Source organism: Miscanthus floridulus, chromosome 5 (genome assembly GCF_019320115.1).
Source record: "Miscanthus floridulus cultivar M001 chromosome 5, ASM1932011v1, whole genome shotgun sequence".
In the NCBI taxonomy this organism is placed as follows: domain Eukaryota; kingdom Viridiplantae; phylum Streptophyta; class Magnoliopsida; order Poales; family Poaceae; genus Miscanthus; species Miscanthus floridulus.
The window spans coordinates 126,538,689-126,609,510 of NC_089584.1; the positions used below are offsets into that span (position 1 = coordinate 126,538,689).

General features: G+C 47.0%; 4 protein-coding genes and 3 pseudogenes across 5 annotated transcripts; 5 read left to right on the plus strand and 2 right to left on the minus strand.

Annotated features, from left to right (window-relative positions):
* The first annotated feature begins 8,255 nt into the window (after positions 1-8,255).
* On the plus strand, positions 8,256-9,292 carry LOC136455306 (UDP-glycosyltransferase 86A1-like; annotated as a pseudogene).
* A 1,740-nt stretch (positions 9,293-11,032) lies between these two features.
* On the plus strand, positions 11,033-16,005 carry LOC136453491 (uncharacterized; annotated as a pseudogene).
* A 1,195-nt stretch (positions 16,006-17,200) lies between these two features.
* On the plus strand, positions 17,201-19,801 carry LOC136455307 (pentatricopeptide repeat-containing protein At5g39980, chloroplastic-like; annotated as a pseudogene).
* A 243-nt stretch (positions 19,802-20,044) lies between these two features.
* On the minus strand, positions 20,045-23,083 carry LOC136453492 (uncharacterized). Its single transcript, XM_066454053.1, has 6 exons — positions 22,576-23,083; positions 21,624-21,752; positions 21,410-21,530; positions 21,238-21,319; positions 20,568-20,721; positions 20,045-20,481 (listed from the first exon to the last, which is right to left on the minus strand). Exons 1-6 carry the CDS (start codon positions 22,891-22,893, stop codon positions 20,356-20,358), a joined length of 930 nt encoding a protein of 309 aa, XP_066310150.1. The 5' UTR covers positions 22,894-23,083; the 3' UTR covers positions 20,045-20,355.
* Positions 23,084-28,793: 5,710 nt separating this feature from the next.
* Positions 28,794-35,566, plus strand: LOC136453493 (uncharacterized). Of its 2 annotated transcripts, XR_010759032.1 has the most exons (4): positions 28,794-29,143; positions 29,245-29,590; positions 34,947-35,101; positions 35,446-35,566. XR_010759032.1 is itself a non-coding variant. In XM_066454054.1 (3 exons), the coding sequence occupies exons 1-3, from the start codon at positions 28,848-28,850 to the stop codon at positions 35,007-35,009; spliced, it is 705 nt and encodes a 234-aa protein (XP_066310151.1). In that variant the 5' UTR covers positions 28,794-28,847; the 3' UTR covers positions 35,010-35,296. The 2 variants fall into 2 exon arrangements, 1 of the variants encoding a protein (XP_066310151.1); XM_066454054.1 differs by lacking the exon at positions 35,446-35,566 and having other exon boundaries at positions 34,947-35,296.
* A 461-nt stretch (positions 35,567-36,027) lies between these two features.
* On the plus strand, positions 36,028-38,247 carry LOC136450693 (uncharacterized protein At4g08330, chloroplastic-like). The gene is made up of 2 exons (XM_066451259.1): positions 36,028-36,848; positions 37,388-38,247. The coding sequence occupies exons 1-2, from the start codon at positions 36,799-36,801 to the stop codon at positions 37,830-37,832; spliced, it is 495 nt and encodes a 164-aa protein (XP_066307356.1). The 5' UTR covers positions 36,028-36,798; the 3' UTR covers positions 37,833-38,247.
* Positions 38,248-38,766: 519 nt separating this feature from the next.
* On the minus strand, positions 38,767-42,910 carry LOC136450692 (serine carboxypeptidase-like 27). The gene is made up of 9 exons (XM_066451258.1): positions 41,614-42,910; positions 41,414-41,509; positions 41,217-41,309; positions 41,039-41,124; positions 40,692-40,952; positions 39,829-39,956; positions 39,649-39,744; positions 39,202-39,307; positions 38,767-39,109 (listed from the first exon to the last, which is right to left on the minus strand). Exons 1-9 carry the CDS (start codon positions 42,008-42,010, stop codon positions 38,966-38,968), a joined length of 1,407 nt encoding a protein of 468 aa, XP_066307355.1. The 5' UTR covers positions 42,011-42,910; the 3' UTR covers positions 38,767-38,965.
* Between the last annotated feature and the right edge of the window lie 27,912 nt (positions 42,911-70,822).

Consider the following 70,822-nt stretch of genomic DNA (forward strand, 5'->3'; position numbering starts at 1 on the left):
CAGCGCGGCCGGTCAGCTCGCGCGGCTGCTAATAATCACTCTTTTCGTCTGCTCGTCGTCGCGGGCCTGCCGCAAGTTGGATTTACGTGCGTTGTACGTGACTCTCAACTCTGAAGACGTTACCGCAGACCCGCATACCGCAGACGGGAAGATGACGCATGCAAGCGGCGGCCAGCCCACCTGCACGTGGGCAGCAAGCAACAGCAGCAGCAAAAACATATTGTGCGCCAGCGCCAGGAAGCGTTTGACCAAACCCCCGGCGCCGCCCCGGAAGCCGACCCCGTGCCGCCGAACGTCATCGCGGACGAACCATGCGCCCAAGTGCACGCCACCGTGCGTGCGCGATCGAGGAGATAGCGCCGCCTTTTCTTATCACGATTCACGAATCATTTGTTTATCGGTGGTCGCTCCCTGATAACTCCCTCTTTTCTTTTTTTTTGTTTGAGCAATTCTAGTAACTGTTGGCGGCCGCCTGGCCACCGGATCAGCAGTTCGGAACGATACGACAATATTGTTTTTTTTGGGGTGGGGGTGGTGGGCGGGATGAAAATATTGTTTGGTTAGGATAGTCTGGCACTGTTTTTGTTTAATGGACGCTGGTCGGTTCATTCGATTTTCAATGGATAGAAAAAATAGTATAGTTAGGTTCGTTTCCATCAACAAAAAAAAAAGAGAGAAGACATCCTTTTTTTGCACGCATGACGCAAGTGCTGCTCATACAAACATTTTTTTTCCGAAAGGACTAGGGATTATATTACAATTCAGCATAGTACGTACCAAATTACATATGGAAAAATTTGAAATAAAAAATACACAATATTCTATTAAGATTCTTCCATCTTCTTCCCCAAAGGCATCTTTCGAACCGGAGTCAAAGTACAGTCCTTATGCTGAATCCAACGATCAATTCCAAAACATTAGACCCGCCGCAAGATCCAGCGCTTTAGAACCAGTCCAAAACACATCTAAACCGATAAAATAATATCGGTAGTTGCATCGTTGGGAGCAGCATAGGATGTAGATTCGTCACCTTCAAAACTTAACCTCTCCGCGACCATCGATGATGAGATCGATGACCCGGAGTAGCTGTCTTCGTTGGAGGCGCCTAGAAGCACCCCTCCCCTTGCAGATAATGGCTACCACTTTGGCCGCCTGCTGATGAAATCGACGTCTACAACGATGATCTTGTCGTGGCAATCACCAAAGTCATCGAAGGAAACACGATCCCGACCGAAATTATCTAATTTCGTTGGAGGTTTTCTTTAGACTAAACCCTAAACAAACTAAAAAATAAAAATGTGGGAAAAGAGATGGTCCCCTCTCCTTCTAATCCCCGGCAGACACATCGGAAAGGAAGAGCGAGAGGACCCTAGGCGCGGTGGCGGCCACGACGACGCTAGCAAGGAGCAGGCGGCGTTTCCTGGCGGCTAAGGCAGTCACGGCTACTTGTTTATTTCTCAGCTGTCCTATTTGACTAGTGAAGTCAAGAGCGGAGCTACTCATACAACACTTTTAGTACGATTACTTCAGCATATTAATATTTTTTTTCAGACAGAAGTGAACTTTTGACATTGACACGGTCTTCAAACAAATATTCTATACAATACCAAAACTATGTACTCTATGAAGCTATATATTTGAAGCAAATCTGCCTTGTACTTGTCAAATATCCAAACTCACGATCAGCAGTATAGATGTAAAGTAATTTATAAACGAAGTCTGAAATGGGTGATGATAACCCTAAAATACTGTATCGTTCATCTATGACGAGAGGAACACCATCGAGTTCGAGTACGTTAACAGTACTCTTCCGTTGGAGCATGCCATCACTGAGATAACTACAATGCACCCAACCGGGAGATATGTGTTAGTTGGCAATGAGATTGAAGTTTTTTATCATTATAAGCATGAGCTAGGATGGGAATGCCATTTACTCTAAACTGAAAAATCATTTGTTTTATTTCCTCATTGGAAAGAGAAGGCTTATTAAATTATATTTAGTTGTTGACAGTGTTATTCCAACTTGACCTCATGTTTAAGAAAAATGATCAGTCTTATAGTACAGAGTAATACTTACCTGCCTTTGTCTTTTTGTGGACTGTTTTCTTAGAGAACTTAACTGGCATGTTGCTTTGTTTGGAAGCAAGGTCTTACAGAATGAAAATTGGGGTACTAGCTAAAAGCATAATCACCAAACCGCACAATAGAAGAATATCTTTCTATTGTCATTGATGAACTATTAAATTTGTCACTTGTTGTACTCTCTTTAAGTATGATTGTTGAGATACCTAAAACCAAATTAAAATGAACAGCTCTTTTCTTTGAAACTAAGGGAGAAAAGTACTAGTGATGATCTTTGAATTGTTAATGACTTCAAATAGTTATTTCCTAATAACTTAAGTATATTTGTTTCGATTACTAATCAATGTTCAGCTATATTCAATCAATGAACAAAGATCATCCAACTTTCATTTGTCTCAAGATGAATCGACCAAAAGAGCTCAATGTTTGACAAGTTCCTTGGCCTTACAAACAAACTACATCTATTTTAAGTTATAATTCACTCTAGTTTTATCCTAAGTCATACTTCCTAAACTTTGATAAAGGTTTATGAAGTACAAATACCAATAGTTCAAACAAATGCACTGTCAAGAATTTTTTGAAGAATCTTATAAAAAGTAACTTGATATTGCAGATGTTGATGTACTTTTCTAAGAGTTAGCTGCAAAACGGTCTGTTAATATGGATCTCAATATTACGGAAATGAGGTTTATACTCCCTGCTACAAATTATAGTTAGAATTTAGACTTGTCATAACTCAAACTCTGATACTTAGCCTATGGAACACGAGTTACGCCCATGAAGGAGCAAATGTTGCAAAAGAGAAACAAATGCACGAGTCAGCCCAAAAGCATTTCAGCCGAGGTGTGTCAATCAGTGAACCGAAAAAACATAGGCCGAGAAGGAGTATGAATCGAGCCCATCAAACGAAACCGTTCGGCCCAAACAAGCTAGCATAAGACGCAGTACGTCCTGGTTCAGGCCAGACAATATACGTACACAGTTCGACTGAAAAGAGAATAAAAATAGCCCAGCGTTATTATTTATATAGAAATTCCAAAAGAAAACCACTACTCCCCCTCGGCCCCTCCGTAGGCCGCACACCGTAGGACACTGTAGCGCGCCATATCAATTTTGTCCATCGCGAGGCCAATGCCTGCAGCTCATAACCTGGCCAAAAGTAGTCGTGAGTTTATGCCAATAATTCACGCTAGATGTATCTAATCTCTCATCGTAAAATCTTTTTCTACTTATTAACCTAGGGTCCCAGACACCTCGAAGAACCCTGAACTTGTGACCTCACCACACTCCACAGTGCAAAGTTACTGAAGCCGAGCTGCTGTTCTGTAAAGTGAAGCTCATTATTCACGGAAAGGGGATATGTAAATTATAAATGGTGCCCATCAAATTGCACTCATGCAGTTCTGTCCGGGACAGGAGTACAGGACCAGTTTGCTCGCATCGGCCCACATTTGTCTTCAAGCCCAAAGCTATCTCGGAGGACCTTGCAACCTTTTCTTGGCTTGAATATCTAGTAGGAATATATTACAACAAGAGAAATAAATAAATAAGAAAGTAAAAGTATGACATAAAACAACAAAAACAAAGTTAAAGTGCATTAGATATACAGCCTGTTCGGTTGGCTGGTTCGTATTATTGCTGGTTCGTGAAGAAGTACTGCTGGCTAGTTTGTGAGAGAAAAATATCGTTTACGACAAGCCACAGTCAAACGAACAAGGAAGAATTGTAAAAGCCAGCGGGTTTCGGTGTAGCTTACGGTCATTTCCTTCACTTTCTTTCTTGGTTCAGTTCGCCGCCTGCTTTTGTCCTTTTAAAGTAACCGGCGCCAAAGCGACCGAGACGTGCAAGGAAAGGAGGACCGCAACGTCGCGCGCGACAATTCAGCCGTCCCTCACCGAATCGCCGACCGTGTGTGGTGAGGTGAGGGAGATGAGATCTGCCTTGTTTTCGCGTCGCGTCTCGCGGATTTCCACGTCCTCGGTCCTTCTCTGAACGCGACCACCGACGCTAGTGACCCAGTGTTGCCGCTCGACCGAAGTACCGTTTCACCGTGTTTTTCTCTCATGATAAGCATCAGTCGTTTTTCTAGCCAGTCGAACGGAGCCTTCAGCTGAAGGCCTGAAGCTGCACTGAAGTGACTCTGTTGAAATTACCATTGCTTCTGCCTGATTCAGAATCTGTAACAGCTGCCCATGCCCACGCTTACCTCTCCGTCAGTCCTAACTTGGAGTTGGAGGTCTTTTTTTTATGCGAACGAACTTGGAGGTCTCATGAGCTGCCATTTGTGAGTTCTCTCCCTTTCTCCAACACGAACACGATGCAGGTCCGACCTATGACTGCTACTGCTACTGCTACGTGGTCCAAAGACACCGATGGATCGAGGACCTAGCTTGGGTGGGTTCACATTTTGATGCGCTCGAGAATATATTATCTTTTGTCTCCAAATTGCTCGGATCACACAAAAAAAGGCATAACGCACTGGTTAAGCGAAGTACCTGATCACATTACTGCAGCCACTGGGTACATAATCGGTGATAAGCCGGTTGAAGCTGTTTTATTATAAGAGAAAAATACTCTAGCTGATAAGTCGGCTAATAAGTTCAAGCGAACAAGCCCGAGAGCTTTAGAGCCAAGCTAGTATCACGTTCTTTTATGCTCGCTTTTAGGCCCTGTTTGGTTTCCATAAGTCAGGTGACTTATTAAGTCAGGTGACTGAAAACCAGTGACTTATAAGTCATGCATGTTTGGTTGTAGATGACTTATAAGCTCAATAAAGGTGTGGGCCTCACGCGAAAAAGGGTGACTTATAAGTTTTAAGCAGGGGTGACTTATAAGTTGGTGGTGTTTGGCAAAATAAGTCACGTTTTTCACTTTTTAACTTATAAGTAGGTGACTTATTTGGAACCAAACTTAGCATTTACCTCTACGAGTACTTACTACCAAGAATAACGAATTACAATTAAGTGCACTCCTACAGTCCTACTCCTAAGTCATCAACAACAACCACAGGACCAAAGCAGAGAGAATGTGGGTGTTCTTTCAGTCGTCCGGTGCGGTGCCAGTACAATCATTATCCTTCTGGTGCAGAATTTCCTCCTTGATAGGAGGAGGTTTTTAAAACAAAAAAAAAACTCTAATTGTTTTGAACAAAAGGAAAAGGACCTGCTTCCACAGCTACCGCGCCTGTGAATCATCGCTTTCTGATGTCCTGTCCGAGGAAGGTGCGCCTAACACACCCTCCGGATGGTTAACTAATGATCTTCCGTGGATCTTTGCTGAGTGGCCTGTTTTGTAGTCTTCTAATTGTTTGTTTAACACACCCTCCTCCAGACCTTCTGTTTTACCTCATTTCTAAGTAGAGAGCCACCCCAAACTTCTCTGAACATGTTCTTCTATCGTGTTGGTTCCTGCTAGCATCTGACTTGGTGCAGGTTTCATCGATCACAAAGACGAACTTCTGGGGGCTCAGACATGATGGCATCAGGCACCATTACACTCGCTAGTACTACGCTCCCAATCATTGCTTAAGTGCCCAGCGAGGGAATTTGCGATACCTACGGCCGTCGACCCGTCGTTAGGTGGGCTTGTCACTACTCGCTTGTCAGCGTGGATTAACGAAGCCACTTTATTTCTTGAAAAGTTTCATGGCAATTCCCGGCAAGGGCCCTCGTTTTCACATGGCACACTGATGCGTAGTACTCCCTCCATCCCTAAATATCTATCTTTTTTTATTTCCGAGAAATAATTTTGATTAATTTTATATAAAAAATATTAATATTTATGGTGTATAATTGATATCATTAGATATATCTTTGAATCTAGATTTTTAATAAATTTATTTAGAAGATACAAATATTGCACGTATTTTCTATAAATCCAATAAACTTGTGATACGGAAATACAAAACGACAAATAATAAGGGACGAAAGGTGTACTTGCTTGCCTGTAGTGTAGTTGCTATTGCGTACATGCAAGTACAGCTCCATCGGCTGTTTAGGGTAGTACTAGGCCGTCCCCAACGCACCAAGGTGGCGTGCTGCCCCATATGCCACGTTCCATCTAGCACTCTAAGGCAAGTTTGTTTGTCTGAATTCTGGAAAAATCTGGATGATTTGAAGGAATGCTGGATGAATTTATAAAAAAAATATTATTTTGAATAAAAAATCAGATTTAAAGGCACACCAAAGAGGCCTAAGTCACATGGTTTGATAGCTCCGTAGGGTGTCAGGTATGCCTGCAGAAGCTACGCTCTCCTCGGGTGACAAAAGGTGAAGGCAGCAGATGGAGCGAGCGTTGTGGCAAGGAGGCACACTACTCTGACATCACTTTTTCAGCACAAGTTCAGTCCGGGATGGAAAAGCTGCATGCACTTGCCAGCACCACGTTCAGTAGAAATTGTAGTCTGCGTTGAGGATTAAAAAAATCTTAGTTGTCTCGGTCTACGTGGCTCCGTACTTTTCAGTGAGGTGTCACGTTCGTTTGGCTGATAAGCCATGACTGAAAATATTATTAACTAATTTATTGTGAGAGAAAAATATTATTCGTTGACTAAAAAAATACATCTTGGAAGCCTAACAAACCGCACGAATACTCATGACCTCCTGCGTTGGGCGTGCCCTAACTCTGATGGTATTGCACGCATCACGTGATCAAAGTACCAGGTAGTGTTGCTTGCTACACTTAAAGCTCCGCTTTTACGTTTCAGAAGTAAGTTTACAAGGAAGTGCTAGTAACGTCAGAACGACTGCAGCTGGATAAAAAGGTATCAGCACTCAAACAGAAAGTTGCTTGGAGATCTGGCTGGCTTGTGTTGAATGTTTAAGCCAGCCAGAGAGAAAGCGGCCATAGTGCTCCCCCTAATGAAAGACCGTCCGGAAGCTTTGCTCAAGCATGGCCACACGACCCACACTGCCACATCACAGCAGGTTGAAACAAGTTTAGCTTTAGCGAGGTACTGCCAAGGTTTGTGTACTCATGAATAGGCGAGGCGATTGTCCGCGCTCGCCATGTAGTCGTAGCCACTCGGCCCACTCCTATCGTTGGTGATCACTTGAACAGACAACGCGCGCTAGAGACGAGTACTCCCTCCGTCCCAAAATAAGTGACGTTCTCGTTTCACGAGAAATGACTACCGACAATTATATATTAAAATATATAAATATTTATGCTAAGTAATTAGTATCATCGAAAAGATCTTTTTGTCTAGTTTTTTAACAAACTTATTTGAAGATATAAATATTGCACGTATTTTCTATAAATCGAGTCAAACTTGTGGCACGAAAACCCAAAACGTCGTTTATTTTGGGACGGAGGGAGTAGTGCCGATGCGTACCCACGGGCCACGGGCACCTCGGCGCGTCTTGAAATCTGGATCGGGCGCGATTGGCGTGTCAGCCGCCCCGACCCCGACGGCCCGCGCGCCGCGGACGCGGAGCATGGCTCTCTATCGGGAGATTTAACTTTTTTACATGATAAAGAATGGCACGTTCTCAAATAGCATCTTAATGGTCGCCGCTACAGTAAAGACGAAAAACGTATACAAAAATATCATTTTTGCTCACGTGGCACGCCAGTCCTCGCGTCAGCAGAGATCAGCATGCGGGCGTCAAATGTCTCTCCTGCCCCTGCTCGAACGCACAGTCGCCATGGCCATGGCCCGTATCCGTGCCATCTCCGCCCCAACCTCGTGCACCACGGCGTCCGCCTCATCCTCCTCTCCGACCGACGCACCTTGCCCGAGCCAGAGACCGCCGGAGCAGCCCCGGAGTCGGGCCATCGCCGCTGCCACCGCGTGCGCGCGTAGCCAGCCGGTTGCGTGCGCACCGGCTGCCATGGTCGCGAGCCTCGAGCTCGGCCACCGCCGTTCCCTCTGCTGCACGCGCTTGTGGGCAGACCCGAGCGCGCCTCTAGCTTCGCTGCTTAGCCGCCTTGCCATGGCGCACGCTCGCCTAAACCCGCGCCGCCGGGAACCACCGCGACCCTGTCGTTGCTGACATGCACGTCCGCAAGCAGCTGACACGCGCGGTTGGAGCCCTGCGACCCACCTCCGCCTGCCCTAAGGCTGCTAGCAGCAGCTCCATCGCGCGCTGATGACACTCACCACCGCTACAGCACGTCGGAGCGCTTCCAGCGCTGGGCCGCCTTGGCCACCTCCGGCCGAGCCACCCCTAAGCATGGGTGGGTCAGCGTTGGACGTCCCGCGCCACGGCTGCACATCCCGCGCCACCGGCGAGGCCTTCGCCATCAAGTCCGTGGACCGGTCGCAGCTGGCCGATGACCTCGACCGTGAGCTTGCGGAGCTGGAGCCGAAGCTGGCGCAGCTTGCCGGCGCGGGCAACCCCGGCGTGGTGCAGACGCACACGGTGTACGAGGACGAGGCGTGGACCCACACGAGTGATGGACCTGTGCACAGGCCCGGACCTGCTCGAGTGGTTGGGCCTCCGCCGCGGGGCGCCCGTGTCGGAGCCCCTGACAGCCGCCATCGTGGAGCAGGTCGCGCAGGCGCTCGTGCTCTACCACTGTCGCGGGGTCGCCCACCTTCCCGGCAGGGTTCACGCGCAGCGCCGTGGCCACATCCATGTGGGCCGAGTCTGACTGCTCCCGGTGGCTGGACGCGCAGCCGCGCGGCTCCGTGCTCTACATTTCCTTCAGCAGCTATGCGCACGTGACCAAGCAGGAGCTGCACGAGATCGCTAGCGGCGTGTTGGCCAGCGGCGCTCGCTTCCTATGGGTGATGTGCCCGGACATCGTTAGCTCCGACGACCCGGACCCGCTGTCTGAGGGGTTCACCGGCGCCGCGGCGGGGCGTGGGCTCGTGGTCCCGTGGTGCTGCCAGGTGGAGGTGCTCTCCCACGCTGCCGTCGGTGGCTTCCTCACGCACTACGGCTAGAACTCCATCCTAGAGAGCGCGTGGGCGGGCGTGCCCATGCTGTGCTTCCCGCTGCTCACGGACCAGATCACCAACCGGTGCCTCATCGTGCGGGAGTGGCGCGCCGGCGTGTCCATCGGGGACCGCGGCGCGGTGTGCGCCGACGAGGTGAAGGCACGGATCGAAGGGGTGATGGGCGGGGAAGACGTCGTCAAGCTCAGGGAGCAGGTGAAGAAGTTGAGGGGCACACTCGAGGTTGTCGTGGCGCCCGGTGGCTCGTCGCGGCGCAGCTTCGATGAGTTCGTGGACGAGCTCAAGCACTGGTGCGGAGGCAGCCACTGATCTGAAGCTCGCTGGGCACGAGCTGCCGCGTTCTGGGCTGCGAGCGCGGGCACCGCCAGGGCATGAGCTGCCGAGGCACGGTGCGAGCACGCGCACCGTCGCCCGGGCCAGGGCGCGGGCAACAGCGCGCCACCACTTGGCCGGAGCACCGCCGCCGCCGAGCATGAGGTGCCGCGTTGCAGGTGCCTCGGGCTACCAACGTGGCCAACGCTGGGCGCGCGAGTTGCTGCGGCCGCCAGGAGCACGGGACGAAAATGCCAGCTGCGTGGGTGGAGAGAAAAAGGGCAGGAGGGACATTTCACACGCCCCGTTGACTCGAATCCATGCTGGCATGAAGAGCTGGTGTGCCACGCAAGCAAAAGTGGTAAATTTGTAGCTGTTTTCTCTCTGTGCTGGTGAAAATGTATTGGACATCCGTTGAAGTGCTATTTGAGGAGGTGCCATTTGTTATAATGGTAAAAAGTTAAGGTCGTGTTTGGTTCCTACAGTGTCTTCTTAAATTCCTGTCACATCAAATGTTTGGACACATGCATAGAGTATTAAATATAGACTAATTACAAAACTAATTGCACAACTTGTGACTAATTTGCGAGACGAATCTTTTAAATCTAATTAGTCCATGATTTGACAACGTGGTCCTACAGTAAACATGTGCTAATGACAGATTAATTAGGTTTAAAAAATCGTCTCGCAAATTAGCCTCCATCTATGTAATTGATTTTATAATTAATTTATATTTAATACTTCTTATTAATATTTAGACGTTTGATGTGACATGAATTTTAAGAGGACGACTTAAAAAACCAAACACCCCCTAAATCTCCCCTCTCGGTCTCGTCCCTGCACCTGGCAGGGCAGATCACGGAAAAGTGGCGTACGTGACGCGGGGGACGGGACGGGGCCTCCAGTGCGGGCGGTGCCGAGCGCTCTCTCCCTCTCCAGGCAGGCCTGAAAAAGTTGCGTTGGGTGGGGTGTGCCCGTGCCGCCGAGGCCGAGCGGTGGGTTTGGGTGCGGGGATGCGGGGAGCGGTGGGGTGGACAGTGTGGACTCACCTCTCGCGCTTTTCCCTCATCGCATTCTGCACCCGACCACCAACCGCGCGCGATCGCCCCACCGGCGCGGCAGCGGGGATCGTGTTGCGAATTGCGAGGGAGCAGCTGGGGCCTGCTGGGCCCGCCGGGTGGCGTCCGCGCGGCCCCTCCACGTCAGTTGGCTTTTCCTGAAGGCCCATTGGAACAGGGCCCCCGTCGCTCGGCCAGGGGCTCCACGCGGACTCCTCTCGCAGTCTAGCTTTTTTTCCCCCTCGTTGAAAAGTTAAAAAGCAAAAGTATATATTGAGCGACCCAGGTCCCCACCGCGTTTATACCGATGGATTTGGAAAATGGTGATTGGCATTTGGCAACAGTTACGCAGGGAAAAGATGAACCCTGTGATCACAAAACATCGTTGAATGGAACTGAATTCATAAGGATGCATTTGCGTGGGCAAAAGCTTATACCAGATAGATTGTCGTAGCATGGTACGTTTGCGACTATCTGCAACCAAATATGATTTGAACCTACTACATGTCAATTGTCAAAGCCAAACGCGTTGTAAATATAATTAGCTTTTTCTATACTAAATAAATATACTTAATTTTCCATGGCCAATTTTTTGAAACATTCAAGCCGCGAAACCATACCTTAAATAAACCGGGCTTAATAATGGCAAAATTGGTCATCAACCAAACAGGTGTCGCCGGGGTGTCAGAATCTGATGGGCTTAACTATACTGTACTGCATGTCTACACATGGCCAACCGCCGGGCTGAAACGCAACTGCGGCAACCTTTTTATGCGGACGCGCAGCAGCTGCGATCCGTGCGCCTCTCTCTTTCCTCTGACTTCGCTGCCTGCCTGCCTCCTCGTCCGTCTCGCCCGGTCCTCTCACTCGACGAAGACTCCTCTCGCTTCGCTTCGCTTCCAAGTTCACCCCAATGGCGACGCAACCGCTTACATCACCGCGCCGCGCGCCAAGCGCTTGAGCGAGAAGACCGAGACCGAGAGCACCCACCAACCGCGCGCCTTCGCGGCGGCGCATGGCGGCGCCGGGGCTGGACCAGGTCATGGCGTTCCTCACCGACCACGGCTTCGCCGGCGCGGCCTCCGCGCTCCGTGACGATGTCCTTGCACGCACCGCCGCTGGGGACGGAAGCCACGACGCCGCATTAGATCCCCATCTCCCGCCGCTCCGGATGCCCGCCTCCGCCGGCGGTGCCGGCGGTGGCTCGCCGGCGCCCGCGAGCCCCGGTTCCAGCTCCGGCTCGGCGTCCTCGTCAGCTTTCGTCAGCATGCGCTCCACGCCGTCAGGTACCCAAGGGCACGAGGCGTTTTTGTCGCTAGCTTTAAACCCTCTTCTGCTTGCTTTCCGTGGGCGTATCACATAATCCCGATCTGTGCGCCGATATTTCCGCGGCTATGGCTTCGGGGGCCAATTCGGCGCTGATGGTTGGATTAGCGCTTGTGTTTTTTTTCTGCGGATATGAACTCTATAACATAATCGATCTTCGATTTCGTAGGAGAGTTGTTAAACCTCTCCGCCACTTTAATTTCCGTCTCTGCGCTTGGTTCAGTGTTTAGTGCCGAATTTCTGCACAGTTTTACCAATTCTAAACGAAAATCCCTTATTGTTTTTACCGATTATAGGGCTGTTGAATCCGTATGGGCTGTGGTCGCCGCGGCATTCGCAGTCGGACGCGTCTTCATCGGAGATGGAGTTTGGTACAGCGCGCCAGTACGACACCACCGACCTCTTCTTCCAAGAGGACTGGCTCTACGACGATCACCTCTTCCCGAGCAAGCTGGACGTTGAGGATGACGAAGGCAAAGAGGACGGACAAGTTTGTACTGGACGCTCACCATGGCTCAGAGCAGGTAAAAATTGGCAAGCTTGGTGCAGGCCATAACCACCGTCATGAACACATCGGTGGTGACCGATGTGAGGGTTGCGCTGAGGTGTACACATGCTCATCGCCACTCTGTGGTTGCTGTGGAGGGGGAACTCAAGAATGACGAGCTTGATGTGGCGAGGAGCTCAAGCTCCACCGTGTATGGGAGATATCAAATCATGGATGACCAGACGGAGATACTGGATGATTGTGCGCAGGATGGGTTTCAATTGAAGCAGAGTGGAGATATTATGTTTGAATGCGGTAGGCCAAGGGATCCTGGACGAGGAGATGATGATTCAGAGCTGAGTGTTGTGGAGAAGGAGCTTCAAATGCTCAGTTCATTTGATACTGATGCTGTTGTGAGTAAGTACTTCTCAAGCCTACCACTAGAGTTCATCTCCACCTAGTAGCACTCCTTATTATTTATTTGGTTATTTGAGTGGGGGGGGGGGGGGGGGGGGGGGGGGGGTAGCTGCTGAATTTTGGTAGCAGCACAGTATATAGTTTGTCCATTATAACCCACTTTATGGCCAAAGATAATGTGAATTTATTTATTGAATTTAATGTAGGTGAAAAAGAGGAATAAATAATAACAATGAAGAAGTTAGATTTTGCGGAGTTGCCTTGTGAAAGCTAAATCTCTGTTGCAATTTGGTTGATGTGTAGTTTATACTAGGCGCTAGTAACATTTTTATGTAATATTTACAGTTCCTCAGTATGGTTACCATTTTATGATTATGTTTCTCATGGATTATCTCTCGAAATTCTAAAGAAGCAGAGTTTGTCTATGCTGGTAAATGATGTTCTGCGTTTTAGAAGCCTAACTTTTGTTAAACAACTGCTATATACAATCAGGGCCTTAAAAACACACATTTCAAATATGATGGTCTTGCTTTAACGTATTTGCAATGTATCCAGGTCCAACCTACTATTTGGTCAATCGTATTAAATAATGTTAGTCCATCTTTATATTTGTGAGTAATTTAGTATCAGTTGTCCATTTGTCCTGTTCCTTGTTAGAGGCTATCTTTTGCTTATGCGCTGGTCTAATTCTCTTCATGTATTTCATAGATCATGGTGTACATGATTTCACGGACAATGGTGAGCTCAATGGCAGCTGTGACAAAAATCTGAAAAGCAACATTGATAAAGAATATCCGAAAGATCATAGGATACAGCCATTCCCTGAAAGTGGTGATCCTGATGAAGCATATGAGTTTCAAAATGTTGGATTATTAAATGCAGATGTTCAGCGTTCTACTGCTCTTAAAGCTGAGGAAGATACGGAGACAAATATTGATCTTGCTCTCTCTGATTTTCACCGAGAATATGAGGTATTTGAATTGAGAATTATCCACCGCAAGAACAGGTTCACAATCTCTTTTTTACTTTGAATTCTCTTTGTTAAATTGTATGTTGGTTGATCCATTTTCGTACTTATATAATATAGGCATCAACTGCAGGACCGGCTTTGAAGAAAACAAGGATTTTCCTATTGTCTTAAATTCAGTTGTTGCTGGAAGGTATTATATCACTGAATATCTAGGCTCGGCTGCATTCAGCAAGGTTGTGCAAGCACATGATCTTCAGACAGGAATGGATGTTTGCCTTAAAATAATTAAAAATGATAAGGATTTCTTCGACCAGAGCTTGGATGAGATAAAACTTCTGAAGTTCGTGAACAAACATGATCCACTAGACGAGCACCATGTATTGCGCCTCTATGACTACTTCTACCATCAGGTATATGCCTAATAAGAGAGACTACTGGCTAAGTTACTCCCTTTGATTCAACTTGTTTGGATCCTAACTTCCTAGGAAGGCATCTCAAAGGACATAGTCCAGGTGACTAGTTCTTGAGCAATATTGCAATTATCTTAAAAAGGATCAACTGAAATATTATACCAGTGTGCTTTAATTGCTTCATACATATACGGTGGCAGATTTTAGTGGGATTTTTCAATTCTCATGACCTTGCATGGTGCTGATAGCGAGCAAATATTGGCAGGAACACCTTTTTATTGTCACTGAACTACTGCGAGCAAATCTATATGAGTTTCAGAAATATAATCAGGAATCTGGTGGCGAGGTGTATTTTACTTTGCCTAGTATACAGGTATGTTCTCCGTCCTTCACTGAGTGTTACTAAGTTTAATTCAGAAAGTTACAAAGTTCTAGCAATTTGAAAGTTTGCCTTTGTTGTAGGTTATAGCTCGGCAATGTTTAGAGGCCTTGGTTTACTTGCACCGTTTGAGGCTCATTCATTGTGACCTAAAGCCAGAAAATATTCTTATCAAGAGCTACAGTAGATGTGAAATTAAAGTCATTGATCTGGGAAGTAGTTGCTTCTTGACAGACAACTTATGCCTCTATGTCCAATCACGCTCATATCGAGCTCCTGAGGTCATTCTGGGCCTACCTTATGATCAGAGGATTGACATTTGGTCTCTTGGTTGCATCCTTTCTGAACTGTACACTGGTGAAGTAAGTATGTTTTATTTACTTGAAATGCTTGGCGGCTTTAGGACTGCAACAAACTGGTTTTAGTATTATTTTGGCAAAATTTTGAGGCCTGTTTTCTTGTATGAATGCAATACCAACATATAACTCCAACCAGAATTAGAAATTAATCTTTTTTATTAATGTTGTTAGCACATGTGAGCTGGAGAGTTGTGGAATTGGGTGTTTCGGTGCTTCTTTTCGTTGGAATTACAGCTTCTGTCCTTTACATGCTACAGGTATTATTTCCTAACGAGCCTGTGTCCATGATGCTTGCTCAAATGATTGGGATTATCGGCCCAATTGACATGGAAATGCTAGAATTGGGACAGGAGACACATAAGTATTTCACTGATGATTATGACCTTTTTACCAAGAATGAGGTAAGATTCTTTTTTCATACCTCCTCACCTGCCTATGGTATGGCTAAATGAGTATTCTTGAATCGAAAAATCTATTGCACGAGTTGTTTCTGATTGTTTCCCTCGCCTTCATAATTTTCGTTGCACGTTAACCCAAGCTTAACCAATTTTTAGTTTTGAGTACACTACAGAATTATATTTATGCGGCTTCTTACTCACTTGATACGTTAAAGACATGACTTTATGGCCTTGTCAGTTTATTAGTTCGAATCAAGATGACCTAAGTTTTTCTTTTTAATTTGAATTTCACTATGTGTGCATGTCCAGCACTGTTGGTTGTAGAACAGTAAACCCTAACACATCCAATCTTTGCCTTTTTGTATCCAGGAGACAGATCAGCTAGAGTATTTGATCCCAGAGAAATCCTCCATGCGACGACACTTACAATGTCCTGATTCAAAATTTGTCGATTTTCTGTCTTATCTGTTGCAAATTAACCCCAGGAAAAGACCTACAGCTGATGAAGCACTACAGCATCCATGGCTTTCTTCTGTGTACTAATGAGAGGCCATCCGGTGCTTTCTTCACATATAAGGATGAGTTTGTCTCCTAATTTGGAGCCCTCATAAAGTTATTGAAAAATATCGATTTTCTTGGAGTTTCTCTTAATTAACGTCAATCATTACTCTTTTCCTTCATTTGTAGAAGAGCCCTCCTTTTGTGGGTGCAGGATTCTTCTTTTTTGTGTCTTCAGGGTAATTCTTGGTGTGAACCCCTGATCTGTGAGTGATTCATGAGTGTATGTAAATATCAGAAAATTTTCCGCGGTGTATCTGTACAGTTGAAAGCCCACTCTTGTACTCTATCTGATCCGTTAATGATAACAAGAGAAAATATTGTCCAATGTTTCATCATTGTTGTCTCTATCGTTGATGTATCCAGTGTCACTTAATTTGTAGTATCCAATGTCACTTAATTTGTAGTATTAGATTTTCAAGTAAACGATGGACGGTACGATGGACGGTTTTAGATCTAAACCGCTCACGATGTTATTTGATTGGGCGTGGCTAGCGTCTGGACGTCCGGAACAGATGCCAGCGTCCGAATGCTGGACGCCTACTTGCTCCATTTCACGTGCGCACACGGGAACCTTTGCGCCTCCCACCGGAACGCCCACGCCCCCATGCACGCGGGGCCATGCGCCCTTTGCCTCCATCCCCCTCCGCTCAGCGCCTCACGCATGCACGACGCCATAGCAGCTCCCGTTTCACGCGTCCGGGACCGCCCGTGCCCCAACCCCCTTCGCTTCCCATGCTGCATGCACTGGTGCCCTGCTAGTAGGTGGGTCCCCTTGCAACATGTGCACCACCAGATCTACTTGTGCAACATCTAGATGAAACACTTGCGACATGTCCAAACCAGCCGAAACACTTGCAACATATGTCTGAAACACTTGCAAACATCTGAAAACACTTGAAAAACACGTGTGTTGTCATTGCAAAACATATGCAACATCCAGATAAAACGCTTGCAACATACGTACGAAACACCTAAAACATACTCTCGCAACATGTATGTATATGCAACATCCAGATTTACTTTTGCAGCGTCTAGATAAAACACTTGAAACATACATTTGAAACACTTGAAAACATACGCTTGCAATATATGCAACATCTTAGATATACTTATGCAACATCCAGATGAAACACTTGAAACATAAGTCTGAAACGCCTGAAACACTTGAAACATGCGCGTCATCGGCAAACACGACCTAATTGGTGGGGAACTGTGGTAGCCAACAAGCTCGGGCCAGGCGGACGTCAGCCCAGCGTGGGACCTCCCTTCCTGCTGTGGTGTCTTCGGCTGGCCGCATGAGACAACGTCTCGGCGGGCAACAACCTCCTACTGGTGGCGTCGGGTTGATAGTGGCCCGGTGACTGCTGCGGCCACGACGGCCGAGGTGGAGTAGTAGGGCACGGCGTGGGCGGCGATGGGGTGCGGCGTGGTGGGTGGAAGGGCACGGCACGACTAGGGCAGAGTGGGGCGGGAGGATGCACGGTGACACCGCGACAACCGATGCGAGTGCGAGTGGGGAAATTTTCGGAAGATGGAAAGGGAGGTAGAGGTGAGCACGCCTGTAGCCCTGTCCGCTGCATAGGCCTATGAAGACAGACAGGACAGGACAGACGCGTGCGTCTAAGCATTTGCGTATTTGATTTTCTTATTTTCTGATGAGGATGGGACCAGCGGTGATGGCAGATCGTCATATCCTATCTTCTGAGGTAATACAAGTTAATAAAATAAAATGGCTAAAATCTGACAATGTGCCGTGTGCCTGACTACCCTGTGAATTCTCTCTCTCTTTTTGTTTAGGAGAACCCTGTGAATTCCTGCGTCCCTGACTCCTGATCCTGAGCAAAATCATCCAGCTCGCGCAAGCCCAATGGACCAAGTGCACACACTGGTCGGTCGGATGCCGCCCCCTTGCCCTGACTTGATTTGGGCCTTTGGCCTTTCGCCCTTTGCTGGCGTGAGCGTGACGTCGCCACCGACGGCAAAAATCTCCTATCCATCACTCGTTCTCTCCCCTAGTCCCCTGCGGCCCTGCCGCGCCACTGCCACTCCCGCTCTCACGCGGCCACACGCCGACACCCAATGCCGCCCACTACAGCCGCGGCCGCGGCCACGGTGCTCCCACCCCCTTCTCACCGCAGGATCCCCGCCGCGAAATCCGTCTGGTTGAACCCCAACCTGCCCACCTCCCACCCCCTCTACCAGCGCCACAAGTCCGCCACCGAGCTCCAACAACGGCAGCACGAGGACCGTACGATCGACGTCCCCGCCCTCGTGACCGCCCTCTCCGCCGCGCGGACGGCTCCTGACCTGGCCGCCGTGCTCGCTCCGCACCGACCCGTCTCCGCGCGCCTCCTCGGTGCGCTCCTCTCTCCGCCTCACCGACCCGCGCCGCGGCGTCGCGCTGCTCGACCTCCTCGCGCCGGACCTCCCCGGCCCCGCGCTCCTCATCCCCTATAACCTACTCCTCCGCTCTGCCTGCCGCGCTGGCGAGATCCGCCTCGCCTCCGGCCTCCTCCTCGAGATGCGGGAGAGGGGCGTGACCCCCGACGCGTTCTCCTACTCCACCCTCCTCGCCGCGCTCACCCGCGCGGGCCACCTCGACCACGCGCTCACCTTCCTGCCGCTCATGGAGGACGACGCCGTGGCTCCAGGACCTGATCCTCTTCTCCAACCTCATCCACCTCGCCCTCCGTGGCGGTGACGCGCCCAAGGCGCTGGCGCTCTTCTCCCGGCTGCGCGCCGCGGGGATCAGGCCCGACCTCAAGGCGTACAACGCCGCCGTCGCCGCCTACTGCAAGTCCGACCTTCTCCGCGACGCCAAGCGGCTGCTGTTCCACGACATGCCAGCCGACGGCGTCGCGCCCGACGCGGAGACCTACTCCCCCATCCTCGCCGCGCTGGTGCGAAGGGGGCGGCACCTCGCGGCCGTGTCGCTGTTCTCGCACATGCGCGCCGTGGCGCGCGTCAAGCCGGACCTTTCGGTGTTCAACATCATCCTCAACGCGTACGGGCAGCTGGACCTCGCGCGTGAGGCGGACCGGCTGTTCTGGTCCATGCGCCGGGCAGGCGTGCCGCCAAGCGTGGTGACCTACAATACCATGCTCCGTGTGTACGGCGATGCCGGGCTGTTCGGCGAGGCGGTTCACCTGTTCGATCTCATGCGCAGCGCTTCCGATGGCAATGCTGGCGCTGGTAGCGGCGTCAAACCGAACGTGGTGACGTACAACACCATGATTGCCATCTACGGCAAGTCGCTGGAGGACGAGAAAGCCGGGAGGTTGGTGCAGGACATGCAGGCCATTGGCGTCCAGCCCGATGCCATCACTTACTCCACTATCCTGTCCATATGGGTGAAGGCCGGGAAGCTCGACCGCGCTGCCAAGCTGTTTGAGAAGCTGAGGGAAGCGGGCACGGAGATCGACCCAGTGCTGTACCAGACAATGGTAGTGGCGTATGAGCGTGCCGGGCTTGTCTCACAGGCCAAGCGTTTGTTGCGCGATCTGAAAGAGCCGGAGGGCATCCCCAAGGAGACAGCCATCAAAATCTTGGCGAGTGCCGGTCGTCTGGAAGAGGCCGCATGGCTGTTCCGTCGTGCGGCCAAGACCGGCGAGATCAGGGACTCATCGGTGCACAGAGCAATGATAGACTTGTACGCGAAGAACCGAAGGCACTGGAATGTGATCGAGGTGTTTGATGAAATGAGGAAATTAGGGCCAGTTACCAGACTCGGAGACGATTGCCACCGCGATGAATGCTTATGGCAAGCTGAAGGATTTCGACAAGGCCGCGGCGCTGTACCAGGCGATGAGGGAGGAAGGCTGTGTGTTCTCAGACCGGGTGCACTTTCAGATGATTAGCCTCCTTGGTGCTCATCAGGACTTCGAGGCGCTGGAACTGCTGGTTGGCGAGCTAAGCCATGACCCAAGCATCGAACAAGAGGGAGCGTTTATCTTGCTGCCGGCGTCTATGAGAGAGCATACAAGATTGATAAGGCATCCCAGATTTAAGCCAGATAAGAAGTTGCAACGAATTCGATGTCCAGAATATCAAATATAAAGGCTCCTGTTCCATAACTTGTCCAGCGTTAATCTGGCGATATGTTTCAATGCGGGCTGTTGCTGGGAAGGTTTCTCTTGGGTAAAAGTGACGATGTTCGAGGAAAACTCTGTTCAGTGAGACTATGTTTCAATAAAATAACAAAGACCACTGACTTATGGTTGTTGCCATTGGTAAGGTTCAAACAAGCTATCTGCGCCAATTATTGTGCTTACTGATTATATTAATGATTACATACCGGATGGTTAGATTCACAATGAATACGTTAATGGTGCCATTTTAACGGGACGGCAGGACATTGGTTCTCAAGGTGTAAACTTGACATCGCTGAGCCATGAACTATTCATTAGACTATCATAACTGTCAACAATCAAATTTTACAACTGAAGCTGATATACAACAGTTAATTGATATAAAATACTCCACTACACAGATACAAATCTGACGTCATGCTAGATTACAATCTTCTTATCTTCGGATGTGACAACTCCATATAAACAGTGACTCGGTTTTATCAGGAACCCTAAATGAATATTGATAATAATGTACAGGTGCTCTCCCTTAAGGGGCTTATAGCATAGTAGGCACTACAGCCTTCATCAAAATGATTCCATTGTGTGGTAGCAAAACTTACACAGCCTAATTAGTTTGGGGGATCCCATGCTTTTGGAACCATTCTGGCATATGAAACCTTTCATGCAATACAGGTCTGACATCTTTCTGGCAGGAAAGATGCTTCAGGAGTGGAAATATAACCGTCATGAGCTGAAATGTTTAATCAAGAAAAAATCAGTGCAATTTTTGAGGCTAGAAGTTCAGGTCATGCAAAACTTGTGCTCATCGTCAGTTACCTGGTCATCAGAATGTTGTCCAGCTGAAAATGGAACACAAGGTATTCCATTCAAAGGCTGAAGAATGAAACTGAACGGATTGTTGTCGACAATGACCATCCTGCCGAAATCTTTTGACACGCAAGAAAGATCTTTCACATGTTCTCTGTATTCCCTGCAATTATGCAACCCATTGATATCAGACCATTGGCAAACAAGTATGGTGTGAATCAGTCAGGCAGGAAGAGAAAAGCATCAAGAAACAAGTGTATTATGAATTTATGATTGAATAACTCGGTGAATCAGCACAAACATGCATGCTAAAGGAAACATCCATAGTTGTACACAGGCAACGACGATAGATCAAGACACCCAATAAAAATCCACATTGAATATACTGTTGAAGTTCTGGAGTGCAGATACTCTGAGAATACTTGGTAAACAAGATAAAATGAACGCTAAAATCTAACACTAGCATTCGATGTGTACAATATGAACATCATTATTGATTGCTGTCTACAAGCATTGGCTATGATCTGATTTTCCCCCACTTAATAGAGATGCTGGAATGCTAACTAAGTTTGCAGACATTCCAATAAGGTAACAGGTCTCAACAGTCAACACAAGAATATGAAGCAACAACACAGTGGTGGTACAACATGATTTGTATAGAGAAGGTAATGTAACTTACGTGGTAACAGTTGATGGGCGATAGAGACGAAGTCTGAATCTATTGTGAACATCTATTCGGTCAACTAAAGGTCTAGCATAACCTGAGGAGAAGCATGGATAAGTTAAGTGAGGAAATGCATTAAAATTGATTGGGCTCGTATTGTTATGAAAAATAACAGCAGCAAACATACCTTCTAAACCTGCTGTAAAAAGAATAAGATCTGCAAATTCACTAGTTTTCTGCAAGAACTCATGCAAACCAGGGCGCTCAAAAACAGTCACATGATTCACCTTCTGTTTTCCTTCAACATCCTTTAAAGTTTGCAAAAGCAAAAGCTCATTTATCAGTCGTGATTCAAATTATTATAAACAAAGTGACATATAGCAAAGATACAAGTTTGGTACCTTATCAGACGAAATACATTCCATATCAAAGCAATGTAATCCTGCTTCAACAGCTTGTGTGCGCACAATAGCAGGAAGACTAGATGATTCATATGCAGAAACTAAAGTCTCATCCAAGTCAAGCACTACCTGAACAGACAACCGTAATGTTGTCAGAATATTCGATGGGTAAACACAAGAGAAAATGTTCAAGCTGACTTCATTTCAAGGCAATTAAGTAGTAATGCTTAGCCACAATATAACTTCCAGTTTTCAGTTTTGGCTTCATTTATGTGAAGCTATAAGCTTCTTTGCCGAGCCAAACTATTAGAAATCCAACTATGAGCATACCTTACAGTATAACAGCCCATGTACTGAATCATCTATAATCAGCTGATAAGATACTATGTCATAATCCAGCTACAATCAAGATGTTCAACAATGATGGCAGGTTATCTAGTCACCTACACACTAATGACAGGGAACCAGTATCCTGGAATTATTTCCCACAGCTTGACTAGAAGATCAGCGGAAACATATTGCCACCAGTTCAGAGAGGAGATAATGCAATCGTAACTCCGTACTACTAAAACAAGCAAGCCCTTATTTTGCAATTGCAGCGCAGCTAATTGCCCATGCTAATAAGTCATGATGACAACTTCTAACACACAATCCTCAGGGAAGGGCGGAGGGCCTGCGACATAGTCGAAATACTGTACAAACAAAAATCAACTGAACTACCTGAACTAAGCCACCAAACCTCGATTAACCTTAAATCAGCCACTTCACCTAATCCCAATCACCCCCAAATACCGAAGCATCATCCAATTTGATCAACATGCAATTCCCACCGTCTCAAGTCCACTATGCTATTTGATTGAAATCCATATACTCCACAAAGGCGTCCATTTTCCCCCCAGCCCCGGACATCAAAAGCTCCACCGAATCGAATTAAAAAACCGAATCTTCGTACTGTGAGGCGGCCCAGGGGCTCAGGCGCAGGTGTCGGGGCAGGCGCCGCGTCAGCTGGGATCTCGGAGCGGAGCGGCATGAAGGCCACCTCCGGCGACGGCTCCGAGGCCGCGGTCCCGGAGAGGAGCGGGTAGCGGAAGCCGACGAAGGACAGGAGCTGGGCACAGGAGGGCGTGCCCCGGAGGATCTGGAGCAGGACCTGGAGGAGGAAGCCGATCCACCCCACCACCGCCCGCCACGCCTGCGACGCCGCCTTCCCCCGCTGCTGCTGCTGCACCGCCGCCGCCGCGGTCGGCGAGTACACCTCCGCCGCCGCCATGGGAATCGGCGACGAGCTGTCGCGACACGTGGGTGGGGATTGCCGGTCCGGGAGGCTGGAGACGGGGAGGATGGAGGGAAGGCGAGGCCGGCGGCAACCGGAGCCCGGAGGAGGAGGTGGTGGTGGTCGGTCTCCGCGCCCGCGCCCGTGTACGTGGTGTTTTTTGTGGGCGGGTGAGCTTAGCGGAATAGGGTATTGGTGATAGGTGTAGATTCAGGGGTCCCCACATGTCAGGGATAGTACAGCTGGACTGGCGAGTTTGCCGCGAGTGGTAATTATCGTACGCGCACCACGCAGTTTTCAGTTTTTCTTGCACATTTCAGTATTTCCCCTTTTTTTTTTATCATTTCCGGATTTCGCTATTTCTAGTACTACAGGCTTGATGTTCGTTCAGTCTGTGTTAATTCTCTACGTATTTCTCTTTGCTGCGATGGGAACATCAATGGTGGTACAGTGATGTTGACTCACATTAGTACAGCTTACACATATGTTGTAGAACTCAACTGGGTTTCTTTGATTTGGGTACCACCATACGCTAAACTTTCAAACCGCTTGGATTGACATAGTCTTTGCTGGACTAATTGCATACTAGAGAAAGGTTTTTAGTCAATCCTAAGCACTGTCATTATTATAGCAATATATAGACTACAGAGTACTTGCTTGAAAAATCATCTCTGTAACCATAAAGTGTGAGAAATGATCATCATTGCAATTGCAACCAAACCAAGTACAAAAAATTATATGTCACAGCACAATATTCCTTCCGGCCTGCTCTAAACACGCCATGCTCTGAACCAAAGGCATTGCTTTTTCTCAGCATTTCTTTTCTTGGTGATCATACCAAAGTACCTTTGATCCCCTTTGTGTTCCAACAACAACGAAAAACAAGTGTGGGCCATGCTTCATATATATTACTTGAATAGTGGTTTGGTAACAGGCAGGCACGGAGGCACCCAGGTGTACCTAACCAAAGCCGGGTAGGCAGAGACAGGACCTCATCTAGCTGGGTTCAACCGTTCAAGTAATATCCAACACACCACGTGTTCTCGTAGAAGGAAAACAATACAGAAATGCCCCTCTGCGAGGAGTAAACATCGTGACAAGTCTCGATCAAATTACTACACTATATGGTCCATGATATTCGTTATGTGATCCTCCCTCTGTTTAACGAAGAATGCAACTATAGGTTGCGTGTTGGTAAAAGTAGTCCATGTATGACTAAATTTTTAGTAAATACTATTCGTATTTATGACTCTAAATTAATTTATTATGAAAATACATTTCATAATTAATCTAATGATATTTATTTAATATCATAAATATTAATATTTTTTATCTATGATTAGTTAAACTTAAGATTCTAAAACGTGACATTGTACTTAGAATTGAATTTTTAACTGGACGGATGGAGTATTGTCATCAATCATGCCTTGCAGAGACGTGTTCGTGAAGGAGTTACGGTGAGATTTTTTAATAATAATATAAAAAATAATTTCTGAACTGATTATGGTCCATCAACCAATTAGTTATAATTTGTCATATTCTTTTTTTTTTTGTCAATGATTCAGTTATCGCTGTAATTTAATGAACCCAGAACTACTGAACACGACCCTTGCTACCATAGAAAAATAGCAATCGTGTACTGCAGCTCGCCATGGGCCCTGATCGTTTGTCTTATAATCCGTACTTTTCAACTTGTTTTTTTATTCGGAACAGTGTTTTTCTCTCACAGCAAATCAACCAAAACAGTGTTTTGGTTTGTTTTTTCAGCGAAGCGAACGGGTCATACGCTGAGTATTGGATAAGGTAGAAACAGGAAGAATCTGAATTGCTTAATTTGAGGCAAAGATTCTTTGCTCTGATAGTGATAGTAGATTTGTAGTTGCAGAAGACAACTTTCATAAATTCTCATTTAGCCTTTTAAAAAAATGCATGTCATCCACTAGACGTGCCCCGCTTGTATACGTTCTCTGACGGGAAGCAGTTGGAGGATGTCACGCCCTGGATCAGTCCAAAAGCTCCTCAGGATTGGTATAGAAAAAAAACTCTTCGGGATTGGCCTCAGGCCTCAGCTTGGCCATTGGCTGATTTGGCTCTACCACTAGCATCCACTTATCTCGTGACGGGACAGGAATAAACGAAGAACTCTGACCTTTGGATTAAACAGCAGAACTCTCCCCTTGGATTATACGAGTACCCAGTGGTCCGCGTTAAAAAAAATACACTGCTAGTCAGTTTTTAACAAATAGCGGGCTATAGGCATTTAACGGCAGTATTTTTCTATGGCTAAAATCAAGCTATATATAGCGGGTTAATAGAGTTGTACTCAACACGAGTACAAATAGTGTTACACTGTCTAGCGGTAGTTATAGCCAGCTATTTGTTACCTAGGTTTTTAACTCTCTAGCTTTTTTCGTGGAAAGAAGCCAAAATACCGACACAAACCAGAGAAGTCACCTTCGGTTGGCTTCACCTTCACAGACAAAGAACGTCTTCATTCTCTACATTCATTCCTAAAGCTGTTTGGTAAGGCTTCGGGTCTATTTGGTTTAGTTGTGAACCGTAGATAAGCTGTTGTGAATGGCGAAAAAGTTATTATAAGCTATGTACTATGTACTATAAAAATAATAAGTTATTTAGTTGAAACAAGTATAAAATCTATCCTACTTTCTCTTCCTTAGAACAATTGTGAAACAGCTCTTTATTCTATCCATTTTGAAAAGCAGGAAGCAGGTCCAAGGCGATTCCAAAGTTGTACTACACAAAAACAGTTGCTTCTGAAAAACAGCTTCAGGTTTCACCGGTTTTGTTGGTTTTTTTTAGCAGTAGAAGCACTTTCAGAAACTCAATCAAATACAACCTTCGTCTCGAGTTGTGGGAAGTCAAAGCTGGCGTCACTCTAAATCCAAAGCAGATGCAACAAATAAACTTTACCACTGGATTCATACTAAAAAAAATGTACTACTAACGAATAAGAGCTCAAGGTAGAAAACGCTTTGTTATCCTCTAGTTCTCCAAATTCAACGTGCTGGGAAGCATAATAGCAGGACAATTTCACAGATCACACACCAGCGGCAGTTGTTCGAACTTGACACCACAAAAGCCTTCAATTTGGGAATTCCCTCTTGATTTACAACTCGAAAACCACTCTAAATAAAACTTTGCTAAACGTCCTTGTTAAGCCAAAGTTGAAGCTTTTGTCCTAACTCTTCAAGCTGCAATCATAGGCGCAAACCGGAGAAAACCTCCTCTATCTCTAAGTTTGGACAAAAATATGACCTCTAGCTAGATCTCCTACATTGTCCTTTACTGACCACCCCTTGTCCCACCAAGTTATCCTTAGTCATTTGACCCCCGATCTCTTCAAGACTGATAATCGATCTTCAAATGTAGAGGCCACAAACAAAAACTATGCTCATCCCAAAGATGTTCAATACACAAGTTCAAAGCTACAAGGAAGCAGAGTCTCGTTAATATAGATGGCCATTCAGGCCGCCTGGCCCGACACAACACGCTAGGCCGGGCCGAACCGGGCTTCGTGCCAAGCCCAGGCACGACCTATCGGACCTTTTTTCGTGCGAGGCTTGCCCGAAAACCACACCACATCCAACGGGTCAGGCCAGCCCGAGGCCTTTTGTGTAGAAGTTGGAGCTCCAACACACGTGGAGTGAGGTAGATACATGCGCATCCAAACAAGTCCTAGAGGTCCTAAGTTCCCTTGAAAAAAAAGGAAAACATAGGTCCTAAATTGCTAAGTCTGGCATGTGTTATGTCTTTATTAATGCATTCGAGCTCAAAACTGTGGCATTTGCTTCACTAAACTGCTCTTTTGCTTTTTACATATTGTTGATCGCACACACCAGTGGCAGACCCAGGAATTGAACCGAGCCTAGGCAGAGTCAAAGGGAGTTTTCTTTTTCATCTTAGTATAGAACATTGTTACAACCACAGACCACGAATATGATCATATATATGAATGCCAGCCTTTTTTTCATGACCGTACATACCTAAGCACATTTTTGTTAAGAAGAAAAAAGTTATAATAATGCATGATCTTAGTAAATATAAGCTTATTAAGATCAACGCGGTCTCTGCAAGACTAGTATCATAGTATGGACCCTAAACCCCTTCTGACATTCGACCTGTTCGCTGATTGATTTCTGAGCTGATTTGGACTGGCTGGTGCTGGTTTGGTGTGAGAGAAAAATACTGTTGGCTGGCTGGTTTGGGCTGGCTGAAACCAACAAGCGAACAGGCTAATTATACATCGTGCTAGCGTCCGGCCGATGGTGGTGATGCATGTTGGTTATTTGGTCTCAGGAAATTCCATCAAATGATCTAGAGTTCGTTTAATTTGCACTCTATAAGGATAGCTATTAATTTGCTGCATAATCCAAACCTATCTAGTTTTGGATAGTGTGTACTAGGCTAAGAAAATATGAGGTTATCCGTAATATAACACATCCAAGAGCCATAAAGCAGAAGCATGAGATACATTAGAGGTTTGACTGCGGCAGCGGTAGTAGTATTACTAGAAAGTGATATGTGCCAGCTAGCGTCGTGCGTTCGGTCACATAGCAGCCGCTCAGCTCAGGCTCAATTTGTTTGACGAGCGTTCAATTTTTCTGCAACAGCGATTGTAGAATACCATAAAAAAGCGCTGGAGCTCGGGCAGCCGCCCACGCTCGTCAGGTCTGGGGACCGCCCGTGATTCACACGATGTTATAGTTGGCATCTACAAAATCCCTACCTGGTGGGGTTAATATACGAAGGTCCGGTTTCCAAAAAAAAAAAGATTGTTGACTACACATCACTCCATTTTCGTTGTCGAGGACTGAAGTGCAGTTTGCTATCTAGTATCTACATGCAGTGTGTTGCGGTGTTGCACTGTTGCCTACCAGAAACGAGTTTGCAAGGCAAATAGCTGATGTTCTGTATCTGGAGGTTCTAACGAACAGCCACTTTTGTGGCTGCCGTGTACACATGCACACCTGAGCTGCTCGCCCGATCGAATTTGTGCCTGCCGTTTTCTGTCAGTGTTGTATGGGGTGGGGTGGGCATGGAAAGCGTAATAAAGCGTTTGGACATGATGCGGTGATGTTCACCTTCATATGTATATGCTCAATCTTAGAGCAAGGCTAATAATATAGCTGACTTGCTGGCTGTAAGGTTCCTTGCAGCTTTCTCTCAGCCCACTCATACAGTAGTTAGCTTGTTACAGTTAATATATGGCCCACTTGTCTCTCTCATAGATTTTCTTGGTTCTTGTGCCCAAGCCGGCTGTAAGCTTACAGTCCGCTTCTTCTCTCTCTCCTTCCCTCTCTCCTTCACCTCAGCATTTAGTCGGCTTACAGCCTGCTATTATATTTGCTCTTAGCAAAAGTTTAACTTGGGTCGGAAAATAATGACAAATCACTGTTGTTATTCACAAGGCGCACTGGACTTCTATACGAATTACAACAAACCCCGAAGCAAGCGGCTGGCGTGTCCAAGGTGAAAATAATGGCAAACGACCCGGAAAATAGGCCTCGTTTAGATGCTGAAAAAATTTCAACCTGATGAATAGTATCATTTTCGTCTTATTTGACAAATATTGTCCAATCGTGGACCAACTAGGCTCAAAAGATTCATCTCGTGATTTCCAACTAAACTGTGTAATTAGTTATTTTTTTTACCTACATTTAATACTCCATGCAAGCGGCTAAAAATTGATGTGATGGAGAGAGAGCAAAAAAAAAACTTGGAATTTTGGTGACATCTAAACAAGGCCATAATGAGAAATCACTGTGTGGACAGGGCTGGCGCCGTGGCGCGTGGCGCGTCCAAGGGGAACACGCGCACGCCATGCAGTGCCACAGCAACTGGAAGAACGCCAGAGCCTTTTCTGCCTGGGCGCAGGGCTTTCACCTCTTCGGTCCTCCTGAGGCCACTCTAGCCACAAAAAAGGACCCAAGATGCAGGCGCTGGGCCTGGGCCGCGGGTGCATCCCCCTCCATGCCAGCCACTGCCGCCGCACCGCTTCTCCCTGCAACGTCACAGGGCTAAAAACCTGCGTCGCCGCCGTGCGCGCCAGCGCCGCGCAGCCCGCACAGATGGAACGCAGGCAGGAGGAGCAGGTCGTGAAGCTGCGGGCGGTGGAGGCCACGCCCGAGTCCTTCGCTTCGTTCGGGCAGGTCATCACCGCCTCCCCCGACGGCGACGAGTTCGGCCCCCACGACGCCCAGCTCGACCTCAGCCGCGGCATCCCAAGGTAATCCATTATATCCCCGCACGAGAGAAATCCAATTCAGATCGAGTCGTCCGGACTTGACCAGAGATTCGAGCTTTTCATCTCCCTTCTCTCCGTCGCAGGTTCTACATCATGCGGTTGCAGGACCGGCCGCTGGAGTTCTCCACCATCACCCACCACGCCAGCGTGACCCAGTGCCTGGGCTCCATCGGCGGCCACGACTGGTACCTCGGGGTGGCCAAGCCGTCGATCGTGGACGGAGCGTCCGAGCAGAGTGGCCCGGAGGGGAGGAAGCTCTTACAGTCTCCCGCAGGGCACTATTACCTGCCTCCTGATCCAGCCGAGGTCTGCGTGTTCCGGGTTTCCGGCTCCAAGTTTCTCAAGCTGAACAAGGGGACCTGGCATGCCGGCCCTTTGTTCAAGGCGGATGCTGTTGATTTCTATAATCTGGAATTGAGCAACACCAACGTGAGTGCTAAATTACTGAATTAGACACTAGTAGTTCATTGTTGTGTCAGGATGATCCTGACAGAAAAAAGTGTTACACATTGCTCCCTATTAGCTAAGTCTCTTTGGTTTTGTAGCCTCAGTGGTAAGTAGTCAGCAAGTTATAAAACTGGAAGTTATATGTTTTCCTGGAGCGTGATATAAAACTGGAAGTTATATGTTTTCCTGGAGCCTTATAGATATTTAGCAATCAAAACCTGGAAGTAGTGTCAGTATTCAGTACTACAGTCCTACAGTCTACACACATACATCTCACCGACCCTAGGCACGGTGCTGAATCAATGCCCATGCATAGTCTCTTCCAAAAATAGCTCGTATGGTTACTGTACATAAATTGAGATGGATATCCCTGATTTAGAGATTAGAGATATCTAGCAATTCCTAATATTTTGTGTTTTTGTGTATTGTTCACGTGATTCACCAACTAAAACTCTAAAAGCCTTTTTGGACTGTGCAACAAGCATTCATATGAGTTTGCATTTCTGTATTATGCTCAGTTGCTCACTGAATTTCCTACCTCTTTTATCAGACTTCACGTAAGACGCATAAATTTTGCCCCTAAGGGCATATGCTCTCATGCGCACACAACGTTAGAGGCACATGCTCTCTCCTACTGCACACGCATCCCCATGTGTATCCAACGGTGTATGCACATTGGGGGGGTATATGCCCTTAGGGACAAAATCAACATTACTCGCGTATCTGGTCTAAATAACCTATGCAAATCTCATGTGTTAATAGCCTGTACAAGTAAAATTGGATTTGGCAGATTGGTTGATATATCAATTTAACTAAAAATAGCCCCTGTTAATTAACTTGCTAGTAAATATACTCGGTTCTGTTCATTTTTCGCTTATTGGCATTAAGTAATCATATCATAATTAGTTAGATCTCTGTAGTTTGTAATCTCAATGCTAAGTAAGCAAGTTATTAAACTGGAAGTTACATGTTCTCCTGGAGCATCATATATTTTTAGCAAGCAAAAGCAAAACCCTGGAAGGAGTGCAGTGTACTCAGTACTATACACATAAATATCACCGAGTCTAGACATCGATAGCAATATACCACTGTTTGGAATGCACCATTCTGATTCATTTTTTTTCAAACAAACCGAGCATGAGAGCCTAACTCCGCCTATGTTGTCTCAACATAGCAAGTCCCAAGCCCGGGTAAAGGAGGAGGGTTGTAATAGGCGTGGCGAGCCAACGTTAAATCTAGCCATTCTAATGGAGATGAAACCCGAAAGAAAACCGTTGGGACGTAACCCTCTTAGCGACGCGCCATATCGGAACCCGGGTATGGTGTTAAATGAGCAAGGACCGGGTCGTCACCCCCGTGACGCACCGTGTCGCGATCTGGGCATGGTGACAAGTGAGCAAGGATCGGGTCGTCGTATCCTTAGTGGCGCGCTACATCGGCGCCCGGGTGTAGTGAAAAATGAGCAAGGGTCTTCACATCTGAGTCGACAGGTGCGAAGGGTAAGAAAGCTAGTCGAACCAACTAGGATCCGTTTAGGTAGTTGGAATGTAGGGTCGCTTACAGGTAAGTTAAGAGAATTAGTTGATACCGCGACTAGGAGGCATGTAAATATATTATGCGTTCAAGAGACTAAATGGAAGGGTCAGAAGGCGAAGGAGGTGGACAATACAGGTATCAAGCTTTGGTACACAGGGACAGTTGCGAATAGAAATGGAGTAGGAGTTTTGATTGATAAGAGCCTCAAGAATAGTGTGGTGAAAGTGAGAAGGTAAGGAGATAGGATTATCTTAGTCAAGCTTGTCATTGGTGATATGGTCTTGAACGTAATTAGTGCGTATGCCCCCCAAGTAGACATCGACGAGAGTGTTAAGAGACAGTTCTGGGAAGACTTAGATGACCTGATTAGAGTTGTACCTAGTAGTGAGAAGTTTTTTATATGAGGAGATCTTAATGGACATGTAGGTACTACAAGTGCAGGTTTCAAGGCAGTTCATGGAGGTTTTGGGTATGGTAGTAGGAATCGGGAGGGGGAGGAAGTTCTAGACTTCGCGGTAGCTTTTGACCTGATGATAGCCAACACTTTCTTTAGAGAGAGAATCTCATCTAGTGACCTTCAGTAGCGGACAACACTCTAGCTAGATTGACTTTGTCCTCACAAGAAGAAAGGACAAACGAGCATGTTTAGGTTGCAAGGTGATACTAGGGGAGTGTTGTTTCTCAACATAAGCTTTTTGTGGCGGACTTTCGTTTTCAGGTGCGTGCCCGTAGGGATAAACAAGCTAAGATTGAAAGAACAAAGTGGTGAAAAATAAAAGGGGAGACGTCAGAGGTATTCAAGGAAAGTGTTATCAAAGAGGGCTCTTGGAAAGAAGAAGATGGCATAAACAACATGTGGGAGAAGATGGCAACCAACATTCGGAATGTGGCCTCAGAGGTGTGTGGAGTAACCAAAGGAAGTGGAGGCGAGGCTAAATATACTTGGTGATGGAATGAGGAAGTCCAAAGGGCTATTAAGGAGAAGAAAGAATGCTATAGACGCCTGTACCATGATAGGAGTGGACAACATAGAGAAGTATAAGGTGGTAAAGAAGACTGCAAAGCGAGCTGTAAGTGTGGCAAAGGGTAGAGCGTACGAGGATCTTTACCAATATTTGAGTACGAAGGAAGGAGAGAAGGACATTTATAGGATGGCTAGGGTTCGTGAGAGAAAGACAAGGGACTTCAACCAAGTTAAGTGCATTAGGGATGAAAGGGAGCATCTCTTGGTGAAGGAGGATGAGATCCAACATCGCTGGCAAGAGTATTTTGACAAATTGTTCAATGGTGAGAATACGGACATAAACTTTCAGTTGGATGACTCTTTTGGTGACACCAATAGGCGCTTTGTGCGTAGAATCCAAGAATCTGAGGTCAGAGAGGCGTTGAAAAGGATGAAAGGAGGTAAAGCGATGGGACCGGATGGTATCCCAATCGAGGTGCGGAGATGCATCGGGGACATAGCTATAGTATGGCTAACCAAGCCGTTTAACCATATTTTTCGATCGAACAAGATGCCTGGTGAGTGGAGGAGAAATATATTGGTACCGATCTACAAGAATAAAGGGGATATTCAAAGTTGTACTAATTACCGGGGAATTAAGTTGATGAGCCATACTATGAAGCTATGGGAGAGAGTTATCGAGCATCGCTTGAGAGCAATAACGCGGGTCTCTATGAACCAATTTGGTTTAATGCCCGGAAAGTCAACCATGGAAGCCATTTTCTTAATAAGACAAGTGATGGAGCGATATAGGGAGAAGAAGAAGGACCTACACATGGTTTTTATTGACTTGGAGAAGACTTATGATAGAATATCAAGGAATATTATGTGGTGGGCTTTGGACAAACATAAAGTCCCAACGAAGTACGTCGGGCTCATTAAGGACATGTACAACAATGTTGTGACTAGAGTTCGAACAAGTGACGGAGACACGGATGGCTTCCCGATTAGGATAGGACTACATCAAGGGTCAGCTTTGAGCCCTTATTTGTTTGCCTTAGTGATGGATGAGGTCACAAGGGACATACAGGGGGGACATCCCTTAGTGTATGCTTTTCACGGACGATATAGTGCTAGTTGATGAAAGTCGGACATGAGTGAATCAGAAACTAGAGTTATGGCGGGAGACTTTGGAGTCTAAAGATTTTAGACTCGGTAGAACTAAAACTGAGTATATGAGATGTGACTTCGGCACTACTACTCGGGAGGAGGAAGATATTAGTTTGGAAGGTCAAGTAATGCCTAGAAAGGATACCTTTCGATATTTAGGATCAGTGCTACAGAGAGATGGGGATATTGATGAAGATGTTAGCCATAGAATCAAAGCAGGGTGGATGAAGTGGCACCAAGTGTCTTGTGTCCTATGTGACAAAAGGGTACACAGAAGCTAAAAGGCAAGTTTTATAGGACGGCGATTAGACCTGTTATGTTGTATGATGCAGAATGTTGACCTACGAAAAGATGACGTGACAGATAAGTGTCGCAGAAATGCGTATGCTGCGTTGGAGTTGCGGTCATACAAGAAGGGATCGAGTTCGGAACGATGATAAATGATAGATTAGGGGTAGCACCAATTTAAGAAAAGCTTGTCCAACACCGGTTGAGATGGTTTGGACATGTACAACGGAGACCTCCAGAGACACCGGTGCGTAGTGGAATCCTAAGCTAGGATAGTAACGTGAAGAGAGGCAGAGGAAGACCGAAGTTGACTTGGGTGGAGGCAATAAAAGAAGACTTGAAATGATGAAATATACCCAATGACTTAGCCTTAGATAGGAGTGCTTGGAAGATAGATATTCACGTGCCTGAACCTTGATTGCTTCTGCTGGGTTTCAACTCTAGCCTACCCCAACTTACTTGGGACTTAAAGGCTTTGTTGTTGTTGTAAACCGAGCATGAGAGCGTGCTGATTCAATATCCAAGCATAGTTTCTTCCAGAAGTAGCTCATATGATACTGTAGATAAATGGAGATGTATGTCTTTGTTTTAGAGATTTCATATTTGATGTTCTCGTATATTCTTCACGCGATTACCTTTCTTTCAACCTTTTTGGGCAGTTCAGCAAGCATTATGATGAATTTGCATTTCTGTTCTATGCTCACTTAATGTCCTACCTGTTTTGTTAGACTTCACTTATCTGCTTTAAATAACATATGCAAATCTCATATGTTAATACCTGTGCAAGTAACAATTGATTCGACAGATTGGTTAATAAAACAATAAAACAATTTAACCAAAAATAGCCCCTGTTAACTTGCTTGTAAATATACTTGGTTCTGTTTATTTTTCACATATCAGCTTGCAAAGTATCCATATCATGATTAATGAAGCCTTGACTTGGTTCATACTGTAATATAATGTGGTAACAATAACCATGTTATCAAATTCAATTATTGTCTATGGAAACTGGCCTGGCAGTCCGATTTTTTTTTTTTCTGGAGTTGAAAACCTGATGGAGTCCCAACTATTCTGACAGCAAATGACTGACGATCTATAACCTGATTTGGATTATTGTTTGCTGAAGTGGGAACACAACTATTGAAAAGTGCTACTTCTGGCTATTTATGAGATAATTAGGATGTTTTAGATTAAAATAGCATCATTACCAAACGACTTACCAGTGTCTCCCAAGGCTGTGAAATCCTTATGATATGAAATGAAATTCCGTGGCTTTACTGGTCCATTGTTTATGGATAAATTCATTGTGTGCAACTGAATGTTTATTGAAACAATGAGGAATTCTCCGATGAGCACAGAACGTGGCATTTGCTTCACACAGCTGCATTTCTGGCTTTGCAGGTTGTCGATCATACTACACACTATTTCAAGGAACATGATGGGATAACATTTGTGGTGGACTAAAAAAACATTTTGCCATCCGAACATCATTGACAAGACTGCTGGTTGATCTTCTACAAGTTTGTAGTGAACCACCAACATGTAAAGTGTTATGTAGAAATATGCCAAAGGGCCTCTGCTCCAACTGGTTAGAGTGTCCTGGTGGCACTTCTCATGTCCTGGGTTTGACTCCCCGTGGGAGCGAATTTCAGACTGTGGTTAAAAAAATCTCCTCGTCTGTTCCGCGCCAAAGCATAGGTCTAAAGACCGGCTCGGTCTCACAGGGCGACGGTGCCGCTGTGTAAGGGTGGGGCGGCATCGGTGCCGCTGTGTAAGGGTGGGGCGGCATCGGTCAGGGTGGGGCAGGGGTTCGGGGGTTTTCTAGGCCTGCGTGCGAAGGTCTTCTTCTTAATGCAATACCTGTGGATGGTCATACCCTCGCAGGTCCAGTTTTTTACGGAGAAATGCACATCCGACGTCCTTGTTCAAACTTGCGTATCATGTTTTGTTAGAACCAAAATGAAGGGGAAAAACTCTGCCTCTACTTTCAAGATGTTTGGAACCGAGACATTCGAGTGACTCATGTTTTGTTAGAACCAAAATGAAGGGAAAACTACGTCCCTACTTTGTAGGTGTTTGAAACTGAGACATTGAAACTGATTACTACTGATCTGCCAATGATGTAGCCACCAAAGAGAATTGGTACACGCTATCTTGGTCATTCCTGATATCGAGGATGGGTTCACATACTCACGTCCTGTTCGGCTAATGGTTTTTACGGTTAATAAGCCGGTTGATGCTGATTTGTTGTGAGAGAGAAACGTTATACCATCAGCCTGTTCGCTTGTTGGTTTCAGCCAGCCAAACCCAGCCAACCAACAGTGTTTTTCTCTCACAAAAAACCAGCACCAGCCAGTCCAAACCAACACCAGCACCAACCAGTGAACAGGCCACATGACTGATAAGCAGTTCAATCTTCAACAACCATGACGACTCTGAGCTTTGAGATGAAAAAACACGACAAGGCACAAGATGCCGATGAGAGCATGGCCGAGCAAAAGCAGAGACGCTGACCAAACATCACGGGGCACCTAATCTCAGTCTCCACCAAGGCGCCAATCACAGCAAGTATGAATTCGCCTAACCTACGCTTGTCCTGCGCTGTTCCGCCTGTGCCGATTTGGACGTCGTGGCCGCTGGCCGGGGATTTCGCAATTTTCGACGATCCTGCCTTGACCCCATGACGATCTGCCGTCCGCGGTGCCGTGCGGACGTGCCGCCCAACTCTCGCAGTCTCTCCGGGCGTCTCACGGGCTCACGGCCGCCGCGCTGCGCGCTGGCGAGGATAGCGCATCGCGGCCACGCCCGACGTATAAACATGCGTGCCCCCATGGTTCTTTTCGCTGCACTTGTCACGTTGCCACGCCTCCACTACCCGTCTACCCTGGCCATCCATATCCACACCCCGCACGGCCGTCGCTGCAATAGCATCGCGCTTTGGTCAGAGCAGAAGCCAGCGCCCATGCTAAATGCTAAACTAGCAGCGGGAGGAGTGTATAATAAGCAGCGGCGCACGCAAAAGCAATCGGCCAAGGAAAAAGCACAAAGCGGCAGGAGAATGGCCCGGCCCCGGCCGGACGCCAATCCTCCGTGTGCGGTGGCGCAACTCGACCAAACAACCGCCTTTTTAAGCCGTTCGCGTTCCTGACCCCCGCTCCCCACTCGCACTCGCCCACCGTCTGTTCTCTTTCTCTCTGATCGGCAGGAGAGAAAAGTGGATGCTCCAGCGAAGCGAGCACCATAATCGTCGGCCATGGAGAGGTCTCTCGACAGCTACTCCTCCATGAAGGACGTCACTTACAGGTTCGATTCCTAGGCGATTCGGTTATTTCTCTGCCGCTTCTCAACTTCCTTTCTTCTGTTGCCGCCCTCGATCAAACTGGGTCTCGCAAAAAAAAAAAAAAAACATTTCAAATCCATTTTTGATCCTCGCTATAGGAAGTACGGGATATTTCAATTGCGCTTTACTGCTGTTCATCCTCTTTGCTATTCGCTAGTATGTAGTTCTCCACAGAGAACCGTAGTATTTGGCGTTTTACTGTGTGTCGAATCCGATTCTTTGCCATTGATTCGAATTGTCCCAATCATTTTCCTTGGCCCGATGTTGGCCTCTGCAAGTTAGCTAAGAATTCATACTCAAAACCCAGACTCGGTGTGTCACTCTTTACTTAAGGACTAAGGTTTTGATCAGGGCAACTGAGAAGTACAACTGCCAAATTCTGTGCAAAAGCGACAGATATTCAAGTACCAGCATTCACGCCCTCTGCACCTGCAACTGTCGGGGTGGTTTTCGTGGCTGGCAACATGTCACTCACACACACTCACCCACTGTTTACTGGCAGCTGCGGGTACTGCGGCTACGCGCTGAACCTGAGCTCCTCGGCGCGGGACACGGCGGGGATCGGGTCCAAGTACCGCAAGCAGATCAAGAAGGGTGTCGTCGCCTTCGTCACGGTCGACGAGAGCCGGTTCACGCTCAACGACGAGGTCACCTGCATGCCCTACTTCCGCTCCGCCCGCTCCTGGGGCCTCTTCAGGAGGTGGGCGCGCCTGCTCTGCCGCAAGTGCGGCGGGCGCATCGGCAACGCCTACGAGGAGGAGGACGACGCCAGGGACTACTCCAGCTCCAGCCTCTTTGACGGCGACGTCTCCTCGGATGACATGCGCCCGAGCTCCGGCTCGGGCCGCAGCAGCGTCGTGTCCAGCCAGAAGAACTACGTGATCAAGATCAGCGCGCTGCAGCCATCGTCAGATGATTCTGCTGTTGTTCCCTTCACACATCGATGATGCAGGTGTCGAGTTGCTGTTGCTGCACCGTGTTCTTCTTCCAGCTCGGTTGAATTTGAATTTGCTGCAGCCTGGGGATGTGAGTGGTGTATGCAGTGCTGGAGGACAAAATGCAGCAAGGGAACATCTTGGCATGCCTACACTTTTCAGAGGTTTGATCATCTGCATGCTGCTTTCAGTCATCTTGCTGTTTGTAGTGGCTCTTTGTTTCCTCTGTACATCGGTAAGTTTACAGCGACATGGTTGTTGAAATTTTGGATGGCGCTAGGAAAATGATTAAGTTTGCTGTATTTCGATTGATCCATAGCGTTTGTATTATGTCATGGAATTGCAATTTTGATTAGTCTTGTTTCACTTGCATGTGCGAATGATTTAGGTTATAGCTCTCTTCCTTTCTTGAGAAAAAAGCATTTACTGGCACAATGAAATAATTTACCCATTAGTATTTGAATTTTACTTTAGGCATCCAAATTACACAATTAGGGCTTGTTTGGTGCATCAAATCCTACTCATGATTCTCTATGGAAAGTGATTGTCCGAGAGAAGAGAATCTGTTGATAAAAGTTTTCTAGTTCATTTCAGTGAATCATTTTATGGAATCAATATAGAATCACTTTTTTTGGGGGTAAAAAACGGTTCGGCAAATCTCCCCTAGAAGCTGCTCTAGGAGCTAAATAGTCCCTTAATTTGTTGCCCACAAACAATGCTTATTTATTAAGGCACTTATATATATATGCAGCAGCTCACTGAGAACAAGGACTTGGAAGCATACGTAGTCAGGGGGTCAGGGGCAGCTGGGTTCAAACCAGTAGTACCTTAGTTGGATGACATGGTTATGATCCACAAAAAACTAATATGCAAATAGGAAAAACAGAAGCTATTTTCTTAAGTGAATTCTAAGACTGAAGGCGAAGGACAATAATGCTAAAAATCATCATTATCATATACAGCGGAGCTCTTTAGCTCCAGCAGTACAAATTTCAGGTATCCCTATTTGCTACTGGGCATACATACATTCAATCGAGATAATTGAATAATATGTTATAACAATAACAATCAAATCAAGTAAAAAGAATTTGAAAAACATTTAAATATGACCGTGGTAGTTTACACTATAATTCTGCTTGGACTGGCTATTGTGTTGGCATTGGTTTATTCTGCAAGAAGTGTCTGAACATAATCAAAGCTTGTCGAGGCCGGTGCAGCGGCACTTCATGTCCTGCACCTGCTATGGTTACAAGGGTTAGTCCTTTGTAAACTTGGCTCCAACCTCCAACCTGTGACATCAGAAAATAGCAATTAAGATTAAGTTGGAAAATTAATTCTGCTCCAGAATTTTCTTAATAGAGCGAACTGTTCTTGTACTGACCTTCCCATGGTCATACCAAGGGTACCAATTTACCACTGTTGGAAGCTTGAGAGCATCTATTGAGTACCTTGTCGCAGTTACAGGAACTACAGCATCTGTATCCCCACTGTGAACAGGTAAAGAGGAAAAATGCACCTAAGTCAACAGTCAATGCAACCCATGATAAACTTAGTTTCAGAGAAGGTACAGAGTTTTTTCCCCAAAGAGAGAAAAGATTCATTCATAAGTTAAAATGATTGGACAAAACATCCATTTACACAAGCAGTCTGATACCAATATTAAATGGTAAAATGATATTACAATTACAGAACATGAAATCACCTATAGATAATAACTAATGATATCACTCACCTTGAACTGACCAAAATATGTATCAGATTTGAGCACACCCGGTAAATTGCTATCATGAAAAATAACACAAGAGAGGCTAAAGCTACTGGTCCTCACCTGAAAACCCAGATCTTGATACCAGCTGCTATCAGTTCTTGGTAGATTGGAAGCATAGATCTTGGGGAATCTGCCCAGTAGGATCCAACGATATCGCTGTGACAGATAGTGTACATGAGTTCACATGTCTAAAAAAGGAACGTCAAATATATGTATACTGTCAAGTACAATCATTATAACCTGCATGTTTGCCAAGGGTAATGAATTCCAGTTGTATTTGCATGCATTGCCATCTGCACTTCTGGCCTGTTGTAGTAAATACTTGCATATCTTTCAGTGCAAGGATCATAGGCTCTGGACAACCAAGGCTGTGGATGGGAACTTGTAATTAGACATAGAAAGGAAATGGCCCAAATATATCCTTTGATACAAATATACAGTGAATCAAGTTTAGAAAGCAATGTTAATGAACAATAATTAGGAAAAAGAACAAACATAACTTCATTCACAGTAGAGATTTGCAGAACTGTATCCGTTTATTCAATAGAAGTACATCCAATGTAAATTGTCCAACACAAGTGTAAATGCACAATCAACAATCAAGTGTTAGATGTCACAGTTGGATAAATGCACTGTGTGCATAAAGGCAAATTTGCCTGCAGCAATCACAAAACTGTATATTCCTTGTTAGTGAATCTGTGTACTCCATCCAGTTACCTCATGTACCATTGGCTGTTGCCATAAATAATAATTGTTTTTTGTGATGGACCTTTCTTGCTCTTTTCTGAACCATTACAGCACAAAACTAACAGTGAACCAATTGGGTTGACAGAGAATTGATTCTGTTTATGCTCCGTGTATCTAAATGGAGCTACTACATCATGTTAAAGTAATTGCATCATGCTTGACCATCTGATAGTTTCAGTAGCATCTGGCGATTGACATTGCATTGCTCTCTGCTGAGTGTGAATGGTCTCAAAAGTAAAAGGAATCACTATTTCAGCGATTAAGAAATGGAAGTCTGGAAAAGTAGATATGTGAAATAATATCGCAACAAGATTACTCAGTGGAAATTCAAGAAAGGAAAAAAGAAAAGCACTTACGTAGCGTCCACCCAAGCCAAACTTGAGAGAGGCGGTGTCATTGCATGGCTTTGTATTCAGACTATAAGGATCAATATTGCCTTCTTCAGCACTGGCTAGATTCAGGTTCTTGACACAGTCAGGTGAAGGGTGTTGTGAGGATTCAAGCAAGCATGTCGCCTTCAGGTTGTGATAAGTCTTGTCAGAGATCAGACCATGAGTCCACCAATACTCAAAGGTGCCAAGGTAGTCATGGTAGTCATCAGTGACTGCATTGCCTACCTTAATTTTTCAGGAATTACAAAACTTCAGAAACAAGCATAAATAAAGTGGAACCAGTACAGATAAAAATCGAGCCTGAGATTTACCATGAATCCTTTGAAATTAATTGTCGGATTCTGAATGCTTTTGTTCTTTTCATATATGAGCTGGGCTAATTGTGGAACGTAGTGCCCTGCAAGCATCAGAGGCCAAACAATTCAACTCTTTCACACCAAAATGAGCCAGCCCAAACAGAATTCACAACTTGTGACACACAAACTTTACCCGCATAACTTTCTCCAGCAATATAGAACTCCCTGTGCTTGTACTGTGGGAATCTCTCCAACCAATTCACGAGAAAAGCATAGGCATCCAGTGCTACAAGACAAGACAAAGGCAAGTACAAGGGGTTGGTACCTGAATTATTGATCAACCAAGGTAACTGGGCAGCTCGCACAGGAATGGCCATGAATCAGTTTTACCTGTCTTTGCATCTCCTGCGGTGTACAGATCCAGCGACGAGTTCGAGTACGAGAACCCCACGCCGGCCGGCGATTCCAGGAAGAGCAAATTGGCCGCTGCAGTCACCGTGAAGCAAAGCAAACCGGAAACAAATCAGCCACATCCGGCACCAGCATTGCAGAATCGATTTTCATGTCCAACTGAGCTCAAGAGCACGCACCCTTGTTCCAAGAACTGGGGTTGAGGTAGAGAGTCTGGCCGTCCGGCCTGATGCGGAACGGGCCGACCTCCTCGGACGCGCCGTAGCCGACCGACGAGCACCCAGGCCCACCGTTGAGCCAGAGGACGAGTGGCGCGATGGGCCCGGCCGCCGGCACCGCCTCCACGAGCCAGTAGAAGAGCGCGCGCCCCCGCGCCGGGTTGACGGTGACGTAGCCGGAGTACTGCGAGAACCCCACGTTCGGCGGCTGGCCCGGGAGCTCGCGGATCCGGTCGCTCTCCTGGTCAGCAGTGGCCATGGCCGCCACCCCCGCTAACACTAGCGGCAGCACCACCACCAAAGCCGCGAATTGGTGACCCATTGCCATTGGGGACGACAAGCTCCAATGCCTGGGCATGGGCAGAGGCAAGCTGCCAATGCAGCTCTCCCCTGGAGATCTTTTAAGACACTGGACACTGGAGTGGAAGTAGATTTCAAGCAGTGGAAGCAGAACTGTGCTTGCACCCCGCACAGTCCTTGCACTCGCGGAGTATACGCAACAGCACTCCAGCTGCTACTGATGTTGCTGACCACTGACAGGTTGCCTTGATTTCAGTGGGGATTTTAGGTCCGCACGCCACCTTCAGCCACTCCCATTGACCAAGGACAGCTCAGGAGCTCGAGCGATGTCTCCTTGAAGTGTCAAAGGGAGGACGGAACCGCGGAGGCAGCTGACCTCGTCCGGTGCCTCAGGCTCTGACCAGCAGCGCGCGGCGCGGCCAGCAAAGGCGGTAGGTGCGGGCAAGTACAAGCCGAATGTGCCGAGATTTCCTCACCCGCTACGATGATTGATTGGCACGGGTACAGCTCAGGCGCCGGGGGAAAAGGGCCGGATCAGATCGCGCGCCGTACCAGCCCTGCCCGAACGCGCCTCTCCGAGAAAACTCGCAGGATTAGGCGGGTGGCGTCTACACCTGCGTGCTACAGTACAGCACGGCAAATGGGGTGTCGGGGGGAGCCTAGTGGCGCGGTGGTGGTGCCGGTGGTGCGCGTGAGAGCAGAGCAGAGCCGAGCCGACTCAGCCGAGCTGTGCCGTGGGGAAGGGCGGGGCGTCGGAAGCGGCTGGAATCAGGCACATGGGGTGGAGGGTTGGAGGGAAACCGCGCGGGAGGCGGGAAAAAAAATTGGCGGAATTTTTCATGTTCCGTTAAAAAGAGATCGTAATGTCCTGTGTGTCATTTGAAAAGTTCAGCGGTCTTTCGCGTCATTGCTCAAACTTTTTTATGCCCTCCATGCTACTATCATCAGTTTGGGCTCTAACGCCATTAAAGTACAGGTGTGAAAAGACGAAAATACTCTTAAGTCTAAATTTATCATTAATTTTTTTTGATTATCTTAACAACTTCAAATGGAAAACTCAAAACTAGAAAGTATATCTCGTCGAGATCTATAATTTTTATATAAAAATTATCTTCATTTAATTCCGCAAAAAAATATGATTTTTCTAAGATATATTAATCATATCAAATCATAATTTTTGCGAAATTAAATGAAGATAATTTTTATACGAAAATTATCGATCTCGATGAGATCTACAACTTTCTAGTTTTGATTTTTTTATTTGAAGTCGTTAAGATGCTAAAAAAAATTAATGACATATTTGGACTTAAGGGTATTTTCGTCTTTTCACACCTGTAGTTTGATGACGTTAGAGTCCAAACCGACGACAATGACATGGAAGACACAAAAAAGTTGGAGCGGTGGCGCTGAAAATCGCTGAACTTTTCTAGAAATACACAAGGTATTACAATTTTTTTTAATGGACAAAAGCAATTCTCAAAAAAAAAAATCGCGGGGCTTGGATGCTCTTTCTCATCTGCTCCGCGTCAGCAGCGGCGTCCGTCGCCAGTCGCGTGCGCGCATGCGTGAATGAACGTGGAACCAAGCAAACCAAACCAAACAAAACACGCGGACTGCTACAGGGCATGTGAGTGAGGGATCGTGTGAGCTGTTTGGCCAGGTTCGTTTCAGGCGGAGTGGTGCTCGACAGCGCAGGCGCAGGAATAGAGTCGCTTCGGCGGGCGAAGCTCTTCCCCTCAAAAGAACAGCAATGACCGGACCACCGAATCATTGCATCCCCCAAAAGAACAGCAATGACCGGACCACAACAGTTGCACCTGTTCGCTTGATCGTTTTCGTAGCTTATAAGTTAGCTGATGCTGTTTTGTTGTGACAGAAAATACTGTATCATGACTGATAAGTATAGCTGATACGATGAAGCGAACAAGGTGTGAGCCCCACGCTAGAATTTTTCACTTCTACTCCTTCACCTTTTGAACTGTTGTGGTTGTTTGAGGTGGGGGTTGTTTGGGTGCAGTGATTCGGTCCGTTGGGTGTAAATGTGTAATGTTAAAACGAGTGAATTGGTTCTTTAGTTTATACTCCCTCTATTCTTCTAAATTATAATGGCCCAGTTCGCTGGTCTGAAACTTGGCCGAAAAACACTGTTCTGGCCAGTTTGTTGTGAGAGAAAAATACTGTTCGGCTGAATGGATGAACAGTGCCACGTGAGGGGAACCAGCTGGCTGGCTGGTTTCCTCCAGACTAGCGAACACCACCAGTGTGTTTTTGCTTTTCTAGATTCATAGCTTTTGCTATGCAAGTATAGTGTATGTCTAAATATATAGGAAAAGCAATGTACGTAGAAAAGCTAAAGCGTCTTATATTTGGAATGGAGGGCCATGAGTATTATTTTTTTCTGTTGAATTAGTCTATACATGCAAACTACATACATAGACGGGGGATTCAATGGTATTCATTGAATGCCCATTATTTTTGCTACTAATGGTATTTAAGGGTACAACTAATTATACATGTTGAAAAATTGGGTTACCCGACCTTGGGCCCGCCAGTAATATGCTAGCTAGTAACAAAAAAATTGTGTAAAGTTCTTGTTTAGTTTTCTATAGTTAATACACATACACCAGCAAAATATTGGTCTAACGAGAAATCAACTCATTCCTCTTATTTTATTGGAATGTCATTCCTCCTCCTTTTGGGACTTGACTTTTGTTCTTATTTCTCAAGCTCGATATATGTATTTGGTTCTTCATTTTGAATGAGGTGGTCGACTTCTTCCTCCCAAATAGGTTGAGCCAAATCAGCTAAAGTGGCGATGATAGCCATTTCTCTATGGTCCGACTTTGGTTCTGACTCTACTCTAGTATTGCATGTCAGAGCGAAAATAACAAAATATCTTCCAGTTGAACACTTAATTGTTCCAATTTTTTGTGTTTAGTTCAACGAGTTTTTTCAATGGGTCTTCATATTAGGATGAAGGATGATTCGCTTCTAGGGATGTTAAAGGCATGGAAATCCAAGAAGATCTATCGTTCATTTACACTAGGAAAGATAGCTCTAAGGACACCCTTTGGCTTCTAAATTTTGGGCCAAGAGCCAACAGATACTAACGTGGCTTTCACCTAAGAGTATTCTAGAGTATTTTCACATGGAATGAGAAGTGTGCTAAACACAAATCTAAGTTGACCCAGGATGATGATGAAAGAGACAATAAAAATGATATTGATGGGTGTAGGGACACGTCAGCCAGAGGGGGTTTAAACTAGGTTACTTAATAAACTTAAACTTAGAGACAACTTGATCTACACTAGAAAATATATAAACTAACTAGCATGATTTGCACCTTAGGTTTTCTAGTGTGCCCTCTTAACCAACTTACAAAATTTTTATAAACTAGAGCTAGTCCTACCAATGAGGCTATGACAATGTAGAAAAGGTAGGGCCACACAAGTCAAGCACACAATAGAAAACCTTAAATACATAAGGTAAATAACAAGTCAAGAGAGGGAAAACTCCCATAGATGAACATTTATCCCATGTTATCCATTGCCAAAACACAATCCCTAGTTCAAATTCGAGCTCCGCAAAGGATATGCTCCTAATCACCAAACCTTACCCTGGGTCATGGTGTGCAGACCAAGACAAGTGCCTAAGGCTCACAATTTGTCACCCAACTCTTTCTGTCACCAAGGTGTCATTGTCCATGGAGCTTCTTCAACAAAGAGGGGGTGTCATGGTCCCTATAGTGGTAGAGCTTGACCAAGATAGGAGGAGGGACAGTCTATATAATCAATCATTAATCACATATACATGAACATTACTATAGTTACTATTTATATAGTGGAGAGCACATAAGGCAGGGGTCGACATATTCTTCTGCCCTAGATAGGATTGTCACCACCTGCCGACTCTTATGGCTATATGGGGTTGAGTGCAATCCAAGGTAACTTCTAGTCTAGACATCACATCCACATTATTGGTAACTATCTATACCACAACTATTGATAAATACACTCATAATAAACTACAAGATATTTACTGCAAATGAGAATGCTCATAGCAAACAAGTAAAGAACTAGATCACTTCTCAAATAAAATGAGCATATCTGTTGGCGAACATAAGATAGGAACTCACTTGACATCGGGTTTAATTCCCCCGAGGTACAAGGTGGAGAATAAGTTGACAAGTGACAACTTTTACTCCCCCAACACTCCCATCTCACCTTTCTCCCTATATTTCTAATAGTAGCGTGGTAGGACTTCAGCTTTGAATGTTTCTTCTTCTACATGTTTGAAAGAGTGGCGCTAACGTGCTATATATGGCCCCACTAGGTATTCACTGGGGGCATTATCATTGGTGAGCTAGCATGCTAGAGGATGCAAGATCTAGGGTGACCAAACTCATTTGATTCACCTAGGCCTATCGGCGTTCACCTTATGTAACCGTCGTTTCTATTGATACTTTGGATTGTCCTATAAGTAGATAGTTAGTGTGCATGTGTAGGGACGAGCTAAGGATAAACTTGAAATAGGACTTAATGCCCCTGCAGGTGTAAAAGGAGTAAATAAGTTCATTTATTTCATAGTGGAAAAACAATTAACTCACTATAACCATCTTCAGTTGCTTTAGCTTTGTGCTCTTCTTGAGCAAAGTCTGAGAGTAAATTTTAAGTGTTTTTCACCTTTTCGCCAAACTAGAATGAGCCGAGCAGTGGACCAAAATGTCCATGTTTTGTGGTGCTGGGTGTGGGCCCTTCAATCTAGGAGCGGAGGCCTTCTCATGTTAGATCATTGTTCCTCCATCCCACATTCTTGATGTATTGTGTTTGTGTTTGTTTGCATAGGAGCAAAGGGGACACGAGGTGCTAACATGGACTAGCCTAGGCTGACCTGTGACTTTATCCAAAAATGCTCAAATTAGGTCATGAGTTCTTGGTGTACTCGGATACATCAAATCTTATGGAAATAATTAGCTTCAACAAAGATCTTCTAGGCGTTAGATTTGAAATTGCGATTATTCAAGATATGTTGGAGGTCGAATTTGGCATAATAGATCACCAACGCACACTAAGAGTTATAATCTAGGCCTTGTCAATTTTGCGAGACCCTTCAACCGCATTTGTATAGTGGCTACCGATGTTGTGCAAGGTAGGAGAGACATGCCTTTTGGCAAAAGCTCTACTCAGTGGAGGCGGAGGGGAGCATGTTGGATAAGGTTAGATGAATAAGACCCATTTTTGTGTGGAGGAAGACACATCGACTATCCATGGGATTATCCAATTAGGAGCTCAACATTCCTTGCAAGGGCTCCAACAAGAATTAGGCGAAAGCACAAGATTTCCGATACCTCGACAAAAAAGTCACCATTTTGGATTTAGTTCGCATTAATTTTTGCAACTCGCTTGTGTTGACTGATTTACTTTTCTAGACTCGTTGATACGCTAGTTGATATGATTAGAACCTATCATGCTAAAGTTTTATCCACTATCGAATGTGCATATTGTGTGAATGGCAATATGCACTAAACAACTAACCTAGATGTTTGTTTTGATGCCTACTTTAAGGCCATGGAGTAGGGTATTGTCGAGGACCTAATACTAGGGTACCCAATGAGGTGGAACTAATAACCATCGAACGTTGATGCTTCCGGTCAGACAAGAACGCTACTACGCCTCTTGCCCGAACGATGAAAGATTGGTTCCGCCTCTCCCGACCCCCAATGTGGCGGAACCGCCTAATCTAATGCCTCCTAGGAGTGCTTGTCTTCCATTAGACGCTAAGCACCCAAAGGAGAACACTAAATTACTCAGTTCCGTCGAGCACACCCCAGGGGAGAACCCGAAAATCCATATTTTTGCCATTAGGATCACAAATGAGAGAATAAAGCTTACATCATTCTGAACCATTTCTTACATCACTTTTAATACCACATCAGAGTATAATATTTATTAATATAACAACATAATGAAATCATATTATCAGAGTTATAAACAATTTAATTGAACAGTGGAATATAAATAGGTGATCAGAATTATAACAGAAATAAATATCTAATCATGGCATGATGAAGTATTGATATATAAACTACGATAATAGATTATAAAACTTTCATTTATAAAAGCATTTGGTGAGAGTTATAAATAACAACTACGATCGCAGCGTAAAGGAATCCTCGCTGAGCCCACCAGGAGGTATCCACACATAAGGGTCAGCTCTATCATCCACCTATCACCTACAACAGGGGGAATAAAACCCTGAGTACTCAATTGTACTCAGCAAGACTTACCCGACAGGAGAAAAGAAAAGACTCCAAGGATATGCAAGGCTATCTGGCTTGTGGGTTTATTGCATTTGCAGGAAACATGACTAAGCATGCGTCCTTATATTTGATTTTTATTAATAGCCGCAATGGTTCATTAACTAACCATTCTATGTAAGCACCTGTGCTACTTTCAAACAGGTGGTAAGCAATCATATTTCCTCTTTCCATTCCATCTTTCATCTTTCAGTTCTTACTACGGCGCTAGACATAAGACAAGCCATACCGGATCGCCCGGCGATTCGTGAATCAATGCCTCCAGCTGGGTACCCCAAAAACACACGCCCCGCTTGTGCCCATGGCACAAGTAGGACCAACCCATCACCCTCATGTCCTGGGGTCCTAGGCCCCCATCTAAACTGGGACTCCAAGCCCTCACCCCTGAGTCCCAGACTCAGTACGGTGCAAGGACCACCTCCACCAAAATAAAACCCTGACAGTCGGTCCGGAAAGAGCCGGAACCCACGACAAGAGAGCAACAAGTCTTCCAAGCGCCCATACCCAAGTATGTGCTCGGGATAATAAGTCTGTGACTTGCCTCGATGGCTTATGCAACGATCGGTCCTTAACCGACACAGACAGGGAAAACAGTGTAACCAAGCTATGCCCCGTGTCCACGGCGACACAACCTCTTACACCCACCAAAAACCCAAACCATATCCCTACCCGGTCACCATTTTCCTTTCCACCATTTATATATTCCATGTGATAATAATCTAATAATATATTTCCTATCTCTCGCGAGTGACAGCCATCACTCGACTTCTATCAGGGTCCTATAGCATAGCATTCTACATGATCCTATCATACTAGTAAGACTCATAGGATAAAGATATATATGCAAGTGGGTTTCATTCAACTCCTTAAAACTTAATGCACAAATATAATTTAAACTGCAGAAAGTAGGGGTTATGCACCGGGGCTTGCCTGGGTAAGATATATTAAAAAGTTAGTATCTGCATCTTCAGATCATCCACCATCAACTGAATAGAAAGCCCATTGCATCATCTTCTGGAGAGAATACCATTACACCATCTTTAGATTTCCAATCATCCTTCAATTCATCCGTTGATCCATCATCGTACCTGTATGATATGCATTGATGCAAATGCATAGATATAAATAATCAATGATTGCCAAAACGCTTAGAAATCTAATCACGCCTCACAAGCTAACGAGATAGCTCTAACGCCGGTCTATGTATCCATGTTGACGAATAAGGCGTTACTTCCCAACCAATGTTTTAGTCATACAAAACCCAAGGTATTTCTTTATTTCATTCTATCCATTTAATCTTTATTTGAAATAGGTCATCATTATCTATTTAGCAAACCAATCATTCTAGAACTACGAAAATTACCGTGAGCACCTAATATTGCTAGGAGCCTACTGTAAAAATTTTAGATCCAACACTATGACTTATTTATCACAACAATTCCTACAAGTTTATATTTCTACCATATTAAGTATCTTAAATTAATTACATAGCTTCCAAGGATATTATCAAACTACATGAACAAAACATACTAACAAGTAAATCATGATTTTAGAAGACTAGCAAAATTGGTTTCATAATTTTTGGACACCTACACAACTTTATATTAATTTTACAAGTTTATTTTCGAAACCCAATAAGCTAGATGTTTTAGAAACTAAGGGCCAGTGGTCATCAATCGGCCCAACGACCAACGAGCCAACCTAGCCCGTAGGCATGCATGACCCAGCACAGGCGACACCAGGCTGGCCCGAGTGAGTGCAAACGGTGGCCCAGGCTGGGCAGCACCAGTCGGCCCAGTGAGGGCACGACCGGCAGCCCAGCGCGCGGTCAACGGCAATCGGCCCAGCGCGCGGCCTGCCCAAAGACACGCGCGCGGCCCATTCGCGGCGCAATTGGCCCAGGCAAGGCACGGAGTAGGCCGCGGTCGCGGGGGCGCAGGGCGAGTGGCCCAATAGGCCGGCGCGCATCATAGTTTTGCAAAGACGTCCCTACACTTCCATTTATTTTGTATGCCACTGTTCTAGTGAGTCATAGTCATCACACTTAGAACCCTAGAAAGATTATCTTCTTGCCCCGTGGTCCCTCTCATCTTCTTCCCAAGCAGAGCATGAGCAGAGGACGGTGGCTCCGACCGATTCCCGCTAGAGGGACGGCGACCAGGCGGCACATGAGCAGCAGAGGGCCTGGTCATGCACGCGGTTGTCGATGACATGGCCCGAGGCGGCCCACGGCATGGTGGCCATGCACGCACGTGGGACGGGGGGAGGCCACGGGGCGACGGCGATAGAGGTGAAACAGCTCCGCGACGGGGGCGTTTCGCTGGCTCCAGGCAGCAGGTGGGCCGGCACCGACGATGGCGGGGCGGCACGGCAACACGGTCCCAGGCCCTTGCGCGAGCGATGACCAGAAGGCGCTGCAATCCAGCGCGACAATGTGGCTCGGGCACACAGGAGGCAATGCACCGACCGAAAGGGGCGGCTCACCGGTAGGGCACAACGCATGCTGCGGAGCGTGGAAGGGCGATGGTTCAACATGATCGTGGGGCACACATGTGCATGCGAAGGGAGGTGGTGTGGTGCTGCGGCCGTCACGACCGTAGACACAGGTGGTCGTGGAGCTCAACGCGACGGCGGGCACGTGCGCGGGGAGAAGTACGTGGTCGGGCGGTTGCGCTCGCGAGAGGGGAGGAAACCGGGGACCGATGAGAGGAGGTGCAGCAACGGCGCTGTAGCACGGAGGAGAGGAGACAAAGTAGAACCGCACGTGGCCTCGATGAGCGGGAGGAGAGCGGTCGGCCACACACACGGCGACTACGGTGTACCGCGGCGCTACAGCGGCCACGATGGGGCACTGTGGGCATAGACGCGCGACGTGGGGAGGAAAAGGGAGGGGCATCGGTGCCTAGTAGCGCGGGTAGTGAGGGAGAGACGCGCACGGCACGGAAGCTATGGCGTAGGAGCTGGGGAGGGAAAACAACACTGCGTGCGAGAGAGGAAAGCGAGGAGCCGCGCATGGGTAGCGGGTAAAGGAGGGGCGACGCTAAGAGCTTGCGTGAGATGGGGGAGGGGAAAGCTAACGACGGCGGGTAGGAGTTTGGCTGCAAAAAAATAGAACAAAAAAGGGGACAACAGCACGAGGAGGGAGTGAGAGGCCAGCCTGGCTCAGCTTGGTAGATGCAGAGGATACAAGTAAAGGCAAATAGGGACGACACCGAGGCAGGCAACAGAGGCAGCACGACAAGGCTCGATGAGACAACAAAGGCAGTGGCTGCTCGGCGGTGCACAACAGAGAGAGGACAAGCTAAGCATAGACAGACAAGACAGAGGTAGCAGAAATAGAAAAGAACGGGAGAAAACAATGGGAGTGATCCGACCAACTTCAATAACGCCGAGAGAGTGCAGCGTGCTTCGATGGCTTTACAGATCAATGGGACGACGAAGGCAGACCACGATACCGTTCCATCGGCCATATCTAGCAAGTTCGTGTACATGGTGACGTGGTCCGATAACGCGGCGCGACGTTAATAATTCAGACGCTGGATTTATTCAGAGCAGGGGAGGGATGCACCACCGTACTCAAGCGTCCAGAACAACAGTGAGACAAGGATAACAGTGGCACGGCTTCACCTCAATAATGCGCGCCAGAGCACGGACACGAGAGATCAAGCAGCAGCTGAACGTACGGGCCTCGTGTGGCTATGCTGGTCACCTGCCTACGCGCAAAACAACTCAACGCGGATGTGAACAGTGATATGTCGTCGACAACTCTAAATCCTATCGACTTCCATCAGTAGACATTTCACGCGATAGCTCGTACTCCATACCAAGCCATGGAACAAAATATTAGGGCGTTATATAATTATTTTGCGCAAAACAAATCACCATAAACAACGCTTTAAAATATAATTTCTAATTTTTTTATCGTTGACGCGAAAAGCTGGTTTTTAAAATTTTAACTTCGATGAACTCATTTACGAAAATTTTTACTTAGGCCTAAATTGCGGTGCTAAACAAGATCGTAACACTAGGGGTGTTACACCCAAGGGCTAGACTCTGCCTCGCCCAACGACTAAGGGCTGGTTCCGCCTTGCCCAATGGCTGAGGGCTAGCTCCGCCCCACCCGATGTCCAAGGGTGGGTTCCGCCTCGCCCGACGGCTTAGTGCAGGCTCCGCCTCACCCAACGTCTGAGGGCGGGCTCTGCCTCACCCGACGACTGCACTCTGCTCCTTCATGATGATGAGCACAGGGTACGATAGGACGTTCGAGTCAACCGCAGTACTAAGGACCATGCCCTGCACTCCTGCAGGAAGGTACCATCAGGATACGATGGGACGGGCACTTTATGCCCTTTCTGACCTAACAGAGCCCGAACATTGCTGTAGGTGCCGACTTTTGTCCTACAGTGTTGTAGGCATCGCCATTAGCCCTCGGGTGTGGATACTAACATAGGCATACGATAACCACTACAATCTAAGGAAGAACTCACATCATCTACTCTAACAAGCATATAGTCGTTTCCCCATCTACTCCCCGTAGAGTCATGGCTCGGTGCCCTGACACACCGCACCATCCACCGGCGGAGGATGGGACATGATCACTCGCTAAGACGAAGCCAGAGCCCGGCCTGATCAGAATCTACAAAGCATGCTATCCCTAGCGTGGTCTGCCATGTTAGCAGGGCAGGCTTAAGGGAAAAGGAAGACCCGGTACCCTCAAAGGACCTTCTCTACCTTTGATTTTTTCCTCTTTCTCCCATCTATAACCCCTGCTCCCCCCTTGGTCTATAAAAGGGAGGGCAGGGCATCCCACTAAAGGGGACCAACTTTTGATGGATCAATTCCACACACAACACACAGTCAAGCAGCAACCGAGCTCTTGGCGTCCTTTCGACCTTTCCATCAAACACTTGGGACCTATCCCTCTCTCGACCGTTTGTACCCCTTACTACGAACCTTTTTTGGTACTAATAACACGAGTAGCAACAAACTGGACGTAGGGACATTCTGCCTAAACCAGTATAAACCTTGTGTCCTTTAGTACACCATCCGAGCCTAACGCGCAACAATTATAAATTTACTAGTTGGTGTTTGTTTGAAACACCGACAGTTGGCACGCCAGGTAGGGGCCTTTGCACGTTCCAAATCAAGCCTCGGATGGCTAGCCATGCAATCAGCTGGGTCTCAGGTGCACACATGCATTTCGGTGACCTAGACTTCATCATCACGATGGGAGGAGAGTTAGCATTGGCCCATGCTTTCATCCAATCTCTTCCCTCCATTGGCTTCAACTATGGGAGGCTTGAGCGCTAGCCCGACGTCTCCCCTAGACCCCAACCATCCAAGGAGGACCCACACCGCCTCGCCCTCTCTATAGAACACTCCGCATGGAGTGCCCCGATGGCGCTTCTGTTCGGTCTCCACAACACCGCAGCGACCGTTAGCCACCTTATGGCACAACGCACGATCCCGTCCCCGGCGAACAACAAGTTCATGGGGATGATCAAAAGCATCACAAAATCCCTCCATGGCCTCCTCATGGAGAGGCCAAGGTTGGACCCTGGCTCTAACTCCAGCAGGGGGAGCCATCACCCCTCCTGAGGATGTTTCATGATGGGTACCCCTGAGGGACACATCAAGAGCATCTTCATGGAGGAGGCTACCCCGGCAGGCAACCCTAGCGACAGAACCAAAGAGGGGATGGCGACCCCACCTCATGTAGGGGTGGAGTAGCTAAGAGCCCGAAAGTGGGAGATCGATGAAGCTAGACTCATGCTTGTGTGGGAATACACGGAGGTCGATCGGGAGATGGAACGCCACGGAGATGGTGGGCGCATGCGCCGTGGCCCGTGACATGAATCGAAGGATCATCACCGATGATGAAACCCTTCCTCACTTCGCTCAAGCAAGCCAGAACATCGCCGCCGCAATAGCCTTGCTCCATGGCCTTCTAGAGGCCACAACACCCGAGGATCGTTGGGCCCACCACGAAATTCGCACGCTACTCGAGCGTGCGGTGGCATAGCAAGAAGAGAGCTCATTGTCTCAGCGACACGAGCTCGACACTAGCCAGCATATGCCCTCGGTGTGCCCCACTAGTGACACATCAGTCCACCAAGCACCACAAGGTAGCAGGCAGCATGCTGCGATCCTGATACATCAATGTCTCGGCCGTAACCGCGACGCACGCAACACCCTCGATGCCTGCAGATGCACCTACAATGACCCAAGGGAAGGAGCCTGCCGTGGCTATCATCCTTGTTGCGGTGAACACTACGATAGTGGTGAGGACCGGAGCCCAAGCCCTGGTCTGCCAGGCCCTTAGGCCTTTAGCCAGCACATCCTCAACGCTGCTTTCCCATCAAGGTATCGACCACCTACCAATATCCCTAAGTACTCTAGGGAGACAAACCCCAAACTTTGGCTCGAAGATTATCGGCTTGCCTATCAAGCCAGTGGTGCAGATAACGATGACTTCATTATCCGCAACCTTCCACTGTTCTTGGCCAATTCAGCACTAGCGTGGTTGGAGCACCTACCGTCCAACGCAATCCAGAGTTGGGTAGATTTGAAGGAGATCTTTGTGGGAAACTTCTAGGGCACATACAAGCACCCTAGGAACCTATGGGTCCTCAAGAACTGCCATTAGAAGGCCGTTGAGACCCTTCGCGGGTACATTTGGTGCTTCTCCCGATAGTGCAACGAGCTCCCTAATGTCGTCGACGCCGATGTGATAGGAGCCTTCCTGTCTAGAACGACCTGTGAGTCTTTGGTTCATAAGCTAGGACGCAAGGGCCTAGGAACTACCAAGGAACTCCTAGACATCACCACCAGCTATGCCTCGGGAGAAGAGGTAGTCAGAGCAATGTTCGATCGCCTCGAGGGCAAGGCAAGGCGGGATGAGGGTGCCAGTGAAGGCACCTCCAATCGTTCCACCAAAAGGAAGAATAAGAAGCAACGGTGCGAGGACTCACTTGTGGCTGCCGCTGACCGCAAGGGTGGTCAGACTCCCATGGAGGGCACTTTGAACCACTTCAAAAATTACTCGAGGGGCCACGCCCAAACCACGCCTTTCCCGTTAAGCATCTGCTCAAGGACTGTAGCCTCATGCGACGATTCCTGTCCGGAGGCTCCAACAAGGGGGGAGCAGGGGAAAGACCCTCCCCCCACTGTGGATGATGCCGAGGAGAAGGACAATGGCTTTCCAACACTGGATGGCTGCCTTTTGATCTTTGGAGGATCAGTGGCCTATGACTCCAAACGCCGTGAGAAGGTCACGCGCTGTGAAGTCTACATGTCCTAACTAGCCACACCTCCCTTCCTCCGGTGGTCGGACTCTGCCATAACCTTCGATCAGACCGACCATCCGGATACCGTCCCCCACCTAGGGAGATATTCGCTTGTGGTCAACCCAATCGTTGGCCCAAAGCAACTCACCAAAGTGCTGATGGACGGGGGCAGTGGCCTCAACATCATGTACGCCAAGATGCTCGACGTGATGGGCGTTGACCGAACGCGCCTCCACCCAACCCGTGCACCTTTTCATGGCATCGTGCCCAAGAAGCAGGCCATGCCACTCGAGCAGATTGATCTGCCCATTACCTTTGGGGATTAGTTCAATTACAGGACTGAGACCCTCACCTTCGAGGTGGTTGGGTTCCTCGGAACCTTCCACGCCATCCTGGGATGTCCATGCTACGCGAAGTTCATGGCCATCCCCAACTATACATACCTCAAGCTAAAGATGGATCAAGGCACCATGTATGCTTGCCGAACGGTGATCAAGTCCTAGGTGTTGGCTGACTTCATCATAGAATGGACCGAGGTCCAAACACCACCGGCGGTCGTCGATCAAGAGTACTGGACAATGTACTTTGATGGGTCTCTAATGAAGAAGGGCGCCGGCGTGGGGCTAGTCTTTGTATCACCCCTCGGGGTCCACATGAGGTACTTGGTTTGGCTCCATTTCCCCTCATCAAATAATGTGGCTGAGTATGAAGCACTCATCAATGGCCTATGAATTGCCATCAAGTTGGGCATCTAACACCTCGACATCCAGGGTGACTCCCAGCTAGTCGTCAACCAAGTCATGAAGGAGTTGAGCTACCACAATGCCAAGATAGCTGTGTACTACCAAGAAGTCCGACGGCTGGAGGACAAATTTGATGGCCTTGAACTCAATCACATCCCAAGGCGCCTCAATGAGGCGGCCGACGCACTTGCAAAAGCGGCGTCTGGGTAAGAGCCGGTGCCAACGGGTGTCTTCGCCAGCGACCAACACAAGCCCTCGGTATGCTATGAAGGGTCAGAAATGGGCCAACAATGGTCTGTCCAATCTAGCCCTGGGGGCTAAGCAACCGATGGCCCCGTTCAGCCCTGAGGTCATGGAGCTTGAAGAGGATCTAGCGATACAGCCTGACCCTCTGGATGACTGGAGAGCACTCTACCTCAACTACCTCCTCCATGACACTCTGTCAATGGACAAGATAGAAGCTCGATGGCTCGCACATCGTTCCAAGTCCTTTGTTCTTGTAGAGGGCAAACTCTACAAGCGAAGCCACACCAGGATCCTACAACTATGTATCCCCGTTGAATAGGGGAAGCTTCTGCTGAGTGATATCCATGGAGGGGTTTGCGATCACCATGTCGTGCCTAGAACCTTGGTTGGGAACGCATTCCGATAGGGCTTCTACTAGCCTACTATAGTAGCCGACGCCGAGCAGATCGTATGCACCTGCGAAGGGTGCCAGTACTATGCTCGGCAAACTCACCTCCTAGCCTAGGCACTCTAGATGATCCCCATCACATGGCCCTTTGTGGTCTAGGAGCTTGATCTGGTTGGGCCTCAAAAGAAGGAGCCTAGGGGTTACACACACTTGCTTGTCACCATAGACAAGTTCACAAAAATGGATCAAAGCTCGGCCGATCTCCATGATCAAGTCCGAGCAAGCCATGCTTCCTCAACATCATCCACCATTTTGGAGTACCGAACTCCATCATCACGGACAATGACACATAGTGTAATGGCAAGAAATTCCTTCGATTCTATGATGAACAACACATCTAGGTCGATTGGGCCGCCGTCGTGCACCCCCGAACGAACGGGCAGGTCGAGCACGCAAACAGCATGCTCCTATAGGGTCTCAAGCCCAGGATCTTCAACCAGTTGAACAAGTTCAGTGCATGCTGGGTCACCGAGCTCCTTACGATGCTCTAGAGCCTGAGGACAACTCCCAGCCAGGCCATCGGCTATACGCCTTTCTTCATGGTCTACGGTTCCAAGGCCGTTCTCCCAACCGACCTCGACTATGGAGCACCAAGAATCAGAGCATACGAGGAACAGGGAGCCAAGACATCCACCAAGATGCCATGGACTAGCTAGACGAAGCCTGTGATGTCTCCCTCCTCTGCTCAGCCAAGTACCCGTAGGCGCTGCATCGGTACCACAGCCAACGGGTGTGGGACCGAGCCTTCAACATTGGGGACCAAGTTCTCTGCCTCGTGTAGAGCAACAAGGACTGTCACAAGCTCTCCCCACCCTCGGAGGGGCCGTACATCATTGCGGAAGTACTCAGGCTAGGCGCCTACAAGTTGAAAACCATTAACGGCGAGGTCTTCACCAACGCCTGGAACATTGAGTAGCTATGTTGTTTTTACCCTTAAATAAACACATACCTTTTCTTATCAATTTTTGTCTTCAAAAATCCCTGATCTTTAGTGACACCTGACCCCTACAAAGTGCGAGGGGTTGGACCTCACTCGGGGGCTGATATAAGTACGTTTATCTTACAAACACTCTCTATGTCATCTTGCAAACATTCTCTGTGTTTTCCCTCTTTCCTCATGGCAAGTCCTAAAGGCTAGAATTTTAGGAACAAAATCTGAGTATAACTGGTAGGACTGTGGGAAACCCATGCCTCAGCGGCAACGACCTCCTTTCTCACCAGCATGATCAGAATTGGCTCGTCCGCACTCCGAGTTTTTTATGACCTTAACTATGGGAAGGGTTGGAAGGCACCAAACCTCTTTTACAAAAAGAGAGAAGAGCTAAAAAACTATTTGTCGTAACGAAATTTGAAAACTTGTTCATTTTTTGCACAAATTCATCGCTTACAAAGTGATTTCATCACAAAAAGGACTAATGTATTCATAAATACAAAAGACTATTCACTTGGGGGCTCCCCCACAACTTATTCGATTACAATTTTTGACCACTTCTACTATGAGTACTACTACAGTCACCATGCCACGCTCTCCATCGACGATGTCCTACTGCTCCGCGGGATCCTCGAGGACGCCGTCGTCTGCAACATCGAGCACCATGTCGGTGACCGTGGCACCTTCGCCAGGGCGTCCAGGGACTATGCCATCGTGATCAGCCAGAACCCTAACAACGGCACCTAGACGGGGGCGCTTCCCACCGAGGAAAGGCCACCATGGCTGATGGATGTCTCTGACATCTCATCAAGCTTCATGAACTGGCCGATCTAAGTGGCCGCAAGGACAAAACCCACCATCAACATAGTCCTAGGTGGCTTCCCCACTGACAAGACTCACCCATAGAAGATTCGCTGGAAGAGCTTCCCACACGGCTCCATCCCGACGAAGGCCTCACGGATGACAGCAAAGCCGATGATGCTCTACACCCTCTAGTGCGCCACCTCCTTCAGTAGCAGCGCCCCCTTCTCGACAAAGGTGGCCAGCACCATCTCATCTACATTGGATGACCTCTAGCTCAACATCGCACTTCGGATTCACGAATGGATCTATGAGTTCTCCTCTCCCTCGCATTACCCTCTCTCACTTAGGAATTGTCACGACATACAAACATGCTCGGTGAGAAGAAGAAAGGAGGAGAGGTAGCGGCTCAGGAATAGGCGAAGGAATGGGATGAGAACTCCTCTCCCCCTCCCTATTTAAGGAAGAGGCGCAATAGCTGAGGAAAGGCAAAAGGTTGGGATGAAAAACTCTCTCCCTTCCCCGATTCAATGCAGATGGGAAATCGATGCTGACAGGAACCCAAGGGGACGCACTCGGACTGACAGGACACGCTCTGGTCAATGAGACATCACCTGGTCAAATAGGACATTGCCTAGGCATGGCCCACCACTACCGCATGCCGAGCGCGAGAATCAGGGTGCACCCGCATGCAGGCGACTCAGGAGAAATATGTCTTTCAGCCTATTCGCCAGGTTCCGCGCAATGGGAGTCACCGCCTTCTCAATCTCGTCCAGCTCGAAGTTTTCATAGCGAGGCATGAAGCCAAGGCTCATTACCTCCAAGTTAACTTCCTGATCATAATGAGAGCGGGCAACAACAAATGCTTAGGTGATCCCAGCATGAAAGGTGTTCTCCTCAAGCTGGCGCACCCACGCCGTGATATCTACGGCATGGGCCACGAGTGAACCGGTTTCCTCTAGCCATGCCACCCCTAGGTCATCGAAGACCACCCCGATGACGGTGCACAGAAGATTGTACTCATCACTCTTGGTCTAGAGAATCCCCCACACCTTGGCGAGCTCCATGCCTAGCCTAGCAGAGTTGCTCTTGGCCTCCAGCCTTTGGGTCACCACGGCTACAAGATCCACCTAGAGGGAGTTGACCACATGATGCGCCTCATCACGCTCTCGAATGGCCTGGTCACACTCCTCACAGACCATGCCCCCCTCCGAGCGAAGTCTTTCTATGGTCTATCATAGCTCATCTTGCTCCCTACACAGTCGGGCGATCACCTTGGCATCCTGATCTACCCTCCGCTGTAGGGCTGTGGACCTTTCCTCAGCTTCCAGCTTGAGGTTCTGCTCCCTCTCTAGCTCTTCTAGGAGCTCGATGGCCCGCTGGCTGGCTTCAACGTCCTTCTGGAGTAGCTTGTCTCGCTCCTTTCAGACCCCGGTGGTCGCCTCCTCATCCTGCTGCACCCTCGCCGATAGATCCTAGAACATCCCATGGATCTCCTTCGTGTCCCGACGTGCCTTGGCTTCCCACTATTGGGTAGCAGCAAGCTAGGCGCTCACATCTCCGCACAACTGAGCCTCCTCGGTGAGGAGGTCCCATTCCATCTTCTGCTCATGGAGGAACTGGGACTTGTTCCGGCTACGAGCAATGAGGGATTGAAAAGAAGACCAATGTCAATAATACAAAAATACATGAAGAAAGAAGAAAGCGAGAGGGAAGATCAAGTGGATACGTGTCTAGTGGGAATGATGATGTCACATAGGATGCCTCTGGCCTAGCTCAAGGCATCCATCATAGCCGAGAACCCAATGTCAAGACTCTCCCGCTCCATGCTCTCGGTAGCATCGTCGAGCGAGAAGAGAGTCGACGTTGGGTCTTAAGGAGCCACCTACTGGAGTGGCGGCTCACCCTGCATGGGCGACCCCCCACTGATCCTCTCCACCACTGCCACGATGCCCGAGGACCCTCTGGCCATGTCCCCCTCTGTCTGGCCTGCCTCGGGCGCCACCACTTGGGCCGCCGGTGGCACGGATTGCACCGCTTCCTCGGACATGACCGTGGCTATGTCCGGCTACATCTAGCTTGTCATGGTCATGGCCACCTCCGCTTGTGACACTAGGGCCCCGGCTTGTGGTGCCGCACCCACCATAGAGGGCGCCACGAGCGCGGGTGGCAACTCTGTTTGCTCCAACGTAGGCGGCAGAGTCACCTCCACCGTCATCTGCCTGATGCCTGCTTGACCCACCGAGGGCACGGGCGCCACCACTGGCGGTGCCTAACCGATCAACAAGACCTCAACATCGGCTCTACTCCTGCCCAAAATAGGAGCGGCGTCGGGCGATGACACCCATTCTGCCTGAAGAGCAACACTCTTCTTGGGCACCAGCGCCAAAGAACGGCCTCCTCGCAAGAGTCTGCAAGAGGTAAAAGGCATAAGGTCACACTAAAAAACAAAAACAAAAAAACAGAGGGATCGATGACTCACTCTGGCGCTATTGGGCGGTAGGAACATTTTGGGGACAAACCCCTAGATTCTTGCTCCAACTCATTTAGGCGGGACTGTTTCGAGCCTGGCCCCGGCTCTTGAGCAGGGGGGCTCGTCTCCCTTGTCTCCGATGGCGTGACGGTGGAGCCACCCCTCTTTGTTGGCACCTTGGGTTCGGCGGCAGATCCACCTACCCTTGTCAGCTCGTGGGGTGTGGTAGTGGAGCCGCCCCCCTCCACCAGCACCACTGGTGCGGTGGCAGATCCACCGGCTCCCACCGGTCCTGTGGACTGGCCGATGGCTTGGCCCGTATCTACCGGCCTAACGGACTCACTTCCCTCCGCATGGAACGAGAAGGGTCCCTGCATGGATGAGTGGGTACCTGTCAGGGTATCCTCATCCTCCAAGACATCCCACTCCAAATTGGCAACTACCTTGTCAAACTCCTCCTCATCATTGTCATTGTCATTGTCGATCTCCTCTCCTCGCTCCCGTGCTTGCTGCTTTTGTAGCATCTTCTTCCTCTTGAGCTCCCTTGTCTTCCTATCCCACTCAGCCACGGTGCGATTCACCATCGCTACGATCTAGTCCTTCGGTAGCAGAGTCAGGCTATCCCTGAAGATGAGTCTCTGCGGCTGGTCCTGCTATCCCGAGGTCAGCATCAAGGGGCCAGGAATTCAAGAAAAAAGGAGGCATGGGGAAAAAGAACTTACGAAATCGATGAACCGCGATTCCGGTCGCATTGGGGGATGCCACGGCACCGGATACACAAAATCAAGGACAATGCCGACATTGTCCTTCAAAGGCTCCATCGCCTCCTTGATACGCTACGCCACTTTGGTGGGGGAGCGCTTTGTCGACAAGCGTCGTCCCTTCAAGCGACGTCCCGGGCACCATCAGGTACAGGGGAAGCGCACGGCTCATCAGCGATGCCACCCTCCGCGTGTGATAAGCACCGATGATCCCTGATCCCTTCTTGCCCCTCTCCTTCAAAATTTGGAGGGTGGCGAGGTGGTCCTTGATCTTCTTCTTGTCTTTGTCTAGGACACCCCACTTCCACGACCCTAGGACTTCTTTGATGATGTGCCCAAAGAACACTGGCAAAGGGGCGGCAACATCGTCCTTGATGTAAAACCAATGCAAATGCCATCCCTTGTTGGAGGTCGACAGACACATCAACAGGTATTCGTTCACCCGGTTGTTGTGGAGATGAATGCTGGCACATCCCATCGGCACGCTCAGCTCTTCCTTCCCAACCCACTTCTTCGACGGGTTGACAGCGAAGAGATACCGCCACAGGTAGAAGTGTAGGATCTCTAGGAAGATAAAGGAGGCCTAGAGGGGGGTGAATAGACCTGTAAAAATTCAACTCAAAACTCTATCAGAACAGAGGGTGGCACTACCGGCCTGATAGGGCGGCACTGCCGCTCTACAAAAATAAATCTAACACAGCTAAGAGTTTACAGAGATGAACTTGACCCCTTTAGCTGCTTAATCCTGCAATAGAAAGATAAGATCCAGTTCAAAGACTGAATATCACAGAACCTCCACACAAGAGTGGATCGAGCAACCAAACCCTAACACCAGCTAGTAATGAGCTAAACCAGCAAGTAAACAAGATGAGGCATGCGAGACACAAGATTTATCTTGTGGTTTAGCTCACCACAAAGGTTTGCCTAAGTCCATGTTGTTGAGGAAGCCACAAAAGGCTTGGGCTTGCCACAAAGGCTTGCCTTACCCTCATTCTCAAATCAAGAGGATGAACTCTTGAAGTGAGGTGTGATTTCTTAGCTCTGAGAATGAGGTTACAAACCTTCCAAGGCTGCCACACGAGTTGTCAAGCTCAAGGGCGATGCCTAGCCAGCTAGGAGCAAGCTCCAAGAGTAACAAACCCTAGAACCACCGGCCAAACATGAACCAAATGCTCTTAGACTTTGGGAATCAGTGGATCTGCTCTCTAATCGAGTTTTGCTGCCTTTTCTCTCAAGTTTTGATGGTTGGAATAAAAGATTTGCTTGAGGGATGGAGGAGTAACAATGGAGGAGAGAGGGTGAGCTTTGGTTCTGTTCTGTTTCGAGCAGAATGAGTGAGTTAAGAAGATGACCATTGTGGGCTGGGCCTGAAGGGTATAAATACCCCTTAGGTCCAACGGTTAGTTAAGGGTGGCACTGCCACTCTTAATAGGGCGGCACTGTCGTCCTAGCCAAAATAGGTAAGTTGAAGTGAAATTTGGCTGGCTATTTTGACTAGGTGAGAGGATGTAAATCTCAGAATTTGAGCATCTGGTTCAACAGTTGACCAACTGTCCTAAAATCCCTCTTAATAGTACAGCTTTCCCTAAACTCAATTTCAAAACATAAAAGAATTTAAACCTCTTTTGAGCTAGGTCTAGCCACCTTTTGCAATTAGGACACCTACATCCTGTACATCATCCTTATTTTTCAATTCTCTGCTTGTTATCTCGATAAACTCATTAGTCCTCTAATTTGGTGGTCATCAATGCTAAAATCCACAATAGGGCTTGATTGCACTTACAATCTCCCTTTTTTGGTGATTGATGATAACCCAATTAGAGCTTACAAAAGATATGAAATCAAAACTGAGATTTTTGAACTATGGGTGTAGGAGCCTCCCCCTAAATATGTGAATAGAGATTTGAGTTCTTAATTTGGCATGAAAGGCCATGATTCACATTTTAGGTGTGATGGGAACCTCCCCCTACATCCATGCCTGCTGTGGAGTGCTGAACAAAGTGTCACAGGAATAAACATGATGCATATGATAGGTTGTATCAGTTCAAGCACACAAGACCCTAGCTGATACAGCACAGGACGTCACTGCCAGCCCCAGAGGGCGGCACTACCATCCTGACTATATCGGTCAGGTAGCAATCAGGTTCCTGCAGCAGATCATATGAATATAAAACAATCTAAACTCAGAATATGACAAGTTAAAACAGTAACCATGAATACATGTCCATATCCAAAGCAAATTAAGTCACAAAGTAGCTTATTTCATAAAAATAGAGTTTTGAGCGACTCTCAAACTCACAACCTAACAACTACTCTCATAGGATCTAGACATAAAGCGTAGCTGCAGAGAACTCATGGCGTCGAAAATCTGTTGACCCCTCTAATTTTCTCCCCCTTTGGCATCAAGTACCAAAAAGAGAAGAAAAAGAAGAAAAGCCACTCGTCACTGTCGGAGTCGACGTGGGCACGTCCGGCGATGTGGGTGTGAGAAGTGAAGCATGCTGAACGTCGTGGAGGAGATGCCCTAGCTAAAGTAGAAGGACCTGGCTAATCCGTTGAAGGACGTGGTCTCCTGGAATATGTGCGAAGCAAGACTGCCTGAACATGTGAATCGGCCTCTGTGGAGTGAATCTCTACACCGAGGTCCTACTGCCCCACTATCTCCATGTCCTCCAGAAAAAGTGCACTGGGTAGCTAATCCAAGTCCCCCTAAGCCATCATGGGTCTTTTTGATCTTATAAACAGTGTGCTCACAATCCTTAGGGAACCACATGCCAGTCACTCTCTTAATCACAAACATGAGGTAAGGAGCATAGGGCAAAGATCTCCTCCCATCATCCATGGCATATGCTAGCTCAACCCAAATAAACCTTGGAACATTAAACTTTTCACTACTAGGAAACCTAGACAATACATTAGTGATGTAGCCATTCAAATCTATTGCATTGTCTTTGGGGTTAAGAGTGATCCTGAAAAGATTGTTCATGATGTAATAGAAGCTCTTGAGCTTAGTCCTTGACCAATCAGGAACTGTAAGATTTTGATTCTCCCACATGAAGCTTACTTCCATTAGCTCAAGACGACGGTCATTATGAATCCTCTCATATCCCATGTGGATGTGTTCAAAACCAAGAATATGACAGAAGGTGACAACATCAAAACGATAATGTCACCCATTAGTCATCCAATAACGCTCATCCACTTCCCTATTCTAATAGTAAGTGGCATGGAACTGTGCAAGAATCTCCCTGTTCCAATCATGCCTGAAACTCATGATATCTGTCATCTCAAAGCGGTCATAGGTCTTGATAGATGCAGCAAACTCATGACCATCCCTGCTCTCCAAGTCACCAAAATCAATGTACTACATCTTGCTGATCTTGCCCTTTGGCTTAGATAGGATGGTTGTGGCATAGAAATCAGATTGGAAAGCATTCCAAAATCTACAATCAATGCCACTGGACCTATCAGAGGAGTAAGGATCAATCTCTCTAGCTTCACCTGTCTTCTTCCAACTCATGGAGTAATCAAGAACCTTATGATTGTCATTATTTTGGGGAGGATTGAGGTTGAACCCATCAATGTTTTCTCTCATGTAGCTGCTATCAAACTCTGAAATGTGTAGAGGAGAATCAGGCCACACACGAATGGTCATTCTCATCCTCTGAGTTCTTTCTTCTTCAGCAAGGTCTTCATCAAGATTTCTGTCACTAGGAATATAGCTTGCCGTTCTCCTGCCTCTCTTGACCTTTTGCTTAGTTGACATCACCTTCCTTTTTGCCCGGTCCATCTATGCAATTTAAATGAGACTTGATAAGAAATTATATAAGATAATGAGTTAGGAACAGCTTCAAGCAGATTTTAACAAGAAAAAGAATTTTGAAAATGACACAGGAAACTTTGCTGGATTTGGAATCAGCATGGTAGCGAGGCACTACCGCCCCCTAAGGCCGGCACTGCCACCCTCAGTTGCTTCACTAGTTCATTTTCAACTTTCTCGTTCTGGTTAAATCCTACTTCCAACAATGTCTATCCATCATCATAATTTCATAATCGTAGTCTAAACAAAAAATACATGAAACCCTAGCCATGGTTTTGAAAGATTGAGTATAAAAAACTTTTAGAAACAATTTTTGATAAATGAATCTAATCTATTCTGAACTTCCAGATATATGAGATTGAGTATAGCAGTTAGAATCTACTAGGGGTACCATTAATGGTCCCATGGGCGACATTGCCGCTCTCCCCAAAATCATCCAACCGTTGAAACTCAAAATCATTTCGATTTACTCATCAAAAACCTTTCTAAACCCTTCATACTCCCCCTAGAAATAGAAATCCATGACTAAAACTTTCACATTGCATAGATCAAATGGGGTTAGGGTTTCACCTTACTTCCAAAACGATGGAGTGGAGGGAGAAGAGGAGAAGGGGCTTGGCCAGGAGCTTCCTGCAGGGGGCAGCGATGAGGAGACTTGGCCAGCTGCAGGGGCGGCACTGCCAGAGTGGCAGCCCATAGGGAACGGCGACGGTGCGTGCTTAAGGGAGAAAGAAAGAGGAGCACAGGCATCGGCGTCAATAGGGAGAGAAGGAGAGAGTTGGGTCAGGGGCCAGAGAATGAAATAGATAGAAGAGAACGGGCCCCGCAACCCAGCCAAAATTGGCAGAAAACAGCCCAATTTTCATAGGGCGGCACTGCCGGTCATTATGAGCGGCACTGCCGCCCTGCCAATTTTGTAGGGATTACACTAAAACTTTATGACCTCCTTTACCTCAGATATGGATACATATTATCTAAATATCATGACTAGTAAGCAATCAACAATACAGACAATGGTCATGACACTTAGTTGGCCTTTTTAAATGGTTTTGAAACACAATGTAATATCCTTTTAAATCATTTTCCTATGTTGCTAGGTTGTCAAACAGAGGTATGCCATATTTCAAACCATGTTATGAGAATCAAGTATATTTAGCTCACTACGCAAAGCACAAAACCTTGACTCATCGAGAGACTTAGTGAAAATATCGGCTAGTTGTTTTTCGGTGCTCACATGACGAATTTCGATATCTCCTTTAGTTTCGTGGTCTCTTAGGAAGTGATGTCAGATGTCTATATATTTGGTTCTTGAGTGGCTTATAGGATTGTTTGCAAGCTTTATGGCACTTTCATTGTCACACAAGAGTGGGATTTTGGTGAATTGACATCCAAAATCACGAAGGGTTTGCCTCATCCAAAGTAGTTGAGCACAACAAGCACCGGCTGCAACATACTCGGCCTCGGTGGTGGAAAGAGCTACATAATTTTGCTTCTTTGAACTCCAAGACACTAGAGACCGTCCAAAGAATTGACATGTCCCCGAAGTGCTTTTTCTATCTACCTTGCAACCGGCATAATCGGAATCCGAATAGCCAAGTAGATTGAACTTGGAGCCCTTGGGATACCACAAGCCAAGGTTAGGAGTGTGTACTAAATATCTCAAGATTCTCTTAACAGCCACTAAATGACACTCTTTTAGGTTGGCTTGAAATCTAGCACACATGCACACACTAAGCATTATATCCGGCCTAGATGCACAAAAGTAAAGTAGAGAGCCGATCATGGAGCGATATACCTTGATGTCCACGGCTTTCCCTTCTTCATTTAGATCAAGATGTCCATTGGTTGGTATAGGAGTTTTGATAGGCTTGGCATTCACCATGTCGAACTTTTTAAGCATATCATGGGTGTACTTGGTTTGGCTAATGAATGTCCCTTCCTTCATTTGCTTGATTTGAAATCCAAGGAAGAACTTCAGCTCACCCATCATGGACATCTCAAATCTCTTAGTCATGATCCTACTAAACTCATCACAATACACATGGTTACTACTACCAAATATTATGTCATCGACATATATTTGGCACATAAATATATCATTTCCAACTTTGTGAGTAAAGAGTGTAGGGTTAGCTTTGCCTATTTCAAAGCCTTGTTTGAGCAAGAATTCCTTAAGGCATTCATACCATGCTCTTGGTGCTTGCTTAAGCCCATAGAGCGCCTTTTGGAGTTTATAGATATGGTTGGGGAACTTGGGATCTTCAAACCCCAGTGGCTGCTCCACATACACCAACTCTTGTATTGGGCCATTGAGGAATGCACTCTTGACATCTATTTGGTACAGCTTGAAGTCATGATGGGCAGCAAAGGCTAGAAGCATTCGAATTGCTTCAAGTCTTGCCACCGGTGCATATGTTTCTTCAAAGTCCAAGCCCTCTACTTGAGTGAAGCCTTGGGCCACCAATCTTGCCTTATTTCTTGTTACCACGCCATTTTCATCTTGTTTGTTGTGGAAGACCCACTTGGTACCAATGACATTGGTATTGGGCCTTTCCACCAAGTTCCATACTTGATTTCTCTCGAAGTTGTTGAGCTCTTCTTACATGGAAATGACCCAATCCGGATCTCCAAGTGCTCGTTCTACCTTGAGAGGTTTCAAAGAGGAAACAAATGAGTAATATTGACAAAAATTTGCTAAATGTGAATGAGTTGTTACTCCCTTTCGAATGCTCCCAAGGATGTTGTCAACGGGGTGATCCTGTTGTATAGTTTGACATAGTCTTGGATGCTCAACACCTCCTTGTTCTTCTTCTAGACTTTTAGCTTCTTCGTGTTCAAAGATAGGCTCCAAGTTGAGCCCTTGAAGTGGTGGAGTAGGAGTTGAAGGAGCTACTGCTGAGGTGGATGGGGCGGCACTACCACCCTTAGGGGCGACACTGCCGCCCTACTGATTTTCAGCAGGTGAGTGCTGCCTTTGTCGATGGAGTACGTCAGCGGAAATTTGTGCAGCAATAGCCTGGGGATCCTCATCATTAGTGGCTCGATCTTCTTGTGGCCTAATATCGCCTATAGCCATTTGCTTGATTGCCTCACATGGTGGATCCTCCTTTTCTACAACACTTGAATCAACTTGATCCACTTGAGAGCCATTAGATTCATCAAATGTCACATCTACCGTGACTTCAACTCTACCCATGGTTTTGTTGAAGACATGATAGGCATGCTCATTTGATCCATAACTAAGAAGAATGCCTTCATCAACTTTAGGTGCGAATTTAGAGGTTTTGGGTCTTTTGTTAAGTATAAAACACTTGCACCCAAATACTCTAAAGTATGACACCTTTGGTTTGTTACCGGTTAGAAGCTCATATGAAGTCTTCTTGAGTTTCTTATGTAAGTAGAGGCAGTTGATGGCATGGCAAGCGGTGTTGATGGCGTCACTCCAAAATAGGTCTGACGTCTTGTACTCATCTAGCATTGTCCTTGCCATATCAAGAAGTGTATAGTTCTTTCTCTCTACTACACCATTTTGTTGAGGGGTGTAAGGAGTTGAAAACTCATGCTTGATGCCCTCATCATCAAGAAACTCTTCAACTAGAGTGTTCTTGAATTCAGTCCCATTGTCACTTCTTATCTTCTTGATAGGAAGACCGAACTCCCTTTGTGCCCTTCTCACAAATATCTTGACTTTCTCTTGCACCTAGGACTTATCATAAACAAAGAACACCCAAGTGAAACAGGAATAATTATCAATAATAACTAGACCATATCTGTTACCCCTGATGCTTAGGTAGGTGACCGGTCCAAAGAGATCCATGTGAATCAACTCCAACGGTTGTGTGGTGGTCATGATGCTCTTTGGTGGGTGAGGTACACCAACTTGCTTTCTGGCTTGGCAAGCACTACAAATCCTGTCTTTCTCAAATTGAATATTGGTTATTCCAAGGATGTGGTTGTCTTTTAGGAGTTTGGCCAAGTTTCTCATCCCAACATGAGCTAGTTGGTGATACCATAGCCAACCCATGCTAGATTTTGCCACTAAACAGGTCTCAAGCTTAGCTTTACTTTTGCTGAAATCAACTAGGTAAAGCTTGTTCTTGAGGCGACCCGTAAAGACAATAGAGGAATTCTTCCTCTTAGAGACTTCCACACCGTTATTCGTGAAGAGACAATTGTAGCCCATCTCACATAATTGAGAGACGGACAACAGATTGTACTTTAAGGAATCAACATGTAAGACATTTGTGATTGAATGATCAAGTGTAATAGCTACTTTACCAAGTCCAATCACACCCCTTTTGAATTGTCACCAAATATGATATTCTTATCTGAATTTGTAGTTGGGGAATATGATGAGAACATACTCCTTTCTCCGGTCATATGATTTGTACAGCTGCTATCAAGCACCCAACTTGACCCATCAGAGGAGTATGCCTGCAACACAGGTTTAGTTCCTAGTTTTAGGTCCCCAAATATTCTTGGGGCCTTGCATGTTAGTCATAAGAACTTTAGGAACCCAAATGAAAGCATTATGATAAACATTTTGACCATTGCCAACAAACTTGGCAAACACTTCACCCTTGCTGTTGTGCTGCAAAACAAAATTAGAATTCAAACATTATTGATGTGTTTTTGCCTTTGGTTGATAAGCATATTTATTTGGAGTGATCCAGATAGATTTCTTTGGTTTTTGGACAACCTGCTCAGGATGAGACACCTTCTTCTTGGGCTTGACAACTGCCCAAATAGAGGAGGAGGAGGTGGTCTTCCCTTTTCTGTGGGGGGCGGCACTGCCGCCCTTCACAGCGGCACTGCCGCTCATAGGCTACGGTGCTGCTCTGGGCTAGCCTTGTGCCACCATCTGTGTAGACCCATCTATACCTTCCTTCCCTTTGCTCATGAACTGAACACACTCATATCCATTGATTACCTTTCTCTCATTGGTTTTACCTCCATGAGTGTGCCCAAGCCCATCCTTGATGTGTGGATTTCTTCCACCTTTGTATTGCGGCCTCTTTGGTTGTTCAACTTTGCCACCAGCAGGT

Excerpts from the sequence above, each read along its gene's own strand:
- LOC136453492 (XM_066454053.1), bottom strand. The coding sequence starts at position 22,893 with ATGGCGGCGGCGGAGGTGTACTCGCCGACCGCGGCGGCGGCGGTGCAG. Across the intron at positions 21,320-21,409 it reads TTTTACAGCAGGTTTAGAAG|GTTATGCTAGACCTTTAGTT; the intron begins GTATGTTTGCTG and ends GCTTCTCCTCAG. Across the intron at positions 20,482-20,567 it reads GACAACATTCTGATGACCAG|CTCATGACGGTTATATTTCC; the intron begins GTAACTGACGAT and ends TAAACATTTCAG.
- LOC136453493 (XM_066454054.1), top strand. The coding sequence starts at position 28,848 with ATGCAGGCGCTGGGCCTGGGCCGCGGGTGCATCCCCCTCCATGCCAGC. Across the intron at positions 29,144-29,244 it reads CTCAGCCGCGGCATCCCAAG|GTTCTACATCATGCGGTTGC; the intron begins GTAATCCATTAT and ends TCTCCGTCGCAG. Across the intron at positions 29,591-34,946 it reads TGGAATTGAGCAACACCAAC|GTTGTCGATCATACTACACA; the intron begins GTGAGTGCTAAA and ends CTGGCTTTGCAG.
- LOC136450693 (XM_066451259.1), top strand. The coding sequence starts at position 36,799 with ATGGAGAGGTCTCTCGACAGCTACTCCTCCATGAAGGACGTCACTTAC. Across the intron at positions 36,849-37,387 it reads ATGAAGGACGTCACTTACAG|CTGCGGGTACTGCGGCTACG; the intron begins GTTCGATTCCTA and ends GTTTACTGGCAG.
- LOC136450692 (XM_066451258.1), bottom strand. The coding sequence starts at position 42,010 with ATGCCCAGGCATTGGAGCTTGTCGTCCCCAATGGCAATGGGTCACCAA. Across the intron at positions 41,510-41,613 it reads CCCCAGTTCTTGGAACAAGG|CGGCCAATTTGCTCTTCCTG; the intron begins GTGCGTGCTCTT and ends CGGTGACTGCAG. Across the intron at positions 41,125-41,216 it reads TGCTGGAGAAAGTTATGCGG|GGCACTACGTTCCACAATTA; the intron begins GTAAAGTTTGTG and ends TGATGCTTGCAG.